The 72,089-nt window shown below is 39.9% G+C and overlaps 1 protein-coding gene across 1 annotated transcript; it reads left to right on the top strand.

Annotated features, from left to right (window-relative positions):
* Nucleotides 1-29,592: 29,592 nt before the first annotated feature.
* LOC124722853 (omega-amidase NIT2) lies at nucleotides 29,593-63,658 on the top strand. Its single transcript, XM_047247979.1, has 6 exons — nucleotides 29,593-29,860; nucleotides 38,299-38,445; nucleotides 40,122-40,306; nucleotides 57,960-58,128; nucleotides 58,208-58,441; nucleotides 63,287-63,658. The coding sequence occupies exons 1-6, from the start codon at nucleotides 29,848-29,850 to the stop codon at nucleotides 63,379-63,381; spliced, it is 843 nt and encodes a 280-aa protein (XP_047103935.1). The 5' UTR covers nucleotides 29,593-29,847; the 3' UTR covers nucleotides 63,382-63,658.
* The last annotated feature ends 8,431 nt before the right edge of the window (nucleotides 63,659-72,089 follow it).

The following is a 72,089-nucleotide window of genomic DNA, read 5'->3' as shown; positions in this document are numbered from 1 at the left end:
TTAGTGAATGGTCTCTTTCCAAATGACCTAATCTCAGAGACTGCAGTTTCTCGCTGATAGCCTTGTATGCTTCGCAGACTTTATGTTTTGCCAGCATGTTTTATGTAGCAAGCAGACTTTGAAACATGATACAACGGATAAACACTCTCACTTGCTTTCCTTTTCAATGGTTGTAATTTTATTCATCAAGTTTGTACCTTTTCTGTCTGTATTATGTGCAAAGTCACAATGTTCCTCCAGATATACCCCCAGATTTCTGGTTAGGTGTGCTTCTCCTACTCGTTACATCATTTAATTTTATTTTAGGGTTTCTTTCTAGATTCCTTTTCAGCAGGAGGTAAGTTGTTTTATGAGATGATAGAGCAGCCCTCAATTTCGTGGAGCGCCACATAACATTTGTCTTCCATACTTCTTCTGGAGTCACCACTTACAATGAACAGCACATCATCTGCAAATGCCACTAGTCCATTATTTTATGTTACTGCTTTAATGTAACTTTTGTAGCATCTACATCTACATCTACATCTACATCCATACTCCGCAAGCCACCTGACGGTGTGTGGCGGAGGGTACCTTGAGTACCTCTATCGGTTCTCCTTTCTATTCCAGTCTCGTATTGTTCGTGGAAAGAAGGATTGTCGGTATGCCTCTGTGTGGGCTCTAATCTCTCTGATTTTATCCTCATGGTCTCTTCGCGAGATATACGTAGGAGGGAGCAATATACTGCTTGACTCTTCGGTGAAGGTATGTTCTCGAAACTTTGACAAAAGCCCGTACCGAGCTACTGAGCGTCTCTCCTGCAGAGTCTTCCACTGGAGTTTATCTATCATCTCCGTAACGCTTTCGCGATTACTAAATGATCCTGTAACGAAGCGCGCTACTCTCCGTTGGATCTTCTCTATATCTTCTATCAACCCTATCTGGTACGGATCCCACACTGCTGAGCAGTATTCAAGCAGTGGGCGAACAAGCGTACTGTAACCTACTTCCTTTGTTTTCGGATTGCATTTCCTTAGGATTCTTCCAATGAATATCAGTCTGGCATCTGCTTTACCGACGATCAACATTATATGATCATTCCATTTTAAATCACTCCTAATGCGTACTCCCAGATAATTTATGGTATTAACTGCTTCCAGTTGCTGACCTGCTATTTTGTAGCTAAATGATAAAGGATCTATCTTTCTGTGTATTCGCAGCACATTACACTTGTCTACATTGAGATTCAATTGCCATTCCCTGTACCATGCGTCAATTCGCTGCAGATCCTCCTGCATTTCAGTACAATTTTCCATTGTTACAACCTCTCGATACACCACAGCATCATCCGCAAAAAGCATCAGTGAACTTCCGATGTCATCCACAAGGTCATTTATGTATATTGTGAATAGCAACGGTCCTATGACACTCCCCTGCGGCACACCTGAAATCACTCTTACTTCGGAAGACTTTTCTCCATTGAGAATGACATGCTGCGTCCTGTTATCTAGGAACTCCTCAATCCAATCACACAATTGGTCTGATAGTCCATATGCTCTTACTTTGTTCATTAAACGACTGTGGGGAACTGTATCGAACGCCTTGCGGAAGTCAAGAAACACGGCATCTACCTGTGAACCCGTATCTATGGCCCTCTGAGTCTCGTGGACGAATAGCGCGAGCTGGGTTTCACACGACCGTCTTTTTCGAAACCCATGCTGATTCCTACAGAGTAGATTTCTTGTCTCCAGAAAAGTCATTATACTCGAACACAATACGTGTTCCAAAATTCTACAACTGATCGACGTTAGAGATATAGGTCTATAGTTCTGCACATCTGCTCGACGTCCCTTCTGGAAAACGGGTATGACCTGTGCCCTTTTCCAATCCTTTGGAACGCTACGCTCTTCTAGAGACCTACGGTACACCGCTTCAAGAAGGGGGGCAAGTTCCTTCGCGTACTCTGTGTAAAATTGAACTGGTATCCCATCGGGTCCAGAGGCCTTTCCTCTTTTGAGCGAGTTTAATTGTTTCTCTATCCCTCTGTCGTCTATTTCGATATCTACCATTTTGTCATCTGTGCGACAATCTAGAGAAGGAACTACAGTGCAATCTTCCTCTGTGAAACAACTTTGGAAAAAGACATTTAGTATTTCGGCCTTTAGTCTGTCATCCTCTGTTTCAGTACCATTTTGGTCACAGAGTGTCTGGACATTTTGTTTTGATCCATCTACCGCTTTGACATAAGACTAAAATTTCTTAGGATTTTCTGCCAAGTCAGTACATAGAACTTTACTTTCGAATTCATTGAACGCCTCTCGCATAGCCCTCCTCACACTACATTTCGCTTCGCGTAATTTTTGTTTGTCTGCAAGGCTTTGGCTATGTTTATGTTTGCTGTGAAGTTCCCTTTGCTTCCGCAGCAGTTTTCCAACTCGGTTGTTGTACCACGGTGGCTCTTTTCCATCTCTTACGATCTTGCTTGGCACATACTCATCTAACGCATTATGTACGACGGTTTTGAACTTTGTCCACTGATCCTCAACACTATCTGTACTTGAGACAAAACTTTTGTGTTGAGCCAACAGGTACTCTGAAATCTGCTTTTTGTCATTTTTTCTAAACAGAAAAATCTTCCTACCCTTTTTAATATTCCTATTTACGGCTGAAATCATCGATGCCGTAACCGCTTTATGATCGCTGATTCCCTGTTCTGCGTTAACTTTTTCAAATAGTTCGGGTCTGTTTGCCACCAGAAGGTCTAATATGTTATCGCCACGAGTCGGTTCTCTGTTTAACTGCTCAAGGTAGTTTTCAGATAAAGCACTTAAAAATATTTCACTGGATTCTTTGTCCCTGCCACCCGTTATGAACGTCTGAGTCTCTCAGTCTATATCCGGCAAATTAAAATCTCCACCCAGAACTATAACATGGTGGGGAAATCTACTCGAAATATTTTCCAAATTATCCTTCAGGTGCTCAGCCACAACAGCTGCTGAGCCAGGGGGCCTATAGAGACATCCAATTACCATGTCTGAGCCTGCTTTAACTGTGACCGTCACCCAAATCATTTCACATTTCGGATCTCCGTCAATTTCCTTCGATACTATTGCACTTCTCCATGGGCTCCAGTGCTACATCGCATAACCCTAGACCACACACTGAGCCCTGTGGACAGCCTTTTGTTGTTGTCTTCATTATATTCTTTCCTGGGCTTGGTAAAGAAGCATGTCGCCCATGGAAATGAAATCTCAGGCAATTGTACAGCGCTTCTGGCACTCCAGATCCCTAAGGCGATCAAAGAAATACAGCCACCATAGGTTATTGAAGGCACCAGCAATATCAACTGTCATTGCTAGAGTGTATATAGAATTTCGCTAGCGAAATCAGCTTATTAAGTGCCTCTTCAGTTGACTTCCCTCTTTTAAACCTGTACAGGCGAGGACTCATCCTGTGTAGCAGTCTGTGATCTTGTAATGTTTTGCCTAGTAGTTTTTCAAATATTTTTCCAAGAACGTTCAATAGACAATTTGGCCTGTACGATTTGTATATCACTGGATTCTTATCTTGCCTTTTACTAAGAATTTCATAAGGGCTCTTCCACAATGCAGAGACCCTGCCTTGCAAGAGGCACTCATTGTATAGTCTGATAACTGGTCACATAGAGCTTGTATTACTTTGGCAGGGATCCTGTGCGGTCCTGGAGATTTTTATATTTTTCATTTGTAAAATTATCTACCTAATTCCTTCTTTTATGAAGCGGTACACAAATTTATTGTTTCTATATAACATTTTTCGTAGCCTGCACTGATCATATGTCTCGGCTTCTTCTCCATCGTCAGGAAGTAGTGTTTCCATTACCAGTCAAACCTACTGTTCCCAGCTTCCTTTCGCCATCCCATCGTTTTTTCTTAGCGTGGATAAGACAGTTGGTGATCTTATTAGCCTCCACAAACTGCTTCCATCGTTCCATTTTTGTTTTCCATAACTCTTCCTTAAAATGTTGTTCAACACACCTGTATCTATGCAACGGCTTAGATACTTTCTTCTTGTATCATGCTGCTCTGGTTTCGTTTCCTAGCTCTCCTTGTTTCATGTATTAGTGTCTGAAGTGCCAGTGCCTTGTTCCAGATGCAAGGTGCTCCTTTAGAATAACCTCTACTGACAGGAATAAGTTTTGTATTGTTTGTGTTGCGCTTGTGATACCTGCTCTACTACATGTCTCTGAAATTTAGCAATTTCAGACAGACCTTTATCTGACGTTTTACTCTTATTTTGATGCATTCAGTACACCTATGAAATGCGTAGTTATTTCAGATCACCCTAGGTCTTCATATTCCTGGCAAGTGAATACTAAATTTATGAAATTCTTTATTATTTAAAATAGTTTTGGTATAAGTAGGTCAGCTATAAATACTACACTATGCTGCTGCAGGTTTCAGTCTGCAAGAGAAAAATATGATTTTGTAACTACACTCCTGGAAATTGAAATAAGAGCACCGTGAATTCATTGTCCCAGGAAGGGGAAACTTTATTGACACATTCCTGGGGTCAGATACATCACATGATCACACGGACAGAACCACAGGTACATAGACACAGGCAACAGAGCATGCACAATGTCGGCACTAGTGCAGTGTATATCCACCTTTCGCAGCAATGCAGGCTGCTATTCTCCCATGGAGACGATCGTAGAGATGCTGGATGTAGTCCTGTGGAACGGCTTGCCATGCCATTTCCACCTGGCGCCTCAGTTGGACCAGCGTTCGTGCTGGACGTGCAGACCGCGTGAGACGACGCTTCATCCAGTCCCAAACATGCTCAATGGGGGACAGATCCGGAGATCTTGCTGGCCAGGGTAGTTGACTTACACCTTCTAGAGCACGTTGGGTGGCACGGGATACATGCGAACGTGCATTGTCCTGTTGGAACAGCAAGTTCCCTTGCCGGTCTAGGAATGGTAGAACGATGGGTTCGATGACGGTTTGGATGTACCGTGCACTATTCAGTGTCCCCTCGACGATCACCAGTGGTGTACGGCCAGTGTAGGAGATCGCTCCCCACACCATGATGCCGGGTGTTGGCCCTGTGTGTCTCGGTCGTATGCAGTCCTTATTGTGGCGCTCACCTGCAAGGCGCCAAACACGCATACGACCATCATTGGCACCAAGGCAGAAGCGACTCTCATCGCTGAAGACGACATGTCTCCATTCGTCCCTCCATTCACGCCTGTCGCGACACCACCGGAGGCGGGCTGCACGATGTTGGGGCGTGAGCGGAAGACAGCCTAAAGGTGTGCGGGACCGTAGCCCAGCTTCATGGAGACGGTTGCGAATGGTCCTCGCCGATACCCCAGGAGCAAAAGTGTCCCTAATTTGCTGGGAAGTGGCGGTGCGGTCCCCTACGGCACTGCGTAGGATCCTACGGTCTTGGCGTGCATCCGTGCGTAGCTGCGGTCCGGTCCCAGGTCGACAGGCACGTGCACCTTCCGCCGACCACTGGCGACAACATCGATGTACTGTGGAGACCTCATGCCCCACGTGTTGAGCAATTCGGCGGTACGTCCACCCGGCCTCCCGCATTCCCACTATACGCCCTCGCTCAAAGTCCGTCAACTGCACATACGGTTCACATCCACGCTGTCACGGCATGCTATCAGTGTTAAAGACTGCGATGGAGCTCCGTATGCCACGGCAAACTGGCTGACACTGACGGCGGCGGTGCACAAATGCTGCGCAGCTAGCGCCATTCGACGGCCAACACCGCGGTTCCTGATGTGTCCGCTGTGCTGTGCGTGTGATCATTGCTTGTACAGCCCTCTCGCAGTGTGCGGAGCAAGTATGGTGGGACTGACACACCGGTGTCAATGTGTTCTTTTTTCCATTTCCGGGAGTGTATATATAATGACCATTCTAAGTGCTTTTTCATGTTGTGGAATGTAGGTCAGTTATGAATAGCGCCATATTAAGTTTGGAACATGCTGCAGATTTCAGCCTGCAGTGGGAAAACAAGTTTGTGTTAGCTATAAACAGAATAAAGAGAAAACCATAAATATTCACTGAGTCCAAACAAGACTATGATTGCAGTGTCACCGGTGAATATCTGCACAGTGTGTCACATGCACTCGGTGAAAGCCTGCATTTCCATTAAGCATTGGCATAAGGAGGTGTGGTAGTCACTTCACGTGGCCAGCCAGGGGGTTACACCCCTGATGTCATGTAGCTGCCATTATATTACATCATGCAGCTGAGGCACAGCAGAGGGTATAGCCAGCGGCTAGGAAATGTAAACTGGGAAGATGTATATAATGACCCAAATGCTAATGATAAATGCAGCATATTTCTTGATAAATTTATATACCTTTTTGAACATTGTTTTCCAAAGAAAATTACTAAATGTAACATCATAAACTTTTCAAAGAAACCTTGGATTACTACTACAGGTATTAAAGTGTCTTCAGAAAGAAAAAGAAAACTGTATGAGACAGCAAGAACTAGTAAAGATCCAGAAGAAGTTTACACTATAAAAATTATTGTAACATACTGAAAAAAGTTGTAAGGAAATCAAGAAATATGTATGTTAGAGGAGAAATTAACAACTCCAGCAATAAAATCAAATCAGTATGGAATGTTGTTAGAAGAGAGACAGGAAAAGTAACCATTGGGATAGGTAGTATTACTGTTAATGAGTACACAGGTAGCCGATGTATTTAACAATCACTTCGTAAGTGTAGGATAAAAAATTGTTGAGAATAGTTTAAAAGAAAAAGCCAGGCAGTGCATGGAAGAGTCAGTTTTGAAAAATTTTAGTAAGATTAAGTTTCATCTCAAAACCTCTTGCGATATAAAAAAATTATTAAATCTTTGAAAAATAAATGTTCTGTTGGAGTAGATGACATCTCTAACAAGTTATTAAAACAATGTGGAGTAATTAGAGCTGATGTTTTGAGTCACATATGTAATGCATCATTGACTGAGGGTATTCTTCCAGACAGGTTAAAATATGCCATTGTCAGGCCTCTCTACAAAAAGGGGGAAACCACAAATGTCAATATTTACCAGCCAGTATCGTTGGTTACAGCATTTTCAAAAATCTTTGAGGAAGGAATGTACTCAAGAGTGGTTAGCCATCTCAACAGTAATGGGATATTTCATAAATCACAGTTCCGATTTCAGAAATGCTGTTCCACTGAGACAGCAATATACAATTTCCCTGTCCACATAATAGAGTCTTTAAATAGTAAAATGTCACCAGTAGGAATATTCTGTGACTTATCCAAAGCATTTGATTGTGTGAACCATGATATTATTTTAGAGAAATTACAATACTATGGTATAAATGGAACAGCACATGAGTGGTTTAAGTCATATCTACAGAACAGTCAGCAAAAAGGCTCTTTATATGCTTCAAGTGATTCAAAGGAGTTTGCTACTTCATCTAACTGGGGTGAAATTACATTAGGTGTTCCACAAGGTTCGATCACGGGTCCCCTCCTGTTCTTGATATATGTGAATGACCTCCCTTCTTATGTGAAAAAAGATGCTGAACTGACACTGTTTGCTGATGATACAAGCATAATTATTAATCCAGATAAGAAAGTCCGATAGAAAATGATACAAATAAGGTCTTTGGAAAAGTTATTAATTGGTTTTCTGCGAATGGGCTTGCTCTGAACTTAGAAAAAACACAGTACATCCAATTTCCTGTTGCAAAAAGTATAATTCCTTCAATAAACATAACACATCAAAAGAAGTCAGTAGCCAGGGTAGAGCATACTAAGTTTTTGGATGTACATATAGATGAGAATCTTAATTGGAAAATTCATATTTTGGATCTTCTAAAGCGACTAGGTTCAGCAACTTTTACAAACAGAATAATTGCCAATTTTGAGGATGTATAAATTAGTAAGCTAACATACTTTGCATACTTCCACTCTCTGATGTCATACAGAATAATATTCTGGGGCAACTCAACACTTAGGCAAAAGGTATTCACTGCTCAAAAGAAAGTAGAATAATGTGTGGGGTTCATAGTCGCACATCTTGTAGGTATCTGTTTAAAAGGTTAGGAATTCTTGCAACTGCTTCACAGTACATTTGCTCAGTAATGAAATTTTTTTCTCAACAGCATGGACCAGTTTAAAATCAACAGCGACATTCATGATTACAATACCAGAAGAAAAGACCTACACTATCCTTTACTTAACATACTTTTGGCACAGAAAGTGGTAAAATATGCTGTTCTAAAACTTCTTGATAAATTACCAGATGAAATAAATGTCTGACAGACAGCAGTAATAGTTTCAAAAACAAACTGAAATCATACCCCCTTGACAACTCCTTCTATTCCATAGATGAATTCTTGAATATGAGTAAATAAATCTGGAGATATAACATATGCATTTTGTGCCATTTAAGGGAATGGGATAGGTAATGGAAATATTTAGGTATAACACTATAATGTAAAAAAACCACTTGTTTCCTGTGCGCATTTCTTATGCATTTGACACGTTCCACATCATAACGGTTTTTCCGTGCTATTGATCAATGGATCACGTAACTAACTAACTAAACATTGCTATCCTACTACACACACATTTAGGACAAGTCAGCTCTTCGGTTTTAAACTTAAGTTGGAAACCTGCAAGCTGTCAGTGAACTGCGACATCAGAAAAGTGAGAGAAATTGTTTAGATGACATTTTACACGTAGGACAACTGACCTAACACCGTTTTAAACTTACAATAATTGGACTTTTAGTACCAATCATTGACAAACACTTTTATTTCAACGTTTTAGGATACAGAAGGACAGAATTACCATTTTCGTTAACTGGTGGATCAACCTGTGATGCCATATACTTTGCGTTTCAGATAGTCAATGGATACAATCACACAAACCCTCATGTAATTATTATCTCTTTTAAATTAAACATTTCTCAACTATTCCATATTCTTAGTTACACTCTCTTAACTGAGTCAATCTGGGACACCCCATCAGATGGACACAACAGTTTTGTATTATAATACAAATTTACTTCTGTATTAGGCAGCAATTGGTTTGCTGTTCACAACAGATAAATCCTAGTTTTGTTATTGTAATCTCTTCTTAAGTACTTGATGAATTTCAGAGAATGAAACGAGGTGGAACTCATGTCTTTCAGATTTCTGATACTATCTGAAGATGTTACTGCAGTTATATTTGAAAAAGCGAAAATAATTTCAATATCTCTGTAATTAATATACAGTGAAGGGCCAAAGAAACTGGTACACCTGTCTAATATTGCCCACAGCTCATGTAAACACGCAGGAGTGCCGCAACACAACGTGGCATGGACTCGACTAATGTCTGAAATGGTGCTGGAGGGAACTGACACCTTCAATCCTGCAGGGCTGTCCATAGATCCACAGGAGTCCGACGGGGTGAAGATCTCTTCTGAACAGCACTTGCAAGGCATCCCAGATGTGTTCAATAATATTCACGTCTCGAGAGTCTGGTGGCCAGCAGAAGTGTTTAAACTCAGAAGAGTGTTCCTGGAGCCACTCTGTAGCAATTCTGGACATGTGGGGTATAGCATTGTCATGCTAGAATTGCCCAAGCCGTCGGAATGTACGTTGACATAAATGGATGCAGGTGATCAGACAGGATGCTTAGGTACGTGTTACCTGTCAGAGTCGGATCTAGATGTGTCAGGGATCCTATATCACTCCAACTGTACATGACCCACACCATTGTACAGCCTCCATCAGCTTGAACAGTCCCCTGCTACCAATGAGATCGTTAATACATACCATTTTCCCCCTCTGCTCCCCTCCCCCTACGCCTACCCCTTTCCTATCCAGCAAATGGCAGAGTAGTATTAACAAGAGACAGCCAGCCAGAATACATTGTAGTTTCAATAAATGAACATAATACATTTGGAAAATTTTCTTAACTAATCCAGTTGTGCTTTGTAGTCTTTCCCTTCCTCCTATCCAAACAGTCACAGGGTAGTATAAAAATAAGGCAGTGCAATTACAATTTAGTTTCAATAAATCAAATAAATCTAAAAAAGTATTCTTTGCACATTATATCTCTCTCACATAGAAATGCAGTAATTTAGTGTTGAAAGCTTTATTTCGTTTCCCCTCCTCCACTCCCCCATACACACACACACACACACACACACACACACACACATATATATATATATATATATATATATATATATATATATATATATATATATATACAGGGTGTTACAAAGAGGTATGGCCAAACTTTCAGGAAACATTCCTCACACACAAATAAAGAAAAGATGTTATGTGGACATGTATCCGGAAACGCTTAATTTCCATGTTAGAGCTCATTTTAGTTTCGTCAGTATGTACTGTACTTCCTCGATTCACCGCCAGTTGGCCCAATTAAAGGAAGGTAATGTTGACTTCGGTGCTTGTGTTGACATGCGACTCATTGCTCTACAGTACTAGCTAGCATCAAGCACATCAGTATGTAGCATCAACAGGTTAGTGTTCATCACGAACGTGGTTTTGCAGTCAGTGCAATGTTTACAAATGCGGAGTTGGCAGATGGCCATTTGATGTATGGATTAGCACGGGGCAATAGCCGTGGCGCGGTACGTTTGTATCGAGACAGATTTCCAGAACGAAGGTGTCCCGACAGGAAGTAGTTCGAAGCAATTGATCGGCGTCTTAGGGAGCACGGAACATTCCAGCCTATGACTCGCGACTGGGGAAGACCTAGAACGACGAGGACACCTGCAATGGACGGGGTAATTCTTCGTGCAGTTGACGATAATCCTAATGTCAGCGTCAGAGAAGTTGCTGCTCTACAAGGTAACGTTGACCACGTCACTGTATGGAGAGTGCTACAGGAGAACCAGTTGTTTCCGTACCATGTACAGCGTGTGCAGGCACTATCAGCAGCTGACTGGCCTCCACGGGTATACTTCTGCGAATGGTTCATCCAACAATGTGTCAATCCTCATTTCAGTGCAAATGTTCTCTTTACGGATGAGGCTTCATTCCAACGTGATCAAATTGTAAATTTTCACAATCATCATGTGTGGGCTGACGAGAATCCGCACGCAATTGTGCAATCACGTCATCAACACAGATTTTCTGTGAACGTTTGGGCAGGCATTGTTGGTGATGTCTTGATTGGGCCCCATGCTCTTCCACCTACGCTCAATGGAGCACGTTATCATGATTTCATACGGGATACTCTACCTGTGCTACTAGAACATGTGCCTTTACAAGTACGACACAACATGTGGTTCATGCACGATGGAGCTCCTGCACATTTCAGTCGAAGTGTTCGTACGCTTCTCAACAACAGATTCGGTGACCGATGGATTGGTAGAGGCGGACCAGTTCCATGGCCTCCACGCTCTCCTGACCTCAACCCTCTTGACTTTCATTTATGGGGGCATTTGAAAGCTCTTGTCTACGCAACCCCGGTACCAAATGTAGAGAGTGTCCGTGCTCGTATTGTGGACGGCTATGATACAATACGCCATTCTCCAGGGCTGCATCAGCGCATCAAGGATTCCATGCGACGGAGGGTGGATGCATGTATCCTCGCTAACGGAGGAGATTTTGAACATTTCCTGTAACAAAGTGTTTGAAGTCACGCTGGTACGTTCTGTTGCTGTGTGTTTCCATTCCATGATTAACGTGGTTTGAAGAGAAGTATTAAAATGAGCTGTAACATGGAAAGTAAGCATTTCCGGACACATGTCCACATAACATATTTTATTTCTTTGTGTGTGAGGAATGTTTCCTGAAAGTTTTGCCTTACCTTTTTGTAACACCCTGTGTATATATATACAGGGTGAGTCACCTAACGTTACCGCTGGATATATTTCGTAAACCACATCAAATACTGACGAACCGATTCCACAGACCTACGTTTTTTTAAATGGAACCACGTTAGTTTTGTTAGCACATCTGAACATATAAACAAAAACGTAATCAGTGCCGTCTGTTGCATTGTAAAATGTTTATTACATCCGGAGACATTGTAACCTAACGTTGACGCTTGAAACCTTCGACGTTCAGTTGCGTGTTGTAACAAACACGGGCCACGGTCGGCGAGCAGCATCTGCAGGGACATGTTTACGATGACGACCGTGTTTACGAGTGTGGCTGTAGTGCACTATTGTGGTTTGGTCTAGCTGTCGCAGTGTCCGCATGTAGCGCTTGCTGCTATTGTTATTCTGAATTTGTGATATTGTAGTGTTGTAGGAACTGTGACCATGATGTATTCGAACTCTGAAAAGGCGGAGATGATACTCATCTATGGCGAGTGTCGACGAAATGCAGCTGAAGCCTGCAGCGTGTATGCAGAACGGTACCCGGACAGAGAGCATCCAACGTGCCACACATTGCAAAACATCTACCGCCAACTGTATGCAACAGGTATGGTCGTAGCACGCAAACGGGTCCGTAACAGGCCCGTCACAGGAGAAGCGGGTGCAGTTGGTGTGTTAGCTGCTGTTGCCATGAACCCACACATGAGTACACGGGACATTGCGAGAGCCGGTGGACTGAGTCAAAGTAGTGTCATGCACATACTGCACTGTCACCGCTTTCACCCGTTTCATGTGTCACTGCATCAGCAATTACATGGTGATGACTTCAATCATCGAGTGCAATTCTGTCAATGGGCATTAACAGAGAATGCGTTGCAGTTCTACTTGTTTACCGATGAAGCGTGTTTCACAAATCACGGGGCAGTGAAACTACGGAACATGCATTGCTGGTCCATGGACAATCCTCGCTGGCTCAGACAGGTAGAGCGACAGCGACCGTGGACTGTAAATGTATGGTACGGAATCATTGGCGACCACCTCATTGGTCCTCATTTCATTGCAGGGGCCCAAACTGGTGCAACATACATCGCATTTCTACAGAATGATCTGCCAACGTTGCTCGAAAATGTCCCACTGGAAACGCGTCGACGTATGTGGTATCAGCATGATGGTGCACCTGCACATCCGCAATTAACACTATGCTGATCCTTGACAGGATGTTCGACGGACGTTTCATAGGACGTGGAGGACGCATAAATTGGCCAGTCCGTTCTCCTGATCTTACACCTCTGGACTTCTTTCTGTGGAATGTGTACCGTGATGTGCCTACAACCCCAGAGGATATGAAACAACGTATTGTGGCAGCCTGCGGCGGCATTACACCAGATGTACTGCAGCGTGTACGACATTCATTACGCCAGAGATTGCAATTGTGTGCAGCAAATGATGGCCACCACATTGAACATCTATTGGCCTGACATGTCAGGACACACTCTATTCTACTCTGTAATTGAAAACAGAAACCACGTTTATATATATACACTCCTGGAAATGGAAAAAAGAACACATTGACACTGGTGTGTCAGACCCACCATACTTGCTCCGCACACTGCGAGAGGGCTGTACAAGCAATGATCACACGCACAGCACAGCGGACACACCAGGAACCGCGGTGTTGGCCGTCGAATGGCGCTAGCTGCGCAGCATTTGTGCACTGCCGCCGTCAGTGTCAGCCAGTTTGCCGTGGCATACGGAGCTCCATCGCAGTCTTTAACACTGGCAGCATGCCGCGACAGCGTGGACGTGAACCGTATGCACAGTTGACGGACTTTGAGCGAGGACGTATAGTGGGCATGCGGGAGGCTGGGTGGACGTACCGCCGAATTGCTCAACACGTGGGGCGTGAGGTCTCCACAGTACATCGATGTTGTCGCCAGTGGTCGGCGGAAGGTGCACGTGCCCGTCGACCTGGGACCGGACCGCAGCGACGCACGGATGCACGCCAAGACCGTAGGATCCTACGCAGTGCCGTAGGGGACCGCACCGCCACTTCCCAGCAAATTAGGGACACTGTTGCTCCTGGGGTATCGGCGAGGACCATTCGCAACCGTCTCCATGAAGCTGGGCTACGGTCCCGCACACCGTTAGACCGTCTTCCGCTCACGCCCCAACATCGTGCAGCCCGCCTCCAGTGGTGTCGCGACAGGCGTGAATGGAGGGACGAATGGAGACGTGTCGTCTTCAGCGATGAGAGTCGCTTCTGCCTTGGTGCCAATGATGGTCGTATGCGTGTTTGGCGCCGTGCAGGTGAGCGCCACAATCAGGACTGCATACGACCGAGGCACACAGGGCCAACACCCGGCATCATGGTGTGGGGAGCGATCTCCTACACTGGCCGTACACCACTGGTGATCGTCGAGGGGACACTGAATAGTGCACGGTACATCCAAACCGTCATCGAACCCATCGTTCTACCATTCCTAGACCGGCATGTATCCTGTGCCACCCAACGTGCTCTAGAAGGTGTAAGTCAACTACCCTGGCCAGCAAGATCTCCGGATCTGTCCCCCATTGAGCATGTTTGGGACTGGATGAAGCGTCGTCTCACGCGGTCTGCACGTCCAGCACGAACGCTGGTCCAACTGAGGCGCCAGGTGGAAATGGCATGGCAAGCCGTTCCACAGGACTACGTCCAGCATCTCTACGATCGTCTCCATGGGAGAATAGCAGCCTGCATTGCTGCGAAAGGTGGATATACACTGTACTAGTGCCGACATTGTGCATGCTCTGGTGCCTGTGTCTATGTACCTGTGGTTCTGTCAGTGTGATCATGTGATGTATCTGACCCCAGGAATGTGTCAATAAAGTTTCCCCTTCCTGGGACAATGAATTCATGGTGTTCTTATTTCAATTTCCAGGAGTGTATATACGGTGGTCCATTGATAGCGACCGGGCTAAATATCTCACGAAATAAGGAAATAAGCATCAAACGAAAAAACTACAAAGAACGAAACTCGTCTAGCTTGAAGGGATGGCGCTATGGTTGGCCGCTATATGGCACTGCCATAGGTCAAACGAATATCAACTGCGTTTTTTTAAATAGGAACCCCCATTTTTGTAGTACATAAAGAAATATCAATGTTTTAATTGGACCACTTTTTCGCTTTGTGATATATATATATATATGGTGTTGATTTTAAATAAAGAAATTGAAATATCTCTCGAAAACTACACAATACGCCAAAAAACTTTATACTTCAAATTTGTTTGTGTCGAAGGGGTACATCCAATGACACCACAGTCGACCCCCCCACTCCACCCTATAAGTAGATGGTGGTGGGAAACTTTGAAAACTTCGATGTGAACCTGCAGATCATGATTCTATGGCAGAATCTACAAACCTTTTGTCTCAAGCACATGTAGTTGGCCCATTAAATAGGAGGAGTAGAAATGGGTACACAATCGTAATTTAATTTAAATGTAAATACAACTCAATGGCCCTTGAATATCCAATCTCGCGTGGGTCCCCATCTCCATGCTGCGAGAGTAGGACAGGCCAGTATTTGATAAATTCTACTTCTAAACGTCATTTGCAAGTTGTACTCCTCTGACATATCGAACAGTGGACTACTCGACGTGCCACTGTGGCCGTGGCTCAAGGTGAATGCTACTCTACTTTTCCGATTAAAGAAAGTATTCAAACGCAGTACCGCCAACTTCAATACAATTAATGGTCCACTTTTTACATGACTGTAGACAGGACACAAGCATGTCTGCGTGAATGTCAGCACAGGCGTTTCTGATGTGGTCGATCATATCTACATGACCTGTTGACACAAGCTGGTATACCTTAAAGTTTAAATATCCCCACAGATATAAACCTGGCGACGTCAAATCCGGCGACCTAGCAGGCCAATTAATAGGGTCACCTCTGCCAATCCACCAACCAGTGTAAACACAGTCTAACATCTCCTGTACTTCAGTTGCGTAAGGTGCTGGGCAGCCATCACCCTGAAACCACAGACGTTGCTGAACGTCGAGAGCAACATTCTGCACTAGTACCCGAAGTTTCTGTTCCTAAAACGTTCGATATTTGCGTCCATTCAACGTGCCGTCGATAAAATGCGGACCAATGAGTTTGTTGCCCATGATGCCACACCATACTTTCGTCGGTGGTCAACATGTCATAACCAGCGAGGGCTGTCCACACTCCAGTAATGCATGTTATTGCAGTTAACGTTACCGTGGTTTGTGAATGTAGACTCATCGGAAAGTAGTGCCTCAGCAAATACCAGCTATTTCATTATCTTCTCCCGTAACACGTTTGCTACGTTTCGTTTTGCCAGTCTGTATGCTGCGATTAGGCATAAATGCGCTCACAGCCTTGTAAAAGAACGAATGAGAATGAGATTTCTCTGGAAAATGCTTGGCGTACCAGACAACAGTAGCCTCAAAATTTTTCCGACATTCTCCGTAAATCAGGATCATTTCGGTTTTTTCTTCTGTGGTTGCAACATTTATCATTCACTTGCATGTCTGTTCTCCAAATGATAGTTAGGTGTGCAGGCAATAAACACTGCACAAGTTTCGTAACGTTTAGAGCTACCATCTTTTCTACATCTGCACAATACGTGAGCTCCGGTTGCAGTGTACTGCCTGTTATCATACGTTCTAGTTTGCTACATGGCCAAGGTGGTACCCTGTTCCATATGCCGGAGGAATACAATGTTGCTTCCTATGGGGTTATGAAATACCGACCTGTCCTACCCTCGCAGCATGGAGATGTGGCCCCATGTGCTATTGGATATTCAAGGGCTATACCCTTGCAGGATGGTGATGTGGTCCCATGTGCCACAGGATATTCAAGGGCCATTAAGTAATGTTTAAATTGAAATTGAATTACGATTGTGTACCGATTTCTGTTCCTCTGATTACTGCGCCACCTGTGGCAAAACGAAGAAAATGCTTCAGACAAAGGGTATTTGGATCTTGTCATAGGATCGTAACGCACAATAAAAAAAATGGTGGTTCCCATTGAAGACTTCAAATTTGCCCCCATCACCCACACATAGGATGTGGTTGGGGGAATGGGTGGTGCGTGTAGTATCATTGGATCTCCCTCACACACACACACACACACACACACACTTTTATATATATATATATATATATGGTGTTACAAAAAGGTACGGCCAAACTTTCAGGAAACATTCCCCACACACAAAGAAAAAAAATATGTTATGTGGACATGTGTCCGGAAACGCTTACTTTCCATGTTAGAGCTCATTTTATTTCTTCTCTTCAAATCATATTAATCATGGAATGGAAACACACAGCAACAGAACGTACCAGCGAGACTTCAAACACTTTGTTACAGGAAGTGTTCAAAATGTCCTTCGTTAGCGAGGATACATGCATCCACCCTCCGTCGCATGGAATCCTTGATGCGCTGATGCAGCCCTGGAGAATGGCGTATTGTATCATAGCCGTCCACAATACGAGCACGGAGACTCTCTACATTTGGTACCGGGGTTGCGTAGACAAGAGCTTTCAAATGCCCCCATAAATGAAAGTCAAGAGGGTTGAGGTCAGGAGAGCGTGGAGGCCATGGAATTGGTGCGCCTCTACCAATCCATCGGTCACCGAATCTGTTGTTGAGAAGCGTACAAACACTTCGACTGAAATGTGCAGGAGCTCCATCGTGCATGAACCACATGTTGTGTCGTACTCGTAAAGGCACATGTTCTAGCAGCACAGGTAGAGTATCCCGTATGAAATCGTGATAATGTGCTCCATTGAGCGTATGTGGAAGAGCATGGGGCCCAATCAAGACATCACCAACAATGCCTGCCCAAACGTTCACAGAAAATCTGTGTTGATGACGTGATTGCACAATTGCGTGCGGATTCTCGTCAGCCCACACATGATGATTGTGAAAATTTACAATTTGATCACGTTGGAATGAAGCCTCATCCGTAAAGAGGACATTTGCACTGAAATGAGGATTGACACATTGTTCTGTTGCTGTGTGTTTCCATTCCATGATTAATGTGATTTGAAGATAAGTAATAAAATGAGCTGTAACATGGAAATTAAGCGTTTCTGGACACATTTCCACATGTCCACATAACATTTTTTCTTTGTTTTTTGTGTGTGGGGAATGTTTCCTGAACATTTTGCCATACTTTTTTGTAACACCCTGTATATATATATATATATATATATATATATATATATATATATATATATTGGGGCAAATTGGTACACTTTTGGCGGACAATTTGCAAATGCTGCTTTACATAATTGTTTGGATGAACACGGTTCAATTGCATTTGCAAATTGTCCACCAAAAGTGTACCAATTTGCCCCAAAATGTATCAGTTTTTCCCCAAAAATATATCAACTTTAGTAAGAAATGTATCAACTTACCCTAGAATTGTATCAACTTACACTAGAATTGTATCAACTTACCCAAAAATATTTTAATTTGTCCCTACTCCTAAAATGTATCAGTTTACCCCAGAATGTTTCATCTTAGTCCAAAATTGAATCAAGTTACCCCAAAAATGTATCAACTTATGCATGAGATGTGGTCATTGTTTATTTTGCTTATTCACATTCCACTTTAGGCTGTAAGTCAAAGCAGCAGTGATACCCATAGGACATACAGTCTGTAAACGTTTTAGAGAGCCATAGTTCCGATTGCAGCAGTTATTTTTAGCACTTAACCTCGACTAGACCTAATCATTTGTAATAATTTCCAATCAATATCATCAATTATATTTTTCTAATGATACACTGTCTCCTTACCCCCTAAACTGGTGTTGAAACATTACCGAATAAGTTGTATAAACTTAAGGTAATGACAGTACATTCTACGAACCACCAACAGCATTTTCTCAACACCCTTTGTGTAATTAAGCCATGGACAGGCCACTGTAACACTTGACAATCATCGTAGAGCAATTTGCATGTGGAAATATTTAATTTGTGGGTTTATTGTGATTTAAAAACTAGACCTGATTAATTAGATTCAGAATCCAATACTTGTGATTGACTTTTTTGTTTTTGTGCTTACCTGGTTACTGTAGTGGTTTAGATGACATGTATTTTTTGTGTTTATAAGCTTGGTAAGATTAGTCTTATGACATCAATCTTTTATGCCTAAATTCTAATGTCAACTGTCTGATAAGCATATTATTTGTAACTATTTATACACGAAAACAGTATTGGGGTACTTACTTTAGACTACACAATAATGTTTTAGGCACCAAATTGATGGGTATATGTGTATATGGAAAATAATATTGTGATATGTGATGTAAATATTGCACTCTTTTGCGTTGCTGACGTATTTTTGCCGCCTTCTAGACTTGGAAAGAACGTTGTGACACTTGATAAGCATCAAATATGTGGAAACTAATTAATTTGAGACTGTGTTGGTTCATAAACTAAACCTAGTATGCAAATCGAAGTATGGGTGCCACCTCCTGTTGATGATGAAAAGCGACAGGAGCTTAAAGCAGTAGTTGATTTTATTCTGCATTTTTTTATTTTTACAGAACAATAATTAAAGTACAACTCATTTTCAACAACTACATGTTACTGATTTGTTAATCACATGACACAAGCAAATGTTGCTTTTCAACTACTTATACACTCCTGGAAATTGAAATAAGAACACCGTGAATTAATTGTCCCAGGAAGGGGAAACTTTATTGACACATTCCTGGGGTCAGATACATCACATGATCACACTGACAGAACCACAGGCACATAGACACAGGCAACAGAGCATGCACAATGTCGGCACTAGTACAGTGTATATCCACCTTTCGCAGCAATGCAGGCTGCTATTCTTCCATGGAGACGATCGTAGAGATGCTGGATGTAGTCCTGTGGAACGGCTTGCCATGCCATTTCCACCTGGCGCCTCAGTTGGACCAGCGTTCGTGCTGGACGTGCAGACCGCGTGAGACGACGCTTCATCCAGTCCCAAACATGCTCAATGGGGGACAAATGCGGAGATCTTGCTGGCCAGGGTAGTTGACTTACACCTTCTAGAGCACGTTGGGTGGCACGGGATACATGCGGACGTGCATTGTCCTGTTGGAACAGCAAGTTCCCTTGCCGGTCTAGGAATGGTAGAACGATGGGTTCGATGACGGTTTGGATGTACCGTGCACTATTCAGTGTCCCCTCGACGATCACCAGTGGTGTACGGCCAGTGTAGGAGATCGCCCCCCACACCATGATGCCGGGTGTTGGCCCTGTGTGCCCCGGTCGTATGCAGTCCTGATTGTGGCGCTCACCTGCACGGCGCCAAACACGCATACGACCATCATTGGCACCAAGGCAGAAGCGACTCTCATCGCTGAAGACGACACGTCTCCATTCGTCCCTCCATTCACGCCTGTCGCGACACCACTGGAGGCGGGCTGCACGATGTTGGGGCGTGAGCGGAAGACGGCCTAACGGTGTGCGGGACCGTAGCCCAGCTTCATGGAGACGGTTGCGAATGGTCCTCGCCGATACCCCAGGAGCAACAGTGTCCCTAATTTGCTGGGAAGTGGCAGTGCGGTCCCCTACTGCACTGCGTAGGATCCTACGGTCTTGGCGTGCATCCGTGCGTCGCTGCGGTCCGGTCCCAGGTCGACGGGCACGTGCACCTTCCACCGACCACTGGCGACAACATCGATGTACTGTGGAGACCTCACGCCCCACGTGTTGAGCAATTCGGCGGTACGTCCACCCGGCCTCCCGCATGCCCACTATACGCCCTCGCTCAAAGTCCGTCAACTGCACATACGGTTCACGTCCACGCTGTCGCGGCATGCTACCAGTGTTAAAGACTGCGATGGAGCTCCGTATGCCACGGCAAACTGGCTGACACTGACGGCGGCGGTGCGCAAATGCTGCGCAGCTAGCGCCATTCGACGGCCAACACCGCGGTTCCTGGTGTGTCCGCTGTGCCGTGCGTGTGATCATTGCTTGTACAGCCCTCTCGCAGTGTCCGAAGCAAGTATGGTGGGTCTGACACACCGGTGTCAATGTGTTCTTTTTTCCATTTCCAGGAGTGTAGAAAGTATGTTTTATACATGTTCTCATACCTCATAAGAAGTTAACCTACTCAATAGATAATACCATTCACACATTTCATTATCAAATTTTACAGCTATTAATCAACAGAACTGTACTTTTTAGTGAACTTTATGACCTGTACAAAGTATTTCACCATGTAAATCAATATTTTGTTAGAAAAGTTGAGTTTCTATAGCAGTAATTGTGTAGCTAATTAATGGATCCACTATATTTAATGAAAACAATGTTTGAAGTTGTGCTGTACACCCCAACGAATGTAAAGAGGGAGATACCTCTGCCTCTGGTGGAATCATCAACACAATTCTATTAGACAATTGCTTAGACCCAGCCCCATATATATAGGTGACTTTTCGTTTAATATGAAAAAATTAGTATTAGTTATTTTTCCAGATGATAATAGCATTATAATCTGTTTCAATAGATATTATACCAAAAGGAATAATAAATTATTTCTTTGAAAGATCATTCAGTGTTGTTTCCACTAACAGCTTCTCCTTAAAGTTTAAAAAAAAACCAAAAAAAACAAAAATCGTACATTATATTCAGTTCTGCAAATCAGTGGATGCAAAACCAATGGAAAGTTTAGTACATGGCCAAGAGCTAATAAGTATGGTGGAATCATCAGTGTGTTGAGGAGAACTTAAACTGAAAAAAGATTAATTTTAGAGATTCGTAAACAACTCACTTTTTCTACATTTACATTTCATGTCACTGTGAGCCTGGGACTGGAACTAACCAATTATTTATATGTATTCGTAATTAAATTCAGAAACCTGTTATAAAATTATTCCTGGTGTAACTAATCTACAGAAAAAAATTCCATTGATGAAAAGAGTGCAGTAAGTATAATATTTGGCACTCAGCACCATCATATCATAGACAATTCTAAATATAGTTTTGCTGTACATATATTCTCTTATGACATTTTTGTTGTAAATAGTTGATTAAATTTCAGGAAGAATAATAATAGCTATAATTACAATAGTAGATGGACAAAATTATCTACTTTAAAATTAAACACATTACATCAAATAACATAAAATATTAATTAGCCATCCATCTTGAGTATAAAAAATGTTTGGACACTGAACAAATATGTATTCAGACAGTTAAATTTTTAATTTCTGCTGTTTGGACGAACACTTATGCTAAAATTGGTGCAGACTTCCCACTCTGGTCGAATTTATGCACCCATATACAAGTACTGCCCCATTTACCACTCAGTGGTTGCTACTAGAATTTTGGGCCATGGGTCTGTATTTCTCACAGACCAGACTATGTATTGCCATTAAATTCAGTGATGTAACACCAAAATTTCATTGCCTTCTGATTTGAAGATATGATTCACTGTATTTACTGATTTCTCTTTTGAAAATTTCTGTGGCTAACTACCTTTGTCAGTCAAAATAAACTTGTTACAGAAATATTAAATGTGATTTCGTTGTTCAGGGGCGACGGCTGGCTCTTCTTCAGACTAGCTTCACTACTCCTAATTGCTTTGTAACACCCGCACTTCATAGCCTTCTGATATGCAGATATGAATCACTGTATTTACTGATTTCTCGTTTGAGAAATTCAGTGGCTACTTTCAGAGCCCTAATTCTGAAATTTGTTTTAATGAGTTGCAGAATAAACCACATATAGAACTGTGTATGACCACTCATGGTTACTTTTGAATGCTCTTCTAGCTGACAAGTGTTCTATCACAACAGACACAGGCCAATGAAATCTTCCAACTATCTTTGGTATTACTCAGTGGAGCAATATGCATTACCAAACTTAAAAATCACGTTTTGCTGTACTTCAGTCGTGAAATTCAAATGGCTTGTTTTGTAAGTTAGTGAATGAGCTTTAAACACAGCTCTCACTGTTCTGTAAATTATTTAAGGTTTTGCGACCGTGTTGGCTGCAGATTCCTTGACTTGCACCATAGGGTGGTGGGGTTTCGGGTTCCGCTGACTAGGTCAGGAGTTCACTACACTCAGCTGGCGGCTGACGGGTAGCGGAGGCTGTGTGGCGTGGACTGGGCGGTTTTTTAGGTTAGAAGGCCTCAGGAAAGTACGGGGTGGGCTGCAATCTCAAAGGGTGCATGGCAAATACAGGACGTGCTTGGATCAAGGAACAGTCGGAATTGTAGTTGTAAATTGTTGTAGTTGTGCTGGGAAAGTCCCTGAGCTTCAATCGCTAATAGAAAGCACAGAAGCTGAAATCGTTATAGGTACAGAAAGCTGGCTAACGCCTGAAATAAGTTCTGCAGAAATTTTTACGAAGTATGAGACGGTGTTCAGGAAAGATAGATTAGGCAGAATTGATGGTGGAGTGTTTGTGTCTGTCAGTAGTTGTTTATCTTGTAGCGAAGTCGAAGTAGATACTCCATGCGAATTATTAGGGTGGAGATTATACTTAACAGCCGAACTAAGTTAATAATTGGCTCCTTCTATCGACCCCCAGGCTCCGATGATATAGTTGCTGATAAGTTCAGAGAAAATTTCAGTCTTGTAACAAATAAATACCCGACTCATACGGTTATAGTTGGTGGGGACTTCAACCTTCCCTCGATATATTGGCAAAAATACTTGTTCAAAACCGGTGGTAGGCAGAAAACATCTTCCGAGGTTGTCCTAAATGCTTTCTCCGAAAATTATTTCGAGTGGTTAGTCCATGAACCCACGCGAATTGTAAATGGTTGCGAAAACACACTTGACCTCTTAGCCGCAAACAATCCAGAGCTAATAGAGAGCGTCATGACTGATACAGGGATTAGTGATCACAAGGTCGTTGTAGCTAGGCTCAATACCGTTTCTTTCAAATCCACCAGAAACAAACGCAAAATAATTTTATTTAAAAAGCGGATAAAGTGTCACTAGAAGCCTTCCTAACAGACAATCTCCATTCCTTCCAAACTGACTATGCAAATGTAGACGAGATGTGGCTCAAATTCAAAGATATAGTAGCAACAGCAATTGAGAGATTCATACCTCATAAACTGGTAAAAGATGGAACTGATCCCCCATGGTACACAAAACAGATCCGAACGCTGTTGCAGTGGGAACGGAAAAAGCATGCGAAGTTCAGAAGAATGCAAAATCCCGAAGATTGGCTAAAATTTACAGACGCGCGAAATTTGGCACGGACTTCAATGCGAGATGCCTTTAATAGGTTCCACAACGAAATTTGGTAGAAAATCCAAAGAAATTCTGGTCGTATGTAAAGTACACAAGCGGCAAGACGCAGTCAATTCCTTCGCTGCTCAGTGCCGGCTGTATTCAAACATTATGAATCACCTCGAAGAGAACGATCTATTGATACGTAATCAGCATGGCTTCAGAAAACATCGTTCTTGTGCAATGCAGCTAGCTCTTTATTCGCACGAAGTAATGGCCGCTATCTACAGGGGATCTCAAGTTGATTCCGTATTTCTAGATTTCCGGAAAGCTTTTGACACCGATCCTCACAAGTGACTTCTAATCAAGCTGCGGGCCTATGGGGTATCGTCTCAGTTGTGCGACTGGATTCGCGATTTCCTGTCAGGAAAGTCGCAGTTTGTAGTAATAGACGGCAAATCATTGAGTAAAACTGAAGTGATATCAGGTGTTCCCCAGGGAAGCGTCCTGGGACCTCTGCTGTTCCTGATCTATATAAATGATGTGGGTGACAATCTGAGCAGTTCTCTTAGGTTGTTCGCAGATGACGCTGTAATTTACCATCTAGTAAGGTCATCCGAAGACCAGTATCAGTTGCAAAGCGATTTAGAAAAGATTGCTGTATGGTGTGGCAGGTGGCAGTTGACGCTAAATAACGAAAAGTGTGAGGTGATTCACATGAGTTCCAAACGAAATCCTTGGAATTCGATTACTCGATAAATAGTACAATTCTCAAGGCTGTCGATACAACCAAGTACCTGGGTGTTAAAATTACGAACAACTTCAGTTGGAAAGGCCACATTGATAATATGTGGGGAAGGCGAGCCAAAGGTTGCGTTTCATTGGCAGGACACTTAGAAGATGCAACAAGTCTACTAGAGAGACAGCTTACACTACACTCGTTCGTCCTCTGTTAGAATATTGCTGCTCGGTGTGGGATCCTTACCAGGTGGGATTGACGGAGGACATCAAAAGGGTGCAAAAAAGGGCAGCTCGTTTTCTATTATCACGTAATAGGGGAGAGAGTGTGGCAGATATGATACGCGAGTTGGGATGGAAGTCATTAAAGCAAAGACGGTTTTCGTCGCGGCGAGATCTATTTACGAAATTTCAGTCACCAACTTTCTCTTCCGAATGCGAAAATATTTTGTTGAGCCCAACCTACAAAGGTAGGAATGATCATCAAAATAAAATAAGAGAAATCAGAGCTCGAACAGAAAGGTTTAGGTGTTCGTTTTTCCCGCGCGCTGTTCGGGAGTGGAATGGTAGAGAGATAGTATGATTGAGGTTCGATGAACCCTCTGCCAAGCACTTAAATGTGAATTGCAGAGTAATCATGTAGATGTAGATGTAGTTTTTGGAGTCAATGTTCAGGCTTCCCTATATGATGATACTTTTGTTGTAATTCAAGCCTACACAATCTTCTACATAAAATGTCTTTGAACCAGGGTACATAATGGTCTATGTTAGCATAAGAAGTTATTGACAGCATTAAATGTCAAAAAACATGGGTGGCTGAACATTTTCGTGTAGAAAATAGAATAAAACTTAAAATTTCAATTTATTTGACCAAATGTGTTTCATTTTTAACTCGTTTTTTCTGCCTGTGTTCTAGTTGGTGCAGTGATTTACCTCCTAAAGAAACTCCAAATCCACAATATCTAGCCGACTAAATCTTTTATAGTCACTAGATCTACATATTTTCTTCTATATAACATTTATTATCTGCCACAATCATAAGTACATTTGTGCTGTCACTGGTTTCAGTTTGTTTAACAAATTATCTTCAGATCTCCTACTACCACTGTGCTCCATTAAGGATATCGCATAGCATGCTGTGTCAGCCTGATTTTAATTTGCTTCATTTCTTCTTTCTCCAACTGTGTGACTAGGTACACATTCATACAAAATGACACTCTGTCCAGCAGAACACCAGGATCACGCCTTTACAACAGAATATTTATTATTCGTCAAATTCACAAATACAGATTCCTTTGCAGTTAGCGATTTAAGTCTGATTATCAACTACACTACATCAGTATGGTTGAAAACTACTGGGTATCCCTAAATATATCATGGGTGTGCTATATATGAGAAGTTTCTGTCCAGGTCTATGACTGTGTGTGTTGTCTTTTTGCATAAAATAGTCACTTCTATTATCAAGCTAAATAATTGTGGTGTTATCTACACTCATGTGTAATTGATCAGCATGGAACCACATTTAACCACAAATTATTTAAATAGTTATTAACTTGATTCGTTTCTTTATCTGGTGTGCAGATTACTCAAGGAAAAAGTTAGTAACGAAACTAAACGTATCTTACCTCAAGTCTGTTATACACTGCAAGTGTACTAGCATCAGTGAACAAGAATTTTCTTCACTGTAAACGGTAAGCCTACTAGACAATGAGATCCATCCATAAAATATAAATGAAAAATGTTGTCACCTAAATTCCGTTTTTCGAATTAAAAATACGGATCTTCACACCATATTTTCTCATATTCAGAGTTTACTGCCAGGCCACAAGGACCGCTGCTGTTGTTCTCTGTTTCCATATCGTGAAGGGCCTGCCAAATTTCACTATGTTTGCCAAATATTTGACTGTGTATGGTGCTGTTTGATGTGCTTGTGAAGCATAGAGTGTGTTTGACATGTGTGCGAGGAATTTTGATTGACGGAGGGTTTTACAAGATGGCGGAAGTTATTTGTGTCGATGGTTCGCCGCATATTGTAGCCATTAGTGGTATGCTAGATGGAATGGCATGATAACTAATGAACTTTAATTAAGGTGCATACTGGAGCAGACGAATTCTCTGTTCTCTGAAAGCTGTTAGATCTGTCATCCACCTACCTGTTGGCAGTGTCCCAACAGTAGCTGACACCGAACTTCTTTTCTTCTAGCAGAGATTCAGTTGATGGTTAATTGAAATGATGAATGGGAGAACAGAGAGAGCTGCATACCAGAGAAAATGTATCTTTTCTGGTAAATTTATAGTATATTGTACTTCAAGTAGCACATAAAGGAAACGTAAGCTATCCTGATTTGCAAGTATGACAGTACATTTATAAACAGCAGTTCATATCTCTTCTTGCTGCAGGCCAAAAATACTACACAGAAAATGATAGTAAAGCCTTGAATTAGCTTGGTCAATCTTCTGAACTATGCAGGAGTGGGAGGAGAGAAACCACGAAGAATGTTGATTATCAGCAAGAAAGGTAATAGAAGCCCAGTAATCACTTTGAACAGCACCCTGTCTATGGCGTGCCACACGATAACCAGTATAGCCCTGAATGCCGCTGAATGTAGGTACTGATAGAACTTATTATTATCTCGCGAGTGGAACGACCACCGCGGATAACGATGTACTAAACTTGATCACCGACGCCAAGATGGCGGTTGGCTCCGAGCTGACGACCGTCGTTGCTGTTCACATCCGGTCCACTCAGTTTACTAGTACCAGCTGGCTTCTCTTGCAGTCTTTCGTCACTTTTACTGGCCGAGGAACCCTCAACACAGTACGCATCCGCCAACAATAAAAGGGACGTATAGCCCACCCAACCAATGGGGCTTGTTACCGTTAACACCCCTGTGAATCGGTCAGAGCCCCGGCCCAGTGATTGGTGCTCTTGCTGTGGCGAAAATTCCACGGAAACGGCCGGCCCTAGTGTAGGCTTCCTCGGCGAGTATCCGTGGCCTGAATTTGAAACTAACGGCTGGCTAGCGTCTGCAGATATTCGCAATCTTACGGTATTGTAGAATGAATTGAATTTGGACCCTGAAAATTCGTCCGCCCCCACGAACCCCTGGTCTGCTGCTTAGGCAAGCTGACTGTGGTCCAAAACGTCGTGGGAAATTAATTTGAGGTCAAATAATTGAAGATTAAGGTAACGATCTCTGAGATAATTATTTTATCAGGTCAGGTCAAATGAAAGGTAATGTAACTAATAACCTACATGTGAAGTCAAAATGATTGATTTAATGTGTGTTCTCTCCCTTTGTCACTGAGCTGGACCATGCAGCAGTGTAGTCTAGTGACAGGCCTTGTGACCAGCCCACGAAAAGATTGCACTGTACAATATGTTTGGCGAAAAATCGTTTTATTACAATTTATCTCACTGTATTGTGAGTTTCCACAACTATGGAAACTACGATAAAGGATTAAAAAAAAGCACTGACAATTACCAAAATATATTACGCAAGAAGAGATTACGAACAAAAGCACTGTAGGAAGCAGCTTACGGGCGCTCAACGCCGAAGTTATCAGCGACAAAATCACTATGTAACGCATAACATAAAAGCGAGAGTGCAATGAAATAAACAAAATAGAAATTCTTCGGTTCTTCCACTGACTATGTGGGTTATATGTTCCTACGTTGTGGTAATTTAATGAGATCATTAGAGAAGCAAGTAGAAGAGAATAAAATTTCGCATCTTTTGTCCTCTTTTTCAATGTGAGGGTGAAATAAGTCTAAACAAATTATTAAAAGTTTCACTGTCGATCCGCAGAAAGTTGATGTAATCATCAGGTGCCAGGTGTAACACTGACATTAACAGTTTCTCATGTATATATTTCTTCCTCATTTTAAACCATTTCCTGGACCATCTCTTGATTTCTGCTGCTTTAAACATAGTGCCAGAGTCAATGTCAGAAATACCTTTTCTGCGTTTGTAGCCATTTCCACTAGTCCAAAATACAGTACACACGAGAAGGGTCTACTTCAAATGTAACGTTAAATAGACAAGCGTGCTTGGTGCGTGTACGGGCTTGTTTGACACAATGGTGGCTATATAAGAGCGAATTTAACAGACAATTTACCTCTTTTTACGAGAGCCTCAACGAGTTTTTTTAATTGTCCATTAGAAGCAAGCTGCTGTAATCATCGGGTTCTGAGAGTAATATTTCCTAGCAAATTTTTATAGGTAAATCTCTCTTATTTTAAGGCATTCCCTGGACCAACGTCTCGTTTTCTTCTATTTTAAATACAGTGCCAAAATCAATGCCGGGACTGCTTTGTCTGCATTTGTAGCTGTTCTCACTACTGTTAAACGACTCGCTAACACTAACAGCGTCTGCTTCAGAGTATAGTTAAACTGACATACTTTTTACTTGTGCGGATTTGTTTGACAAATCCGCGACTAGGCAAGGGCTGATTTGACGAACAGGCTTGCGCGTTTACGGAGACCTTAACACTTCTGATATTTTGATGTTCTGTACAAAAAAGCGTCCATTACACCACAGGTACGATATTATGACCAATAATTTGGAGTATTCTTCTCGTTTTAGAGTTATAGTTCTTCTAGATATTTTTGCACGTCTTCAAACCGCCCCACACCAATTTGAACAAGCGCCAAATACCAAATACAGGTTGCGCTATCTATGCTACAGTATGTGCAACATTTAACACGCACTACAGACGTTCAGACAGAAATGTAGACAGCTGATTGAAGTGTTTACAAATTAACATCGCCACAACTACAAAAAGAAACACACGAGCGGTGTGATAACGCATGCTCATTGAGAATGACTAGATGATATAAAAAATATAAATGTTATACGGAAGGTTGGATGTTTGTTTCCATGAGCGTAGATGGTAATAAACAAAATAGCTAGTGGATCCACGGTCTTGGTTCTTCGAAACATTGTGTTCTTCCAGCTGTGCAGTTGACATTGAACTTTGACGGTCACGTGTTAAACAGATAACAGAATTATTAGAGGATTTTGTTGTTCACAAGTCATTCCTGCATATCGTGCGTTGTCAGAAACGTGCGAATTCGGCTGAAGGTAGCATCTAACGCCGGCAGTTTTCAACGATGTCTTCAAACAGTGAGAAATTTGCTTCCAACCATATTTTCTGTTTGTGTACAACAATGATTCAGTCGGTGTTTGGCGTCATTTCTAGTGTGTTGCACCCATTTATGTTCAGTTAGGGCGGTAGGTTTCTCAACAAGTTCGTTCCTTAATCAAGGCTTATAATCAACTATGTGTACGTTGTAGACTTCAAGCCCTTGACTCTTCGTACTTTCTGACCAGAGAAGTGCAGTTATGTGTAATTACATTATGGGTTGTCACATTCTACCAGAAAAAAAATATTTCGAGTATACAATTCGGGCACCAATAATTTGACTCTAATCTGCCATACACAAATGCCGAAACTTGATATCAGTACCACCTCATTTTTCTCTCGATCCACCGTCAAGAGTTGAAAGTGAAAATAAAAACGTAAGGAAGAATCAAGCTTGAAATTGTATTATTTGTTCAACAGTACTGTTTGGAGCACTCCTGACTATTCAAGTCCTTTTTCTTCACTATTCCTCTTCTGCATCTCTTCCATCATTTTCGAAATAAGAAAAACGTAGCGATATGAATTCATCTAAAATCTTACGTAATGTTACTGGGCTTTCAGTATTGCTCCTTTTTTAATATGACCTTTTTCTAGGCAGACATATACCGTAAGTTGTGCCGTACTTTACTTTCTGTTTTAGGTTGTGTGTTAAAGTTTTACAAGTTGAGTGTTCTTTGTTGAATTTCACATTTTTAACATATCTACGTTGCACTGTAATTTGTAGATGATTCACACTAGTACCTTTTTTGTTCATTTACAATTTATTGAAACAAATAAATTGTGATGATAAAGTAGGCATACACCAAAAAACAATGACATCTAACATTCTAAATGTTCATTCTCCAGTTGTCACTCAAATATATAGTTTCTCAAAAATTTGCTGACTTCTAAAATCTACAAACCCCATCGTCATAAGGCATACTTATTTTAAATATATTGTGCACATTTATCTTGAGCTGTTGATTTTTATCATTCTGCTTTGATCCTGGAACTGTCTAGTTCATGTGGATGACGACCTTTAATGTACGAGCCTCCAAAAATGTACTATGATGGAAGGGTATTAAACTCTGAATTTATGAGTATTCAAACAGAAACAAACAAATTGTAACTACTGAAAAAATGTGAGCTTTAACTTCACATCAGTTTGCTCAAAAACAAATAAATGTATCCAAGAAACATTAAAGAGAAAATTGTTGAAACTCGCGCCCTAAGAAAATTTGGGATCTCTGAATTCAGCAAACCAAATAATAGAGGATACAACAAGTAAACAAACAATACATACCATGCACAGTTTCATTCACTGCTTTCTTATGTATCTGAGGAAATGATACTCAGGGCATAAACATATTTAGAATGTAAAAAGTGTGTTGAAGGTAATTTATGGCTTTAAAAAAGTAGAAAATTGTGAATTTTGTTTCACTGAGGTTGGTGTTATATATGTTTCACGTATTTTTATCCATGAAACACACTTACTCAACAGAAACTCTCTCGTGAAAACTTGTAAAACAATGCAAAAAGATGATATTCACTGTTATAGTACCAGAGGACAATCAAAATCTACCAGCTGTTTTCCAAAACATCATCCTATCAAGAAAGTGTACTCTACTGTGGTGTTAAAATATGCTATAACACACTAGAAGAAGTACAAATCACTCCAAAGTCAATATTACAGAGCAAACTAAAGCTGTTTGTCATAAAGAACTGTTTTTTTTCTGTACAAGAATTTTTAACATGAAAGCACAGCAACTTTTCTTTGAATGTAGAGAACCTTAACTCCAGAGTTTGTGAATGTGTACATATTTTGGGGACTAGTGTAGCAGGGGATACAACCCGTCGGCTTTGGACAATGACGTCACAAGTGGCCAATCGAGAAGCGATTCTTCTTAGTGTTGTAGCTCCCTTCAGTGGCTGATAAGTGTTTTTTGGCTTTTTAAAAAAAAAATCTCACGAGATAGAATAAACAGATCCACTTTATTAAGCAATCAGTAAAAAAACGAAACTGAAACATAACAGCAAAAGCGAAAATGGTAAACTGCTCTCTGGCGACTTGTGACGTCATTGTCCAAAGCCGACGGGATGTATCCCCTGCTGCACTAGACCCATATTTTGTTATCCTGACCTGTCTAGGAGCCCATGTATACCCTTTACTCTGTGCTAGAGTTTTACAAAAGAGATGACAGTGTAATTTCAGGTGCAAGAAAGACAGAGACACTACCAGTAATGAACAATAAACAAATTTTTGTGGATTTGTGTAACAAAGTACTCCATGAACTAGTAGCTAAGCTAAGTAATTCTAGAGAAGAGAATTATATCCTCTCAAACCATTAAATATGCCAAGTAAAGACAGTGTAATCTCTTTGATTAAAATAATTAATAAAATATTAAATTAAGATAATTATTGAAAATTTCTGTTGTCAAACCAGTTCACAATAAAGGAGACATGGCACCCTGGTTAAGTATGAACCTATTTCACATATATCTATAATATAAATGATGATAAAATACTGTATGCATAAACAGATGAGCGAATAGTTTGAATCTAATGTCATACTTAGTTGCTCAGAAAATTGGTGGAGCTGAAGTGTTTCTGCAGTCAAAGCAGTTACAAGCATGGTAGCAAAGGTATATACCCTAGTAGCCGTTAAAATTGCAGTTCCCTGAAGGCAACATGCAAAAAACTTCAAATTGGTATGAAGTGTACTACATGCTTGGATGCAGATATAATGAGCGTTTCAACAGAAAGCACATTTTAGTAATGCCAATTACATTATAAAAGATAAGATGAGGCTTTTCATTCAGAAATCACATTTGAAAGTTGGTTATTTGTGAGATCATCAAGTTAGGCTTCATGTAAGAAGAATAAATGTTTAACAGCACATGTCAGAATTCAACAGTGGCAGAATCATTGCCTATCAAGATAGAGGTTTGTAATTCTGCCATGTTGCTCCTCGCATTGGTTGAAACCCCCAACTGTCATGCGAATGTGGTATCAATGCGCTCAAGGGGGCCATACTAAATGTCATGCAGAATGTCAGTGTCCCCATGTTATTAGTGCTTGAGAGGACAGACACATTGTTTACTCTGCTGTGCAGGACCTTACAGCCATATCACATACTTTTATTCAGGAAACGGTCGTCTCTGCAGCAATACAAGTATCCACACAAAAAGTGCAATGATGTCTGAATCTCCACAGACTGTGAGCATGACGATCATGTTGCAGTTTCCCTTGATGCGACAGCAGAGCGAGTCTCATTGATAGTGGTACACCTAACAACAGTACTGGACACATGAGTGGCACCACATCATGTTTTCATACGAGTCCCATTCTGTAGTCAGCATCACAATGGATGTCTCTACATGTGCCAGCTCCAAGGAGAATGGACATTGCCAGACTGTGTTTGTCACCTTTATGCTGACATGGTGGTATGGGACGCCATTGAGTACACAAAATGACCACCTCTGGTTAGTGTAACTGGTAATTTATTCTACAAGCAGTACATTTTTGGAGTGTTAAGGCCAGAGGCTGTGCGCTGTCTCCAAGACGTTATCTTTCAACAAGATAATTCAGTACCACACATTGCTCATGCTGTCCTCTCCTACCAACACACAAAGAGCATTTGACTTTTGCCTTGGCCAGCACAGTTTCCAGATCTCTTCCCAAATGAAAACCTGTGGCAAGGATTGCTTGAGGACTAGCCTATTTCACTCACCAGGTATTATGACTGATGAACTCTGGCACAGACTTCAGCAAAGCCTTTGGTAGAGTAGACCACACAATTCTGATAAATAAACTGGAAGCTCTAGGTATAAGAGGGGTACCAAATAAGAAATAAGTGGTTTCGTTCATACCTTTTAAAAAAATAAAAAACTTCGATAATGTCATAAAATGCATTTCTAACCCAGAATACATTAATATTGGAGTCCCCCAGGAAGTGTCCTTGGATCAATACTTTTCTAGGTATATATCAATGATTTTCACCCAGAGTGTCAAACGTAGTGAAACCATACTGTTTGCTGATGACAGTAACATTCTAATCAGTAAAACATCAACAAATGTACAAAGCTGAAGAAACACTTATCCACATATGCAGATGGGTAGACAAAACAAATTAACTTTAAATGTAAAAAAAAAAGACAGTGTTAGTTTCCGCATAAAAAGAAAGCATTAGTTTCCACATCAGCAGAAAACACAAAAATAACTCTTTAAAAGTGAAATATCAGCTCATAGAGTGTGTATTACAAACAAAACTTCTAGTGAAGCATGTTGATGCACAACTAAAACGGACTGAGCGTGTTACTGCCCTTGGTAAATAAACAGCTTCAGCATGCTTTGCACTTAGAATAACAAATTCTGTGTGTAGTAGCTAATGCACTGGAACAACATATTTTGCATATGTTCCTTCTGTGATGAGTTATGGGATAATGTTGTTGGGAACAAATGAGCAGAACAGACAGATAATCTTTAAGCTAAAAAAAAGGGCAGTATGCATTGTGAAAAAGTAGCGAGAGAACTCACTGCATTGAGTTGTTTAAATCAATGGGAATCTTGACTGTTCCATGTGAGTATATTTTGCAAATATTGATCCACATTAAAAAAGATGTTGATCAGTATCTAACAAACAGGTCTCTACACAAACATCGAACCAGATCCACCCACCAGTTACATCTCAATATAAACAAAACAAAAACCCAAAATAGTGCCTTATATAATGTAATTAAACTGCACAATAAACTACCACTAGAAATCAAAGACAAAAGTGAAATATATGCCTGCAGGAATACCTTAAAAATTATTTTTTAGGAAGTGTTTTTATACTGTAAACGAATACCTGAAATGATGTGTAAATTTTGTTGACAATTAAGAGCCATTTTACAGTATGTTCAGTAGAACAGTGAAATACAGTAAGGCACGAAGTGTATATATGTACTTATATGTGTAACTGTGTACATTTATGTATATCTGTGCCTGTATTTTACATTTACATTGTCAATGGATGGATGGATAAATAAATATAAATAATAAACCTGGTCTTATGTGAAATATGTAACACGTCACTAAATCAAGACATTTTTCCAGAAAGACTGAAATATACCACTGCTAAACCCCCCTTTAAGAAAGGTGATATGAGAGATGTCAGTAACTACCGACATGTTTCACTGTTGACATCATTTTCCAAAATCTTTGAGAAGGTGAGGTGTTCTGCAATAATATCTCATCTTTGCAACAATGATATCCTTAGCAAATCCCAGTTTGTGTTTTAGGAGAGTTACTGTACTGAGAATGCCATTTACATGTTCATTCACCAAATTTTGCATTGCCACTTGGTATTTTCTGCACCATATTTAAGGCATTTGACTGTGTACTTCACAGTATTCTCATAGATAATTTGAAGTTTTATGGAACTGATGGTATAGTAAATGCTCTTCCGTCTGATATCTAACAATCAGAATTAGTTCTTTTTGCAGATTACACTACTATTGTAAGCAATCCAAACATACATACAGAAGTAGAAGAAATGGTAAACAACATTCTTTAAAGTGTGATTCTCTGGTTTTACGCAAATTGTCTCACCCTCAGTTTTAAAAAGACACAACATATTCAATTCTGCACACCTAGGGGTACTACACCAATGATAACTGTAACACATGGAGAGGAAATAATAAATGGGGTGGAAACTTCAAAATTCTTAGGTGTCCATATTGATGAGAATAGGTGTCCTTATTGATGAGAATTTTAACTGGAAAAAGCATGTTTTGGAACTCTTAAAACAACCCAGGTCAACCACATTTTGCACTTAGAATCATTGCAAATCTTGGGGAGAGAGAAATCAGTAAGTTGACAAATTTTCATTCAAAATTTCGTATGGAATAATGTTCTTGAGTTACTCACCTTTAAGAAAGAAAGTCTCAATTGCTCAAATATCTGCTGTAAGAATAATATATGCTTCTCACTCATAATCGTCTTGTAGAGATCTGTTTAAGGAGTTCGGCATTCCCATTATTGCTTGACAGTGTATTTATTCCCTCATGAAGTTTGTTGCAAATAATCCACTACAGTTGAAAAGGAACAATGATGTACATAGAATGAAATTTTCTCTCTACAGCGGAGTGTGTGCTGATATGAAACTTCCTGGCAGATTAAAACTGTGTGCCGGACCGAGACTCGAACTCGGGACCTTTGCTTTTCGCGGGCATGGCTAAGCCATGTCTCCACATATCCTTTCTTTCAGGAGTGCTAGTTCTGCAAGGTTCCCAGGAGAGCTTCTGTAAAGTTTGGAAGGTAGGAGATGAGGTACTGGCAGAAGTAGAACTGTGAGTCGTGCTTGGGTAGCTCAGTCGGTAGAGCACTTGCCCGTGGAAGGCAAAGGTCCCGAGTTCGAGTCTCGGTCCGGCACACAGTTTTAATCTGCCAGGAAGTTTCAATGATGTACATAATTGCAATTCCACTATATGGAATATATAATATAACTGTGAAATGGAATTGTCATCAACAATTTGTCATTGTAGATCCAGACTAGTATCAACCAACACTGAAGGAAATAAAGACATAGTAAAAGAGTTGAAGAAATAATGCCCAGGTGCCGATGATATCCAGTTTGTGTGTGTTCAGAAGAGCAGAATGCAATTCAAGAGAAACTTCACCAACTAATAGTGAAGATGTGGACAGTGTAATAAAGTGTAGGAGGTTGGAGACCAGTGATAATGTGTGTAATTTGCAAGGAGGTTGACTGTAAAAAATGTACACACAGTTTCTCTCCTCCATACATTGTGCAGATTTTTCCCCAGCTGTGTGTTAGGTAGAAGTATGCCATCAGTGGGGGCGGGGGGGGGGGGGGGGGGGGGGGGGGGGGAAAGATGAGTACCCGGGTGGTTTTCAGAAAGATTCATCCACATCTGTGTGCTCTGACAGCTCAGTGAGATTTTGTGCATGTGCTTTTTGTGGACTTCAAGGAAGCCATATGACATTATTCACTTTAGAAGCCTAAAGTACTACATGGTACAGTTCGGGATACCTAAGGAATGTATTACCCGAGTTAGAATATGTATAAGTAACACAGAAAGTAAGGTGAGACTGTACAATACAACCAGAGATAAATTTATATAGTCATGTTGTTCCTCTTTGGAAAAAATAATGAAAGTAATGTTCTGCAAAAGTCACAAGAGAATCCCAGCTGGTAATAGGATTATCACTAGCTGGGCAACTACTGACAGTGTGACCATATCATCAAGGTCCAATCAAGAAGTGGTGAAAATGAGTGAATGATGCCATGGAGACTGCAATGAGTGCGACTGATGCTGTAAATGAACCAAAGAGAGAATATCATGTCATTGGTAGGAAAAATCAGGATAGTCATTTGTTTATTTGTGCTACTAACTTTCCAACTGTGCACCCCTACTGAAAACATATTTCATCATTGTGAAGTCACCAGTGTGCTTGCCACAGGAAGAGCTGTGGGGCTAGTCATGCGCTACAGCAAAAATAGCATGTTAATAACGTAATGCTGTATTTGTAATTTAGTTGGATATTATAGCTTGCAAACTCGAGTAGCATTTCCTTCTTAGTTTAATAAAACAGTCAGTTATATTAGCCACTGGAACTACGAACAGAAGTGTTCATTTTTCCATGTGCTTTACTAAACAAAAAACGAATTGCTAAAATACTTTTCTTGATATGCTTAAAAATATAAAGCTTATCAGATTTCTCATGATCTGAAATATAGTGGTTATGACACTGGATTGTATTTTGTAGTGGAGTACAAATCCCTGACACACTATCCAGATCTATGTTTTTCATGGTTTTTCCTAATTTCATGCAGGTGATGGTTACAGTTTCATCAGTGAAGCCGCAAGCAATTTCCTTCTTCATCATTGCCAGTGTACTGTAGTGCTCAGTTGTTAATGATCTAAATGTTGGTGGGACATCAAACAATAACCTTTCCTATATTATAAAAATGAAAGCTAGAGGCAAACTTAACACTCAAATCATCATAGAAACAGCGAGAACTTCATAGCCCACGTAAAACATCTAGTACAATTTGCAGTCTTCAGTGATCACTAAAAATAGATTACTCTTAGTATAAATTAATAATTTTACTTCTACAATGGGTTCAATCTTTCACATTGCACACCTATAAATATTGTAAACTGAAGTCTGCAGCGGTATTTTTCTAACTGAATGTGAAGGCTAATGTCAGGAACTAGTGTAGGGATTTTGATACAGGTTTCACTAATTGATGAGGAAGGTTTGTGTGTGTAATTTATCACCACTATGCCAGACAATTTGTCCAACAGTAGAAACTTAGAACCACCCCTGCAAAGCTGCAGTGGGTCACTAGTGATATAAATATGAAAAACATTTGTGTGAGGCATCACTGATTATTAATAAAATTATCATCTTTTTATTTTATTTTTTTCTTAGAGTTCAGAATTGCACTGGTTCAACTTGTGGTTGGTGGAACAAAGGAAAATAATGTAAAAAAAGCCATAGACTTCATTAAGCAAGCGAAGGAAAAAGGATCTGATGTTGTCATTCTTCCTGAATGCTTCAACTCACCATATGGAACAAGTAAGAACACAGAAATGTCAGTATCTCTCTCTCTCTCTCTCTCTCTCTCTCTCTCTCTCTCTCTCTCTCTCTCTCTCAGCTTTAAATGTGTGGGGAAAATTTCTAACTTTTTGCAGATAATTGGTGAAATTGAAGTTAGAAGTGAAATAATGCTTATACGGTTCATTCATTAAGACTGGCCAATTATTTCTACTTTCCTAATTAAAAAAGATGAGGAGGTTCACCATCCTGAATGATGTCATTGACAACAGAACATGAAATTGTAATATATAAAATGGCAGCCGCTATTATTGTCCGTTATTGTAGCTTAATATTACCAATACTTGCTTTCTGTGACTGTGTATCTTTAGTATGCTCTGTTCAGAAATTTTTAAGCTGGTTGAGTTTCTTGCACTTTGAGCTGAAGTCATTTATTGTTAAATCTGTTATTGTTTTCTGGTTTATTTTGCACTTTTAAAGTCTGTGCTGCTTCTTCCATAATTACTCACTGCTGTACATTTTGACTGGATTCACTAGTTGTTTTCTCAGAGCAGAAATATTGTGTACAGACTTTTAAGTAGTTATGAATTATGTTCATGCTGTTGTCATGGTTTGTTGTTAACTATTATGCAGCTAGTGTTTTACGCGTCATATAGCTTTGAACTGGCCAGTAGGATAATTTTTGTAGGTGTGAAACCCAACAGGAAGTTTGCCAGGAGGAAGAGAATGATAGGAGCTAACTCCCAGCCAAATTAAGTGTACACAAACAAATTTTCATTATATTTTACTGTACATGTAACAATGGGCATTGGGTTACTTGTTTTGTCCCTAGGGTTATTCAGTTCCTCTATTCGATGCCAGTGCTCCATACAGGGCAAGTAATTTCTCAAAATGCACATTGTTCTCACCATCTGCTTGATGTTTTCTTTCTTCCTTGCTTCCTCATTCTTTTCTAAAATCATCCCACCTCTTCATTTTTATTTCTTTTCAGCAGTCTCTGTATTGTGTCATCTTAAAATGACAGAACCAGTTTCCTTCCTAATCATGTCCAATTTTGAGCATGTCCTCCATCACAAATGACCTTATTGTCAATGAGAAATGAAACCATGATCTTATTTTTCCTTCTGTCTGTTTTGACTGTTTTTTACTACCATTTCTCTTTCTAGAATTTGAAATGTTTTGGCGGAGAGAGAGAGAGAGAGAGAGAGAGAGAGAGAGAGAGAGAGAGAGAATGAGAATGAGAATGTTTTAGCTGAATCCTTTTATGTTTTGCTGGTATCCTTTGTATTCTTAAAGTTTTTATTGTGTAGCTTTCTGATTTATTTGTTGACGATTTGGAAGGACAGATTGCTACTCTCCATATAGAAAAGGTGTTCAGTTGTATACAGGCACAATGAAAAAGACTGTTAAAATGTTAATTTGGATAAAATCCTTATTCTCCAGTAGGAAACATGCACATATTCACATGCTAGTGCCCTGAGACAGTGCCTATGTGTGTTGTACTTGTGTGAATGTGTGTGTTTTCTACTGCAGAAGGACTTTAGCTGAAAGCTTTATTACTTTCACAGTCTTTTTCATTGTGCCTGTCTGAGGGTCAGTGCCTTCTCCACATGATATGTAGCAATCTATCCTTCCCATATTGTTGTCATTCCATCCTGGACTTTCCATTGTTTGATTTATTAATTGACATATTTCAGAATATTTCTCCAGTTATGCTGAGGAAATTCCCAGTGGTGAGACAAGCAAAGCATTATCACAAGCAGCTAAAGAAAATAATGTCTATTTAATTGGTGGGTCTATTCCTGAACGGGATGGAAATAAGTTATATAACACTTGCACAATCTGGAATAGATCCGGCCAGATGGTGGCTAAACACCGAAAGGTAACTTGAAACTACTGATTCCAGTTGGTAAATAAACAAATGTCCACAAAAGACAGACGTAAAGTTAAATTCACAGCTCATCGAACAGTTTTAAACATGTTGCAAATGTGTAGCGCATTAACCGCCTGACACATAATAATATTTACCCACAGGAATAAATACTAGGGATTGTAGGAATGTCAATGAGGTTGATTTTTCAGTATCAAAAATTTGTGATGCTCTTTTTACATAATCTTAGAGTAACAGTTCTGAAGCATATACTTTATCAGGTATAGCACATTACTCTGTTTGCCCTAAAACAGATGTGGTGTTATGGTTTGATAAGTGAACTGGGGTGAGAATAATTGAAACAGAGGTGCATTTTGTTACAGTGAGATCTTTCCATGAATTTTAACCATTAGCTAGTTATTTTGAATTCCAAAACGTTTTGTTAACTTCCACTTACATAGGTAGAAATGTCCATCATAATAAGATAAGAGAAGCCAGAGCTAGCTTGGAAAGATTTAGATGTTTGTTTCTCCCACATGCTGTTTGAGAGTGGGATGGTAGAGAAATATTTGTAGTCTGGAAATGTAGTTGAAACTTCTTCAGAATCTGAAAAAACCCCAAGAGAAATTGTGAAACACTTGGGAAAGGATCATGCTTTAGCCAAATGTTTTGTTTATAAAAAAAATTATTTTGGCCATATATGGATATACAGGTTGCAATATAAAATTTCCTGTACAGATTTTGAGGACTTGTAGTGGGGACCAAGATGGTTAAGTTTAGCATTGGAACTCGTGTCCAGAAATACATCGTTTTCCTGCTACTCACAAAATACTACAGCAAATGTTGCTCTCTGACTCTTGCTGTGTGCTATCTAGGTCTACTTAATAAGTACGCTCCATGTGATGATTACCAACAGCAACACTGGTACCTTTGTACCATGTTCAGTTACACTTCATCACCAATCCCTGGTCCTCCGGCACCCACTGTAGCCATAACCTATACCAGTAGGTCTTCTTCAGACCCCACAGTGGTCTTGTAAATCAAGGATTTCATGTGACCCAACACGTAGAAGTCAAGCAGGTTCAAGTCAGGCAAACATGCAGACCAAACAGTCAGGTCACTGTGACCATCTATCCACTATTGCCCAAATCATTAGTCCTATGACCTCGGAACACACATGTGAAATGAGGTGGTATACCATAATGCTGGAACCACAAGTTTTGATGCACATGCAGTTGTGCATCTTCCAAGGGCCCATGCAGCATGCCATCAAGAAATGACAAGTATGCATCACCCATAAGATGTGGTCGATTAAGGTATTGCCCAGTCACATGTCCAGCCAGTATCCCTGTCCAAGTGTTCAAACCATATTGTTCCTGAAACCCATGGTGGCAAGCAGCATCCTGATTTTCATCATCTCACATGACTGTTGTGGTAATTGAGAACACCTTCCCTGGTAAATTGGGTTTAATCCGTAAAAAGGATCTGCCTTGGGAGGTCAGATTTCACCACACAACATTACAAGAACCACCTGTGGAAGTGGGCTCATGATGTAAAATCCTGTGGCTGCATTGCCTGTAACTTCAGGGGGTGGTACTGGTGTAACTGCTGTTCATGTGTAACATGCCAGCCAGTTTGGTGATCCACAGTCAGTCTACCTGCTATGTCTCTGGGACTCATCATTGCATCTTATTCTACTGCATGAAGTACAGCCTCTTCAAACTTGGATATGTGGCACTGCCATGGAACACCACAGTCGGGCCTGCTAGTGGGGAATTTACATGTTTCTGAGGCCTGCTGGTACATTGTACCAAAGAGGGAGTGCAAAGGTGTCTAACAATGTGGAAAACCCTGTGCATACAACTGATGTTCAGCCTTCCCATTGCATTGAACTTCACTGTACAGTAAGATCATATCAGTATATTCTGCAAACATGTAGTTCACTATGGTCACCAGTAACACACTAAAAATGAAATGTACATACAGCTTGCATTCTGTACTGTAGTGAATGATTACTAGTGCATGATAGTACAGTGTGAACAAAGACAACCAGCACAACAGCACGTACAAACCTCTCTGAGTAGATCACAAATTCAACTGAATGGCATGTAAACATAATACCCTAGTCAGTGGCACTGAAAATGCAGGGGATCTGAATGCATGTTGTGGTATTTTCTGTGTAGCAGGGAAACTGTACATTTCCATACGTGACTTCCTGTACCGAACTTAACCGTCTTGGACCTCACTACACTCCTTAACATCTGTAAATGGAATTTAGTTACACCCTGTATTTATCATTTAACTTCAAGGCACATGGTGTTTATGAGGCCCAGTTTCTGTATTTATTTATGTATTTGTGTGTGTATACAGGGACATGTATAACGTAGATAAGAGTAGAATTTTCTGTGTATTCTTGCAGTCGACTCAGGATAATGCAATGTATGATGATGTCTGCACATTTTTGTATACATTGGTTTTCCTTATGTTACATTGCAAGATTTGTGCCCAGGAGTACTTGGAAGCCAATGCAGGGTATTTCCATAACAGCACTCAAAAAATGTAACCGGGCATAGAGAATGCTCCGCTGAGCAATTTGAGGCAGGGAACGTGGGGTTGGAGATGCCGTGTTAATAAGGAGATATGGAAGTAAACTTTTCTACTTCTTTGCCTAGCATTACTGTTTTCCAGCTTATTTACAACCAACACACATAAAAGTTTGCATGTACATTCTTCGTTTTGTGCAAGGAAATGAGGACAATGAGCCTGAGTACTAGGACGTATTTCCTGTTCGCCTGATTAGAAGGGAAGGTCCTATCCCATGGAGTGCAAGGTCAGCCGACCTGAGTCCCCTGGATTATTTCCTATGAGGATGTCTAAAGTCACTTGTGTATGAGACCCCAGCGGATACGGTGATGGAATTAGTTGCCAGAATTGTAGCTGCCTCTGATTGGATTTTAAATGCACCAGGGATATTTGTCAGGGTGCATCAGAATCTTGTTCGGTGATGTCATGCCTGCATTGAGGTTGATGACCATCAGTTTCAGCACTTTTGTAAGATGCAGTACAAATGGTATGTTCATTGTGTCAATGTTGGTATTTGCAGTTAACTTAACTAATGTAAATTAAGCTGGCTTCTCTGACCCCAGGTTCTCTACCTCAAATTGTTCTGTGGAGCATCCTCTATGTCCAGTCAAATTTTTGCGTGCTTTCATGGAAACACCCTGTGTAATGTTTCTAATGTCATTAACATTTTTATTTCTACTAGTGCAGGTATCTATATGATTTAACTTTTTTGCTTTTAAAATTTAGATTTTTTTATAATAATCTAAAGTAATGTGCCTTTCACATATGTGTAGGAGACTGTTGATCATGAACATAAAGTTTGGAACTTGTCCAGTACATGAAATAACCGTTAAATTGCAGTGAAGGTCAAACAACAGTAAAAGACCAACACCAAATCTTCATTTTACAAACTACTACAATTTTTCATCATAATTGTCAGCTACAGTAAATTCTGACAACAATGTAAATGGATAACACAAATAGTATGATTCAATCTTTTTGGCATATACCATCTGTTTTAGTGCATACAGCTGTAACTGCTGTCTACATCAAAACATGGTGTATGCATGTTGTCAGAAGTGGTGCCACTTAGCTCTTGTTTAAAAATGAAAGCACCACAGCATGGTAGCAGCTCATCCATGACAGCAACATATTTTAAACCGTGTTAAGCCCATTATTAATCTGTAAATGGAATTGATGAACAAATTGCCCACTATGCAATGCTTGCCTGGCACACCTATGAAATTCTAGCTGGATACCTATGCAGTGCTTTCCTTAAATGGTTAAGATATGTACAGTAAAATAGATTGTCTGCCATTACAGCAAACTGAGAAACATCTCCTGAATTATAATGAAAAGGAATTTCACCTCATAGAACAAATAACAATGACCGTATCATACAAGAAATTAAAGCAGGTCTGACATTTCTCATCACTGTGTCTTCCACAAAGGAGAGAATTTTTGGCTTTATAATTTTTTTGAGTTTTGCTTTTCAGATTCATGTCATAGAGAACTAAGGGTTATATGCTACACAGTAACCTAAAAGAACTATGTAATCAATGTTTGAACCAGAACTGGAATGTAAATTAAACTACAAAGCACATGTAGCACTGAAGAATTGATCTTTCCTTCAAATCTGCAGAAATTGTATGAACCTCCTACATGCCTGGTCATAAATTGTAAGTGATGTGGGAACGTTTGCCTATGTGGCCTCTTTGAACTACAGTAAATCTGATAATTTGATATGTGTCCTCTTCCTCATTCCCAAAGAATTCACATCAAAACTAGCCTGGAACCAGCATTTTTTTCTGAAACTGGCTTTTCAGAGACTTTCTGTTTTTGGAATGTACTCTGTCAGAATTACAATAGTAAATCACTCCATGATGAACAATGCCTTTCTTGTAGCATCTAGCACTAGAGTTTGTGGAGTACCTTGATAATACTCTTGTGCTGTCTTAATGATTCTGTGATGAAACACACTATTATTTGTGGGCTCTTCTCTATCTCTTCTATTAGTCTTACCTGGTAAGGATCCCAGAGTGATGAGCAGTACTCAAGAGTCAATCAAACAAGTGTTTTGTGGGCCACTTCTTTTGTTGGTAAGTTACATTTCCTGAAGATTCTTCCTCTGAATTTCAGTTGAACTACTATTTGTGTTAATGTGTTCATACCACTTAAGGCCACTCTGAATGATTACTTCTAAATATTTTATGCTAGGTACTGTTTCAAGGAATTTGTCATCAATAGTGTAGTTGTACAATAGTGGATTTCTTATCCTTTGTATGCACAACATATTACAATTAAACAATGGAAACTCCAGGTTGCAATACCAACAATATAAGGAAAAGGACAATTATTCATGTTCAGGGTCAACTGCCAGTCCCTGCACCATTCATCAATCCTCTGCAGGCCTTTTTGTGAATTGCTACACTCTTCTGGCATTGCTACATTGTTGCAGATGACTGCATCATCTGTGAATAGCCCCATGTGGATTTTCCAACATTTTCTAGTAGATCATATATACAGCAATGGTTCTATAACACTTCCTGGAGTATTCCTGAAATTATGTTTACATCTATCCATTTTGTTCCATTAAGACTAACATGTTGAATTTTCTCTGCAAGGATGTCTTAAATTTGTTCACAAATCTGGTCTGATACATTGTAAGTTCATATTTTTTCACTAAGTATGGCTGTCCAGATTCCTTCCTGAAATCTAAGAACATGGAATTAACCCAAGTGCTGATGTCTACAGCACTGTGGATCTCATGGAGGAACAGAGTGAACTGAGCTTTGCAAGATCTCTGTGGAATCTATGTTGATTTTTGTGGAGGAGATTTTCATTCTCCAAAATCGTCAATACATACATCCATAGACTGTGCTCCGTAATTCTACAGTGGGTTGATGTCAGAGATACAGGTCTATATTTATGTGCATCTGTCCTACGACCCTTCTTGAAAATGGGAATGACCTGCACTTCTTCCATTTGCTAGGTACCCTCTGTCACTCCAGTGACCTACAATAAAGTGCTGCTCTTTAGCTTAATCTCTGCAGAATCTTGCAGGTATCTAATCTGCCCCTGATGTCTTTCCACTACTAAGCATCTGTAGTGTCTTTTGTATTCTGTGATCCCTTACCTTAATATCTGCCCTTTTGGTGTTCATACAGTGATTGAAAGGAGGCTCTTCTTTGGTGAAACAATTTCAGTGGACCAAATTCAATACTTTAGACTTCTCTCTGTTATCTTCCATTTTGGTACCAGTATGATTCCTGAGTGATTGAATAGATGATTTTGATATGCTAACTTATTTACTTATAAATAGAAGAAACAAGTCAAAAACTCAAAATAGTGTATTATACCATGGAATAAAATTGTACAATAGACTGCCACAAGAAATAAAAGATTGGAGTGATCCACACATCTTCAGCACCAAAGCCTAAAAAAATATTTACTAAATAATAGCTTGCACACTGTAAATGAATATTAAAAATAACCATAAATAGTAACTTAATGTTCATGAACTTTGTGCTATGTAACAATTTATGGCATGATTAAAAAAGGAGAACTAAGTATAGGAGCTATAAATACTGTAAGAGGAATGTTTATTTTAATAAGAATTATTGTACGAACATTTCACATCATCCATACAATGTATATTGTTCAACAGATGAATAAATAAATAAATGTAAGACCGAAACCTCTTATTGCTTTTAGTCAGATCGGTTGGCGGAAGGTTACTTTCATAGTCACTGAAGGCAGCAATGATTGCTCTTGTTACCCTTATTTTTGTTTCATTCAGCTTTTATTTGTCAGCTATGTTTTGACTTCTCTTGAATCTGTGATGAACCTCTCTCTGTGTACAAGCAGTTTTCTAACGAGATTAGGAAACCATGGTGCATCTTTTCCATCCCTTAAGACCTTACTTGAAACAAGCTTGTCAAGGCATAGTGCATGATGGTTTTGAATTTTTTTTCCATTTGTGCTCTGCATCCTCATTCTCAGCACTGAATATTTGATGTCGACTACTCAGATACTCGGCGATTTTTATCCTATCACTCTTGCTAAGCAAACATATTTTCCTATTCTCCTCAACATTCCTTGTAGTAGCTGTAGTCATAGATGCTATCACAGCTTTATGTTCACTGATACCCTCCTCTATGTTAACTGATTTGAAAGTTCCAGGTCTGTTTGTTGCTAGGAGGTCTAAGATGTTACCTTTATGAGTGAGCAATTTTTGGACAAGACATTCAGAATAATGTCAGATGAACCCCTGTATGCAGCACCATTTTTGATCGCATGACTCTGCCTTTCTATACATAGCAAGTTGAAATCACCCAGTATTACAGTAGCACAATCAGGAAACTTGAGTGACAAAATTCTTCCAGCATTGTTTGTAACCGTTGATTAACATGACCCTCAGTGAATTAATTTTCTTGACAATATTATTATTGAAGGGAGATAAGAGGAACAGCCTACAAAAAACCCAGAAACATTATTGAGTCTGTTGCCAGACTTAAATAAGTGCTGTTTTTTCCTTGAAGCAAGAGTTGAATATTTAAGATACATACGAAGTTAGGAGAAGTTAAACCTAATGAATAATCATGTTAATTGTGTCGATGAATTATCTACACCTTAAAACCAGAAAGAACTGCAAGTTTTCATGGGAAAAGTGAACTACTATGGGAAATTTATTCGTAATGCAGGAACAAATTTGGATGGTCACAAGAGTGTTATAGAGCTTTTCTGTCTTTAAAAGCTGGCCCCCCACCATGTTAAGTAATGTACACAACAGGTAACTGTTTGATAGTGTGTTCTGTAAGTTCCACGATGAAGAAGAGCCTTCAGGGATGTGAAATAAGTCAACTTATATGTTAACAGGCAGTGGCTACTTCTGTATAGTATATTAACAACAAATTATGACTAGTGCACTTAAACTATAATTATGGTATTAACCTCTAGACTACTTTGTTGGGAGAAAAACAGCTACTTTAGAAAAAAGCCATTGCTCCTGCACCTCCCATGCTACTCAGCTCCTGTTCTTCTCTAACATAGCAAAAAATGCATTTATGTGACTTAGCAAGGACCATAGTCATATCTATATACTGGGAAAGTAAGGATGTATCTAATACAAATGTTAGGGTTACATGGAATTCGCATTCTTGAGTCCTGGTATTCTGATACATTGTAGCAGGAGTCGCTAATGAGATATTCTTTTACTTTGTTTTTAAATATTTAGGGATTTTCAGTTTCCTTCCTGATGTACTCTAGGAACCTGCACCTTTGCACCAGAAAGTAAAACGTCCTTCTGAACCCTAGCAAGGGATGTCTACATAACTTTTGTGGATAAGTGTTGTGGTTGTGAATTGTTGGGTTCATACTAAATTCATTCGTGTTATCCACATTTACCGAGAGAGAGAGAGAGAGAGAGAGAGAGAGAGAGAGAGAGAGAGAGAGTGTGTGTGTGTGTGTGTGTGTGTGTGTGTGTGTGTATTCTCAAATTTTATCAGGTAGATTTTCCTAATGAAAAGTCTGAGAGTTTAGCTATTACTGTCTGCTAAGTCATTAATGAATAACATGAGCAGTAATAGCCCTATTACACTTCCCTTGGGCATTACTTCAGTCGCCATATATAACTGTAATATGTTACATTGTGCCTGCCAAGAAGTTTTTGATCCAGTTGCAAACATGTTTAGGTATCCCATATAAACCCATTTTCCTTAGGTGTTGATGTAATACTGAATAAAAAGTTTTCTGGAAGTCAAGAAACACCAGGCCATCCTGGTATCCTCTGTATTTGGCATTTAGGAGGAATGGATCTGAGTACTATGGGACTTAACATCTGAGGTCATCAGCCCCCTAGAACTTGGAACTACTTAAACCTAACTAACCTAAGGACATCACACACATCCAAGCCCGAGGCAGGATTCGAACCTGCGACCGTAGCAGTCGCGCAGTTCTGGACTGAAGCGCCTAGAACCGTTTGGCCACCGCAGCCAGCTTAGGAGGAATACAGACATCTAAAAATGAGATTGATAGTAAGAGCAAAATGGCTAAGCAGGTATGACTAGAGGACAATTGAAAGGCTGTAGAAGCATGCAAAACTAAAGGAAAGGTAGATGCTGCCTATAAGAAAATTAGAGAGACCTTTGGAGAAAAGAGAAACAGTTATATCAATGTCAACAGCTCAGATATTAAGCCCAAAAACGCGAAAGGCATCAAAACCAAAAAGATTCTCTACGTTACTATGGTCGACCACAAATATGGGAACAGTGCGAACGACAGATTTGTAAGATACCTCAGCATCAAATTGTCCCAAGAGAGAAATATTCTGTTTATTGTAAGTCCGTAATTGCCTAGTGACAGGTGACAGGATTGGAGAACCCAACTGAAGATACGTCTGAGAATTGATGATAGTGGCAGCAGAACCAGTATCCACCTGCATGCGAACATCTCAACCAAGTATTTGGACAGTGAGGAATAACTTCCCTGAAAGGGAAGAAGTGCAATTGACAGACAACACAGAATCAGAATCAGTGTCATGTTTATGAACATCATGTATGCGGTCGGATTTGCAAATGGATGACACATGACCCTTTTTTTTGCATTTGTGACACACGGCCCAACGTTGTGAACAATCTTCTTGTGAATGTTTCGTAAAACACCGCGGACATGAAGGAAGTTGCCGTGGGTTTTGCTGCAGTTTCTTAGATGTTTGTTTATGGTTAGGCCGAGGCTGCGCTTGGGAGCTAGTACTACAGCCACGTCGGCCGGCAGGGACACACCACACGTTTTGTCAACGTCGCACAGAGGTTGTATTTCCCCGACATTGCCCCATGCCTCTGTTTGCGCTCCAGTGGCGCAAGAAATTTCAAAAGACTGGGCAATGGATAGAACTTCATCTAGAGTCGGATTTGCCAACTGAAGGGCACGTTGCCTAACTTCTTTGTCGGGCGCCGATCGGATAATAGCATCCCGTACCATGGAATCAGTGTAGGATTCTTTGTGAACCTCAGTAACAAATTGACACTTTCTACTGAGGCTGTGAAGTTCAGCAGCCCAAGTGTGATAGGATTGATTCGGTTGTTTTTGACAACGATAAAAGGCAACGCGAGAGGCTACCACATGCATTTGCTTTTGAAAATAGACGGACAGAAGTGAGCACATTTCAGCAAAGAACAAAGACGCAGGATCTTTCAAAGGAGCCAATTGCGACAACAACCGATACATTTGAGGTGAAATCCATGAAAGGAACAGAGACTTACATGTTTGTTCGTCCGCGACATGAAATGCCAAGAAGTGCCGTCAAAGACGTTTTTCGTAATCAGACCAGTCTTCTGCCATCTCGTCGTAGGGAGGAAAAGTAGTAGAGACAATGACGAGGGATGCCCCACATTTGATGCTGTGACAAAATCACGAATCGCATTTGTGAGAAGCGTTTGCTGTTCTATGAGACCTTGCAATAGTTGCTCTAAAGTATCCATGGAAACACGTGGGTCAACGATGGAAAAGAAAAAACACTACCTCGTTGCCAATTGTTATAACTTCAAGTTGAACAAATATATTTCAAGGAAGACGCAATACATGAAAGTCACAGATCAAGTAAACAGAATAAGATGTGTGTACACTTTAACAGTAAAATCATAACTGAGTCCAAGTCTAGCAGCCGCTGGCTGGCTGGCCGCTTAGGTGGCGCTGCTGCTGCATGGCTGGCAGACAGCACCGCATGTAGAGGACACGCATAACTGTGTGGCGGCACTTTGAAAGATCGGCGAGTCACAACAGATAACATAGCCCAAGAATTATTGAGAATCCTGGGAATGCAGCCAGGACAAAACTATTCCACCTGAAGTGTGAGATACATGAGACAGGTGACATACCCTCAGACTTCAAGAAGAATGTAATAATTCTAATTCCTAATTCCAAAGATGGCAGGTTCTGAAAGGTGTGAATATTAATAAACTATCAGTTTCATAAGTCGTGGTTGCAAAATACTAACACAAATTATTTACAGAAGTATAGAGAAACTGGTAGAGGCTTACCTTGTGGAAGGTCAGTTTGGGTTCCAGAGAAATGTAGCTACATCTTGAGGCTGTGGACCCACCACATACAAAAGACTATTCTGTGAGATAGGGTTGTAGCACATCCCCAATGTTATTCAGTCTGTATATAGAGATAGCTGTAAAGGAAACCAACTAGAGCTTTGTAAAGGGAATTAAAGTTCAAGTAGAAAAAATAAAAACTTTGAGGTTTGCAAATGACATTTTAATTCTGTCAGACAGAAAAGGACTTGGAAGAGCAATTGACTAGAATGGATAGTGTCTTGAAAAGTGCTTATAAAATGAACATTAACAAAAGGGTAATGCAATATATTCAAATTAAATCAGACATTTCTGAGGGGACTATATTAGCAAATGAGGCATTAAAGAGGAAGGTGTTAAAATCTATTATGAATGTTAGGAAGTCTTTTCTGGATGTTTTTATCTGCAGTGTAGCCTTGTACAGAAGTGAAATGTGAATGGTAAGTAGTTCAGAGAAGAAGAAAATAGAATCTTTTGAATTTTGGTGCGGCTGAAGAATGCTGAAGATTAGAATTGTAGATAGAGTAACTAATGAGGAGCTACAGAACCAAGTTGGGGAAAAAAGAAATTTATTACATAACTTGATTAAAAGAAGGAGTCATTTGATAGAAGACATCCTGAAGCACCAAGGAATCATCAGTCTGGTAATGGGGAAGTGTGGGGGTAAAAATGAGGGAGACCAAGGGATGAATGCAGTAAGCAGGCTCAAAGGCTGTAGATTGCAGTAGTTACTTGTAGATGGAGAGGCTTGTATAAGATAGACTAGAATGGAGAGCTGCATGAGACCAGTCTTTGGATAGAAGACCACAACAACAGCCATATGAAGAGAACAAGTTGTGTTTTCCAAGCTCGGCCTTTTCAGACCATGTGCTCATTTCCCTGGAGAAGGTTATTTTTTCCAGTTAGGTAATTAAGTCTGAACTCAGAATGTGTTCTAAGATTCTATTACAAGAAGATGGGAATAATATGGTATGGTAGTTTTGTGACTCAGTTCCTCTTCCTTTTGTGTAGGTTAGAGTGACCTGTATTCTTTTCCAGTCACTGGAAATATTTTTGTGTTCAAGAGATTGGTAGTATATATGATCAATAGTGGAGGCAATTCATTTGCAAATCCTGTATAGAACTTGACAAAGGTTCCATGAAACGTTATTAAGCTTAGGTAGCTTCTCAATTTCGGTACTGTTGATTACTATGCAATTTATTCATACAAACACAGAATTCAACATTTTGACTTCTGTTTTTGCTTTGTATTTTATCAGTTTTAGTCTTGTTCAAATGTCTAGACACAGATTTTTGTGTCACTAACGGCCTCATCCTATAAGCAAAACTTTGTACTGTTTTGAAACAGTTCCTTAATTATCATTCATTATGGTAGTCATGGAAGACTTCACTCATTGCCCTTCCAGTGGTTGAGCACATTTCTGTTAATATCTCTGGATTTATTTTTTGTATACCTATTATGTAATAAGTTACGTCTCTTAACTAGTGCCCTGGTATTTGCATATCTCCTGAATTGAAGGCCAAGACAGTGTCCCATTTCGGGTGGATCATTAAGATAGTTACAAGTACGTCACAGAGAGGTTAGAGTTCCACAGTAACTGGTGTACATAGAAAGCTGGGAGTCCATACGATTGCATGAGACTTTGCCCATGTGATGCCAGTGTACGTGGCTGGAATGAAGACATGCAACCAATATCCAAGTTTCCATTTCTACTTAAAATGGAGCTTGTAGTGGTGGTGGGTATATTTATAAAGTCATTATCAGAGTGGGGTGCATCTTAACTTCTAATGTGTCTTGATCGCTAGTTAAATAAGTTTCTGGTTCTTTGAGATGTCACATGACAAAATACAGTGTAATCTGGACCCATTTATTTTACATAATAAAATTTTATGTACATTTCAGATTAAAGGTGCACAGAAAACCTTGAAAAAATACATGAACCCTTTGTAAAGGATGGTCTCTTTTTTATTCAAGTTTTGAGTGGGACATTGCCTTCAAATACTGAAAAATAGACATCAGAACTGAAAAACTTTCTAGTTGTTCTTCAGTGAGAAAAGTGTTGGACTATCACCAACATCCAAGTATCAGAACTATCACTGTTGTGTCCAGTGAATGGTCTAGACACTGATTGACAATATACAGGGAAGTCCGTTCACTTAGCTAACTGTGGTATTGGCTAACTGAATGTGTTGAGCATTATAGAACTTAGTCAATAAAATACAAGCAAAAAAAGACAGTACTTGAGTAACAGTCTTTACTGCTCACCTGAGCGAATGCTTGAAAGTGTGCTAGGCTTCCCTTGGAGGAAGGCACACATGGCTATTATGGAGCACAGCAAAGTCATAGTAAATTATAAGTCTCAAACTGAGGCTTGCTATACATGAAGTCACTCTGACTTGCTGTTCTGTGGCCAACTGGAGTGCCACAGGTGACACGGTTGTTATATTCCTCGTGCTGGCTCTGTCCTCTGTGACTACAAATTTCTATGTAAGTTTTATTCTGTTAGCTTGCCTTAGCATGAATGAATACTTTTTTTGCACAGTTAATTATGGCCTACTATGATTATAATTCTGGTTAGCTGAAGAAAATACATAATAACTGTACAATGATGGATGCTTTCTACCATGATTACAAATATTTTGCCCGAGTGAGATGGACATTTACTTTTACAATAATTGACACTTCATATCATGATTACAATTTATTTTGCACCTTGTCTATCTTAGCTATAGCATTTAGAAGCTGTGATTTATCTTCACACTGTGCATATCTAGTTTCAGTTCAGACATGCCTAACAGGCATACTGGAGCTTTAAAAAATTATATCTTTGTTGTGTCTCAATGTCATTCAAGCAGGATGACACTGCACTATGTCCCTATCTGGTTGCTGATTTACAATAGTCTTCCTAACACATATTTGCTTGCAGCAGTCATCACACAATGTAGTGAATATGAATTCAAAACAATCTATATTATACTTATAGTATTTACAAAGATAGCATATAATATCTATAAGTACTGTGCCAGAGCTCATGTAACTCCAGAAAGTGAACTGAGTTATCAAGAAGTTACTGATAGAACTTATTTCCTGATATGGTATTGGCAAGTTCAGCTTAAGTTCTCTGGTATCCTTCTATTCATTATTTACAGTGCAGCAGTCAATTTCCATGTGTAGGTTAGGTACAATGTCACTACTGGAGATTTTGATTTGTATTACATGGTCAACTGCACCACCATTTGAGCACTGTACCCATGACATTTACCTAGAAATTTCAACTTTCCTGTGCCTTGGATTACGGCATCGGTGGGCTTACTGTCGTAACAGATGATAGTAATGCCCTCATCCTTTAGGGCAACAAACAGACATTCATTATTAGTCAGTGGCATCCACATTCATAATTATAAAAGGAGGGCAACCACAGCTGAAATTATGCATGTTGAATAATAAGTCTTCCGCCCAGGCTGTTAAAGTTCTGTGTTCAAAGGTCACGATCAGTTTCATATTCTTAAAATATGCATCATCAAGTGAACTGAACAGTAGAGGAATAACATATTTACTCTTTTTTTTACCATAGTTACTGAGATATGCCCTTATTTAATAAGTTGCTTTTTGGGCCCAATCATTTTAACTTGGACCATTACTTTACAGTGAGTTCCTTATTTTTATTGATTTGATGATGAACAGTGGGACTTGGCAATAACTGTTTTTCCTGTATAATACAATGATTTAAAAGCTAATGTAATTGTATTAGTCTTAGCAGCTTTATGTGATTATGATCACTTAGTTTTTTTTAAAAAAAATTGGTTATTCTGAGGAGTAAATATGTTATTCCTCCAATGTACAGGTCACCTGATGATGTATTTTAAGAATCAAAACTGGTAGAAACCTTTCAATAAAGGACTTAAACAGCCTGTGTGGAAAAGTTTTTATTAATCATGCAGAATTTCAACTGTGGTTGTCCTGATTTTAAAGTTACATGTTGAAAACTGCCTAGCATGGTAAAATGGACTTACTTCAAATCCTTGAACTTAAAGAAAAGCGTAGTGAAAGTGCCAGCTAATATTCAGTTCAGTAAACAGTATTTTTCTAACTGTGTAAAACACATGTTTCATATAAATATTTTGGTCTCAGTAACAAACTCTCGCAACATTATGTTATTTTGTATATACAATGAATTATGGTCATTGTACATCAAGAAGGGCTGTATAAATAGGAACTTGGATCAAGCACACCTCCTCCTCTTGATGCTGATAAACAACCAACAGATTGACTTGGTTATGCAGCATATAGACCAATATTTATGTTATGTCAGGAACCCCTTAGTGCGAGGCCATCAAAATAAAATAAAAATTAAAAAAAAAAAAACTTTGTGGTAGAATTCCGTACAGTAATAGTACACCCGTATCAGATTTTTTTCTGAAACAGGTAACTTACAGAATATCAATTTTACCATAATGAACTGAAACTCCTGGACAAAGCACTCTCATGTAACACACATTTGATAGCATCACAGCTAAGTTTACTAATACCTCATACAGTTTAGACCTTAGATGGCAGGCTGCTGCCTACTGCACTGCACAGCGAGGTAACCGTAGGTGTAAACAAAGTAGTAATGTCTTATTCAGAGGACTTGAGTACTTCTGACTCTTTTGATGACATGGTGCTCAGAGAATATTATTGTTAAGAATATCTATAGGAAGTTTATGGATAATGGTGTGCTTATAATGCAAGCTGATAAATCTAAGTTAGCTGTTGTTATATTGGAGACTAGTATGCATATTAAGTTCATCTACATCTACATCTACATACATACTCCGCAATCCACCATACGGTGCGTGGTGGAGGGTACCTCGTACCACAACTAGCACCTTCTCTCCCTGTTCCACTCCCAAATAGAATGAGGGAAAAATGACTGCCTATATGCCTCTGTACGAGCCCTAATCTCTCTTATCTTATCTTTGTGGTCTTTCCGCGAAATGTAAGTTTGCGGCAGTAAAATTGTACTGCAGTCAGCCTCAAATGCTGGTTCTCTAAATTTCCTCAGTAGTGATTCACGAAAAGAATGCCTCCTTTCCTCCAGACACTCTCACCTGAGTTCCTGAAGCATTTTCGTAACACTTGCATGATGATCAAACCTACCAGTAACAAATCTAGCAGCCCGCCTCTGAATTGCTTCTATGTCCTCCCTCAATCCGACCTGATGGGGATCCCAAACACTCGAGCAGTACTCAAGAATAGGTCGTATTAGTGTTTTATAAGCAGTCTCCTTTACAGATGAACCACATCTTCCCAAAATTCTACGAATGAACCGAAGACGACTATCCGCCTTCCCCACAACTGACATTACATGCTTGTCCCACTTCGTATCGCTCTGAAATGTTACGCCCAAATATTTAATCGACGTGACTGTGTCAAGCGCTACACTACTAATGGAGTATTCAAACGTTATGGGATTCTTTTTCCTATTCGTCTGCATTGATTTACATTTATCTATATTTAGAGTTAGCTGCCATTCTTTACACCAATCACAAATCCTGTCCTAGTCATCTTGTATCCTCCTACAGTCACTCAATGACGACACCTTCCCGTACACCACAGCATCATCAGTAAACAGCCGCACATTGCTATCCACCCTATCCAAAAGATCATTTATGTAGATAGAAAACAACAGCGGACCTACCACACTTCCCTAGGGGCACTCCAGATGATACCCTCACCTCTGATGAACACTCACCATCGAGGACAATGGGACAATGAGTAGGTAGTAACATTTTATTTTGCTTATTTGATATGAATTGGTAACACTTATCTATGTTTTGAATAAAAAAGGAAATGAGAATTCTTTATCTCATCAGTTTCTAGATGAGAACAATATACATAAAAGGATGTTTGACTTAACAGCCAAATATGCAGCAAATATTAGGAAAATTCTCATGACCACAAAAGTATTTCCTAATGTATATACCAAGAGAACACTGGTACCAATGAAGCTGTCAGCTCCTAGGCTTCGAGGAGCAGTAAAAATACATAAGGACTGTAGGCTGGCTGCAGAGGCATGTGCTGATTGATTGTGCATGCTCACTATATAGGGTTACAACACCTCCCATTTATTCTTTGCCTTTACTGCCAGCAATATATTGTTGCTGCTCCTACTGACCAATTTTTTATTTTTTTTGTTTGTTCAAAATCTCAAGATGCATTATGTGCAATTTTGTTGGTCAGGCATACCATAACTTTTTTTGTAGTTGTGGCTGTTTTATGCATCATTAGGAACAACATTTTCAAGCCTGTTACTTGACATGCCATTACATTAACATCCTATCCCTTACCTCCTTTTAGTAGCCAAGTATTCTACATATACACATGGCTCAATAGCTAGATATCCTACACACATGCAAGACTCAACTTAAAGTACTCAAAGAGTAGTGTATTTGAGTTATTGTTAACCTTTCCCTCAAAAGAGTTTATGTCACTTTTTTATTGTCAGTACAGGATACTTTTCAGACTGAAGGATTACCTTCTTTGTATTCCTTTCATGCATTAAAATAGGTACAGAACTAGTCTGTAAGTAACAGTTTGTACCACAGATCATCACTGCCATTGTTTCTACTGAGCATTCTGCATTTGTGTATTGTCTGGTGCATATTAGACTTCATGATTTTAAGATTTTTATGGTTGTGTAATTTTTAATGTTGAGTTAATATATGGATTTGAGCTGATCTCTGAAAATGTTTTTATCATTTATAGTGGTGGGACAATGAGTAAGTAGTACCATTTTGTTTTGCTTATTTGATATGAATTAGTAACACTTATCTATGTTTTGAATAAAAAAGGAAATGAGAATTCATCTTATTCATTTTTTGCTGTGTAAAAGTTCTCTCTTCAACTGTATGGTTGGGCACGTTGATTGTTGAATGCACCTGTCATGTAAAATTAATTGTAATAATAATCACAATCAATGTGTACTGCTGAATTACTCCTTCTACTCAATGTTTAAAGAATATTTTTGTTTTCTGTTTCTAAGGTCCACCTCTTTGATATTGATATACCTGGTGGAATAACATTCAAGGAATCTGAGACACTATCACCGGGAAACCAGCTAACTGTATTTGAAACAGAGATGTGTAAAATAGGTGTTGGAATATGCTATGACATTAGATTTGAAGAAATGGCTCGCATCTATAGAAACATGGGTATGTTTTGTTATGCAGTTTTGGTAGTATACTTATATTCATCAAGTTACATTTGTAAAAAAGTATTCCTATATTTTAGGTTGTCAGCTATTGGTGTATCCAGGAGCATTTAACATGACAACGGGACCTTTACATTGGCAGCTGCTACAGAGAGCTAGAGCTGTGGACAACCAAGTGTATGTTGCTGGTGTTGCACCATTGACTGAGAAAGGTTCAGATTATACTTCATGGGGCCATTCTACTCTTGTTGATCCCTGGGGCAAAGTAGTAGTTGAAGGAGAATTTTCAGAAGAAATTCTGTATGGTGATATTGGTACGTTTTACAAGAAAAATGTGATGTCTTATGTAGTCAAGTATCTTCTAAATGTTCTGTCTACATTAAGTTACTTCACAATTTTTGAAACTCAGTCTTAAATAAGTTGACAACATTTTCCTGTGGTTTACCCTAAATGTTTATCTGTAGATAATTGGTAAGACATACACTTACAAAGTCATATTCAACAAAGATACACTGACCATAAGATATAGATGTCCATGAATATCATTGATACAATTCACACTAATCCTAAATCCTTTTCTCTGAAATTTTGTTATTTCAGTCACTGATGTTTCATTCTATGAAGCAAGAGAAAACTAAAATTAACTATAACTGTAAAGTAGAATTTCAGCAAGGAGGCTAAAGTAACCAGATGAAGACTGCTTTGATTGCCTCATTAAATTCTTACCTTAACTTCTTAAAATGTACAACTGCAAACTAAGGTTTATGAGATGAAATTTAAATTTTTCAGTGACTTTACAGAGAATACACTTAGGAGCAACTGAATTAAAGACTGTTAATTAGTGGCATATACCAAGCCATTTCATTTGGAATGCAATGGCAAGGCATCTTGGTACAGACTCCAGGAGACATCTAAGTTTTGGGGCATTATCCTGATTCATAACTGCTCAGCCACCATCCACAACTCACAGAGATTCATTGGAGATTCTTGCTCAATGGCATGCTATTTGCATTCAATAAGATAATAGTCAGATAACCTGGGGATCACCAAAGCGCCCTTCTGACTGTGGAGTGTTCTTCAGACCATTCTGATCCAGCTTGATGGTGATGAACACAGTGTTGACTTGCTGAAGCTACAGATCACCTGTAAGATGATGTGAGGATTCACATGATCAAAAAGTACATTCTTGTGTTGATAACTGATGAGAGATGATGGCACAGATATCAGGGGCTCCAATCATCCCATGCAAACATCCTCCACATGGGAATACCTCCACCACCTGCCCTGCAGTAAACAGCATGTGTCACCCTATATAGTTTTTGATGAACTCCTATTCCTCTCAGCTCTCAGTGTGTACTCACATGTACCACAACTTGTGACTACAGACAACCTTTTTCCATGCTTTAAGTATCAAGCGGTTATACTTCGGAGTCACTGTTAATCTCTGTATCCTATAACATGCAGTAAGTGGAGCTATACCTATGTGATGGTGATTTCTGTGCCCTGGAGCAAAGTGCTGGTTCTGGATGGCATTGCTGTTCATCTGTTGCTATTCAACACTGAATTTGTGAATGATCTCCTGTACAGTGGCTTAGGTATCTGCTGTTACAAACTGCAATAGTTGGAAACGTATTGTTGTAGCCCGTGGCATTTGCCTCTGGCTGTGTCAATTTAGCACAAATCAATGTACCCGGGGTATGCCATTGACATTGTAACAAGCAAAAAATCCAGAGCCTTCATGTCATCAGAGATCAGATATCCCATACAACATGACTACATGATCTAACTGTATTTGAATGCCTTGCTGCATAATTGTGGCACGTGAGTCATATGACGTGTTTAACTATTCCCTTCACTGTGGTGATGGGATTGCTCTTTCTGAAACACAGAACATTTCTCCACTTCAGTTGCTCACAGGTGAATATAGTGGCTTGTGAACTTTATCACACCACATGAGTTTGTAAGTGTACTATCCTGTGATCACTGAATTGCTCTCAGTGTCCCATCAGCAGAAGTTCACCAAATTGCTGTAAACTAGTTTTATGATGATTTCTCAATATAATTACCATAACTGCTTTCCACATTTATTAACATTCATAGCAACATGGTGACCAGTGTCAGTCAACTCTCACCTCCAAATCAGACTGACCATGGTTAAGTGTATACAGGGCAATTTCACATATGTACTCTGACAGGTAGACATCACAAAGTTGGTGTCAAATCACACAGTCACTGGACTCAGTAGTAATGGCTTAACTAAATAATGAAGAGTGTTATCTGGTTTAGAAAAATTACAGCAACACAGATATAAAGTACAGTCGTGGAATTTAACAAGTACAGTGGCTCAATTCACAAAAGTAAAGTTGAGTGTGACTGATCTCTAATTACAGGTAGTTAGTTTCTAATTAAATTAGTTTTTGGAAAACTGAAAGAGGTTGCCAGAAAGAATGAATTGAGGGCTTTCTAATGAGTGATGTCAATTCTTTCAGAACTTCTCCTTAGCTCTTATTACTTTGACCATTACACAATGTAGTAATAATTTCAACTGTCAGTTGCTTTATTAACATGCTTTCCAGCAAAATTAACTATATCATTGTAATCAGTACCACCTGAAAAATAAATTAATGAGAAATATTGTATGTACAGTGTTCTGTGTACAAACACAGTCAGATGAAAGTGAAAAAAATACACTCCTGGAAATGGAAAAAAGAACACATTGACACCGGTGTGTCAGACCCACCATACTTGCTCCGGACACTGCGAGAGGGCTGTACGAGCAATGATCACACGCACGGCACAGCGGACACACCAGGAACCGCGGTGTTGGCCGTCGAATGGCGCTAGCTGCGCAGCATTTGTGCACCGCCGCCGTCAGTGTCAGCCAGTTTGCCGTGGCATACGGAGCTCCATCGCAGTCTTTAACACTGGTAGCATGCCGCGACAGCGTGGACATGAACCGTATGTGCAGTTGACGGACTTTGAGCGAGGGCGTATAGTGGGCATGCGGGAGGCTGGGTGGACGTACCGCCGAATTGCTCAACACGTGGGGCGTGAGGTCTCCACAGTACATCGATGTTGTCGCCAGTGGTCGGCGGAAGGTGCACGTGCCCGTCGACCTGGGACCGGACCGCAGCGACGCACGGATGCACGCCAAGACCGTAGGATCCTACGCAGTGCCGTAGGGGACCGCACCGCCACTTCCCAGCAAATTAGGGACACTGTTGCTCCTGGGGTATCGGCGAGGACCATTCGCAACCGTCTCCATGAAGCTGGGCTACGGTCCCGCACACCGTTAGGCCGTCTTCCACTCACGCCCCAACATCGTGCAGCCCGCCTCAAGTGGTGTCGCGACAGGCGTGAATGGAGGGACGAATGGAGACGTGTCGTCTTCAGCGATGAGAGTCGCTTCTGCCTTGGTGCCAATGATGGTCGTATGCGTGTTTGGCGCCGTGCAGGTGAGCGCCACAATCAGGACTGCATACGACCGAGGCACACAGGGCCAACACCCGGCATCATGGTGTGGGGAGCGATCTCCTACACTGGCCGTACACCACTGGTGATCGTCGAGCGAACACTGAATAGTGCACGGTACATCCAAACCGTCATCGAACCCATCGTTCTACCATTCCTAGACCGGCAAGGGAACTTGCTGTTCCAACAGGACAATGCACGTCCGCATGTATCGCGTGCCACCCAACGTGCTCTAGAAGGTGTAAGTCAACTACCCTGGCCAGCAAGATCTCCGGATCTGTCCCCCATTGAGCATGTTTGGGACTGGATGAAGCGTCGTCTCACGCGGTCTGCACGTTCAGCACGAACGCTGGTCCAACTGAGGCGCCAGGTGGAAATGGCATGGCAAGCCGTTCCACAGGACTACATCCAGCATCTCTACGATCGTCTCCATGGGAGAATAGCAGCCTGCATTGCTGCGAAAGGTGGATATACACTGTACTAGTGCCGACATTGTGCATGCTCTGTTGCCTGTGTCTATGTGCCTGTGGTTCTGTCAGTGTGATCATGTGATGTATCTGACCCCAGGAATGTGTCAATAAAGTTTCCCCTTCCTGGGACAATGAATTCACGGTGTTCTTATTTCAATTTCCAGGAGTGTAGTTATTTAAGAAGAGTAGAATAATAGCAAGTGAATTAACATCACTTTCCAGTTCTGTTGGGAACATAAGACAGGTATTGCATTAATGCATGCACCAAACATGATTTTCTTTCTCTTTTGCGTGTGCCTGTCTCACCACCTCTGCTATTTCATGAATGGTCTCCTTTACTCCTAGAGTATTTACATAATTTGAATTATAACATAAATACTAATTTTAAGAATCCCTGTGAAGATACTCATCAAGTACAATACAATAGCTAAACTTAACTTTATCAAATATAGTAGTATTACAATAATAATATTAAGTATGTTATAACCCTTTTAAATTAGAATACATCACGTTCATGTGAAAATATTCTTGAGCAGAGTAGTAGTAGCAGCCTAAGGCAGAGTTCTTTAATTCACTCTTGAACTCTACCATCCGACAAGACATTTAATATTCTCTAACACTGCGTTGAATACATATGCACACATATAAAAGATTCCTTTATCTATAATTATTTAACTTGCATTTGAAAAATAAGTGTGTGACTAGTTTCCATTGAAAAGCAAGCACTTTCTCAGTTATTGTTCCATAAAATTCACCTGTCATGTTATCAGATGATGAACATAAGTAACCTTTACTCCACAACCAGAAAATGCTACTTTTCCAATACACAAAATGAACAGTGACTAACAAAACAAAAATGTGATCTAAATTGAACTTAATGTAACAGCTGTATGTTGTTATTCCTGAACCTTCATTTTTCTGGTTTACCCTAAAAAATTTTCCGGTTTTTGCGTGTGGTTCTTGTTACTTTTCACCATCCATCATATCGCCTGCACTCATTCAACCATTAGAATTCATTGTTTTTATCCTCCTTTCTCCTCTGCTTTCTCCATAGATTTGTATACACTGCTAATTTAACAACTCGTGAATGAATATACTGCACATGAAAGAAACATCCTTATTGTTTTTCCAGTTTGACTGCAATAGTCTCTAATTTATTTATTGTTGTTGCTTTTGAACTGATTATGTTCATTAATTTAAACACAAAATAATTTTCAGATTTATCCACTGTGAAAGAAGTAAGGCAACAGATACCAGTTTCTATGCAGAGACGAACTGATTTGTATGACACTGTTAAAAAAGGTGAAATCTGACTGATTTTTGCCGTGTAAAATTATTTGTTTGGTGCCATGCTTTTGTGTAGTTACAAATAATTTGTAATGAAATGGAAAATCTGTACTGTGTATTCAGAATCTCTGCTGTTCAACTGGCGTACTACACCTGTAACTGCCATTGATCTACTGATATGAAAACAATCTAAAATAATATTTTTGATATGATGTATCTAAGGGATGGTGTCATTGTGAATGAATTTTGATTTGAAAATAAATGTTTCTGTTGGGATGCCTTATCAGGAACAAAAAATTTGTATTTTCTAGACTTTGATGATGTCACCAATTACATTCCCTCCTAAAAGTCATCAGCTGTAATTCCTCTGGTGTTTCTGAAGAGATTTTCAGTTTTTTGTTTGTGTCAACTCAAAACAAACTGGTTTTGGTGATTTTATGAAAATCCCAGTTTCCACCAGAAAATTAATTTTGGTTATTGTTAGAAAGAAAATGTCATCTAAATTGTAAAATTATGCATGAAGCTTCTTGAAGAAATTATCTATGGATCTTAAAGATCATGATTAAATTCTTAACTGTGGATTTATCTATCAACAAAGTCACAATTTTCACATAGTCTGCTATCATTCATTTATTTGATTTTTATTGAGTTAGATCTCAGTGTGAATGGTGTAAGGTCATAGACTATGCTATTACATGTTATTAACTTAATTAAAAAAGTACAGTAAAGCATGGAGCTTTGATATTCTAGAGTGAAAATGATAGTCTTTGACTCTTACCAGACAGAATTTATAAATAGAAAAATTCCAAAGAAGAGCAACACGTTTCATTAAAAAGGAGGGGCAGGTCACTCAGACCCCACCCACATCCTTACTTCAGGTGTGTGCCTCACCCTGGATCTGTGTGACTTACCAATTCAGCCTTCTCTCCTCCCCAAGGAAGGAATAAATAGTTCTGAAAGCTTTGATACCATCATATATTTTTTACTTTTGTATGTAAATATTTCACTCCTTAAGGTAAGTACTAGTCAGAAATTCTGTCTCATTATTTAATGGATTTAGTTCTTTCTTAAATAGTGTAGGATTCCATATTTATGCTGTTGTACTGCTGACTACTAAAAGGTAGAGGGACTTTGCAAATATCGAGATGTAAATAAAATTTGTGTTGTTTGGATACAGTGGAAGAACATGTACTAAAGTATTTGTTGTTCAGTAATTTACTCCCTGCACATCATGGTCAAGTGCATTTTTACCATGTAACAATACTTTTTCCATCATTGAAACATCATGAACAAGTAATCAGCAAAAACACGGACTGAATTCGGGACAAATGCCAACTGTTGCAACAAAATATTTCCCAACTAACATTTTATAGAGAAATAGGTTCAGTGCCACCAGTGTTCTGTTGCTGCGTCTGTGGATAGTCTATGGGTGTACTAGTGCGACCAGTAACATCAGTGCTGACACAGAAACAGAGCTAATGGAAACAGTTTTGCTGTAAAGGGCAAATACATCACCACCAGTTGCTTCACAGGAGGTGTGTCCTCTGGGCAGAGCCACCCACCATTGTATGCACATAAATAAGCTTGCGCCACCTTAGCTGGCCTCGCTTGGGTCTCACTAGCGTTTAAGATGTAGTATTGTCGTGGCTTGTTATTCTATGACAGCTTCTGTGCACCATTTGTTTATGATTTAGATGTTCATTCATATTTTTCTCTGTGCACTACTTATGATGACCAGATACCTTAATGGGTTCTCTTTTGATAACACTTATTCAGTGATTTTATCAGTGTACTTCCAGCACTGTACTACACACAGTTTTCTCTATGTATGAGTATTCAGTGTAGCTGCCAATCATATGTTACTGATTAACTGTTACTACAGTTACATCAGATGTGTTAAGGGCTTTCAATATTCACCTGTGATCAACAAGGACAGTAACGTCATGGGTTTTCATGTGCAGAACAGTGTAAAGCTCATGTAGTCCCCCCTGGATAAAAAAAGTGCCAAACAATACATCAGGCATTTCTCACATTCTTAGAACATCAACAGCAACTGGCATGTCAAGGAAAACACTATAAACTGTAACAACAGCACATGTCACAACAGTGACAATCCCAACAGCAGCAGGTAGACCTATTTGTCAAGCTACAGCAAACTTAGACATTTACTTCACTATCTCACGTGCCGCTTCTAGTGTTTGCATGTCTTGACCACTCTTAAAGAAGGTTGGGATTCATAGTTGCACCATCTGTGGCAACATTTTGCCACCTTCAAGGTAACGCATGATGAAGTTCAAAAATCGTTTTCTTCATATAAGCCAAACCGAGAGATCTTTAGTCTTCTTTACAAACAAGCACCCTTAGCTGATACTGTAGGTTTGTCTTTAAATGAAATATGTAACAAGTTAAGCACATACTTATGTAGTTAAGCAATGTTGTCGTCTCTTGAATGAAATTCCACTAGCTTTCACAGCAACCAGTGCAGACTTTACCATTATTGATTGCAGTTCAGCATTATCAAGAATCTGATACGAATACATTAATCCAAGTTGTAGTACTATGCCTAGCTCTAGGAAAGGAAATACAGCAAGAGGCACTGAAATCTATAGACTCTTCCCTAAATTACATATTCAGAAGCTCTCAACAATTTTAAGTCATTTGAAATAGTAATTGACAGATAATGTACAGTTTAGAAACTGCAAAAAATCAGAAATCTGCTTTCTAGTTCATCAGAATATGTAAAACCAGGAATAACATAGTGTTCCTTTTACTAGTCAGGACAGTAAATGGATAGTATGTTTAGCACAAGGTGACAGCAGCCAAACACTGAGAAGCAGCCAGACTCTCATGAGCAGGAAAAATTCGACTCAACATTGTGTCCACTATGGCACAAAAAAGATGCAGTTTTGCTATGGCACAAATAAGATGCAGTTTTGCTACAAAATCCACCATGCTCTGACTATATTAAGTCATAGTACTACCTCTTGTCCATTCTGCAAAGTGATGCACCGTTACTGCAAGATGAAAGGTCATATAGCCACTGTATGACAGTCACAAAGGAAAACAAGCTCAGAAATACAGGTCTATAGGCATGAACATCAACATTATTATTACTGTTTTCCAGATTCTCAGTCATTGACAAAACTATACTTGTTAATTTTCATTTTCAACCAGGAAGTCAGATTTCAAATGGACATAAGAGCGTAGACAAATTTAGCAGGAGTGGACATACATATTTATTTGATCATAAATGGCCAGAAACATCAGGCGTTTTTCAATCACCTAGACTTTTGTTTGTATGATCTGATGGTAATTTTTGGTTATGGTCCACAATACCATGTACACAATAATAAAGAAATCTCTCTGTAACATGAATGTCAGAATGATGGACATCAAAAGTATTCACAGTTGCCCAACTAAGAACATACCAGCATTTAGAATATAAGAACAACTTTGTGGCTGGAGTGAAGAGTTGCTAGCAATTAGAACATGGCATTTAATTCTCAACAGAGAGAAAATCTTCAGGCATATTCTGTGAGTGTACTTTCTTGGAAGAGTCAACCAATATATTGCCTCCTCCTATGTATATCTCACAAGAAGATCACAGAGGTAAAATTAGACAGATTCAAGCTCACTCACAGGCTTACCAACAATTGTCCCTGTGCACCATTTGTGACTGGAACAATGAAGGAGAAATTATAGGGGTATACAAAGTATCATCCACAACCCACCATTAAGTAGTTTTTATATTTAATGCTTTGCTTTTCTAGAATTTTAGACATAAACTGAAACAAACATTTTTGGAGTGTGAATATCTCCTCCTCAGAATATGAAATCCAGCTACTCCTTGAGTGACAGATACTGAGAGTATTTGACACAACTGATGTTCTGAACAAAGCATCCCACGAACAGAACTACTTGTCGATCAGTGCTAATAATTCTTATTTGCTACAATCATTTGGGGTAATGGCTGACATGTCGTCTCAGGAGTCATAAAACTGAAGTGTCAAATGAAATACAGTTTTTATTGGTCTACATTTGAATTGTTGCATGTATTAAACCCATTACCTTGTATTCAAAAATTGTTTTCATTGTGCTCACTAAAGTTTCGAAATTACAAGACCAAAATTATTTCATCATCTTATATGATGTACAGTTAATTAGGCTTTAGAAATTTACAGTATTAAAGACAAACAAGGAACACTATATACAATAACTAATTATGAATAAGTCTACTCTACTAAAAAAAGAAAAAGTTATCTTCACCCACTGTTTCCCACCACCTGTTTGCCAATTGTGAGAATGTCTTGGAAACTTTCAGATCTACTCATACACGTATAGTGTTTTTTGCAGTAGGAACTAGACCTACTGCTACTGGCATACTTCACCAAATCTGTGAAATTCATGCATGGTTCCAGTAGTAAAGTCTGTGATAGGTTAATATCACACAGTAAATACTGCTTGCATTTTAGAAATAAATAAAGCTATCAAAATACTTTAAAGATACTAAATTCGAATCCATTGCTTAGTTCTGAGGTAAATGTTCAGGGGTCATCCACTGCACTTGCCTGCGGCTGTTGGCATTTCAGTAGATGATGACAATGGCCATGGATGGTCATGACATTGTGTTTGATGCAAGCAAAGCAGGCACTCCAGCACAATGTGTTGTATCCCCTAGCATTTCTGCAAGTGCCATTCCTTTAATTACATCATAATTCACTCTTTCAGTTTGTCTGACACTGAAATTGGGAATGTGATGCCTTCAAAATCTGTCTTACAGGTTGGTGTGACATCCAAAGAAGTACTTTCTTTGCAGTTGATTAGAAATGGCATCTACTGTGTTATTTACAACTTCTCGTAATTCTGGATATTTGACTGTAATATTTTAATCGATACTTTCATTCCATCTCTTGTTTGTATCTGTTTTACAGGGGACAGTAGAATACTACATAATCTGCGAATCCATCAATTCTACATTCACATACTCTTTCGTGATTCTGAAAAGGTTCTCAGGATAAGGATCATACACAGTCAGCAGGTGAACCGTGCCTTGATATTAAAGTTGTCTGAGTAACACAGTCTACAACACAATTTATTTATTTTTGATGATGGGTTTCAGGAAGTATAGATTCTTTTTTATTTTTTTATTTTTTTGTTACATATCTAGTTCTGTAGGTCCAAACTGAGGAGCATATCTCCATGGTCATAGTACAAGTCAGTACAAGAAATTGACATAGATAAAATAAAATGTAGATGAATCCTTTTGCAGATGACAAACTGTGTGTATACAGGGTTATTACGAATGATTGAAGCGATTTCACAGCTCTACAATAACTTTATTATTTGAGATATTTTCACAATGCTTTGCACACACATACAAAAACTCAAAAAGTTTTTTTAGGCATTCACAAATGTTCGATATGTGCCCCTTTAGTGATTCAGCAGACATCAAGCCGATAATCAAGTTCCTCCCACACTCGGCGCAGCATGTCCCCATCGATGAGTTCGAAAGCATCGTTGATGCGAGCTCGCAGTTCTGGCATGTTTCTTGGTAGAGGAGGTTTAAACACTGAATCTTTCACATAACCCCACAGAAAGAAATCGCATGGGGTTAAGTCGGGAGAGCGTGGAGGCCATGACATGAATTGCTGATCATGATCCCCACCACGTCCGATCCATCGGTTTTCCAATCTCCTGTTTAAGAAATGCCGAACATCATGATTGAAGTGTGGTGGAGCACCATCCTGTTGAAAGATGAAGTTGGCGCTGTCGGTCTCCAGTTGTGGCATGAGCCAATTTTCCAGCATGTCCATATAGAAAGAAAAAGAGCCGTAAACTTTAAACTGTGAGATTGCACAAAACACGTTAACTTTTGGTGAATTGCGAATTTGCTGCACGAATGCGTGAGGATTCGCACATTGTGTCTGTTCACTTCACCATTCAGATAAAATGTTGCTTCATCACTGAAAACAAGTTTCGCACTGAACGCATCCTCTTCCATGAGCTGTTGCAACCGCGCCGAAAATTCAAAGCGTTTGACATTGTCATCGGGTGTCAGGGCTTGTAGCAATTGTAAACGGTAAGGCTTCTGCTTTAGCCTTTTCTGTAAGATTTTCCAAACCGTCGGCTGTGGTACGTTTAGCTCCCTGCTTGCTTTATTCATCGACTTCCGCGGGCTACGCGTGAAACTTGCCCGCACGCGTTCAACCGTTTCTTCGCTCACTGCAGGCCGACCCGTTGATTTCCCCTTACAGAAACATCCAGAAGCTTTAAACTGCGTACACCATCGCCGAATGGAGTTAGCAGTTGGCGGATCTTTGTTCAACTTCGTCCTGAAGTGTCGTTGCACTGACTGACTGATGTGAGTGCATTTCAAGCACGACATACGCTTTCTCGGCTCCTGTCGCCATTTTGTCTCACTGCACTCTCGAGCGCTCTGGTGGCAGAAACCTGAAGTGCAGCTTCAGCCGAACAAAACTTTATGAGTTTTTCTACGTATCTGTAGTGTGTCGTGACCATATGTCAATGAATGGAGCTACAGTGAATTTATGAAATCGCTTCAATCATTTATAATAGCCCTGCATATTACCATAATTCACAATTAACACAGTAATTAGCTTTTTTTTTTTTTAATGAGAACTCCCCATGAGAATGGAAGGACTGATCCATGAGCAAATTCTTCTGTTTGGACTTGAATGTATGAGGAATACTGCTAAGATTTTCTGAACCATGGTAGCTTTCTAAAAATGGATACAGCAGAATACTGCATGCCTTTCTGCACAAGAGTCAAGGAGGTGCACTCCAAATGCAGATTGGATTGCTGCCTCATATTAATTGAGTGAAAGCAGTTAATTCTTGGAAATAAGCTCATATTGTTAACTACTAATGACGTTAAGGGAAATAGATATGGGATGCAAATGTCAGAATTCTCTAGACTCATGAACAGTGGTCAACACCCGAGCTTTGCAATCTTACACCACATATTGCTCCAACTACCCATTTCTGAATCAAAAATACTCTTTTTAAATGGGAAGAATTACTGTATGTCACAGGCAAATGAAAATAAGCATCTTCGTATCCAGAAAGCTGTGTAGCAGCTGTTGCATGTTGTCAGCTCACTTGATGGTAAACAACAGTTGTTGCAACAGCTTTTTAGATTCAATGATGGACTATAGTGGCTAAAACCTGTTATCAAAAATAAATAAACTGTGATCTGGAATGATACAGTGAAAATTTTATAAGCCCAATAAAGAGATCTTAAACTTTCAAAGTACATTACAATGGGCTTCTCTACAAGTCCATAAACAGTGAGATATGTTGAAAGGGCAACTCAGTCATTTAGGGCAGCCACCTAGGTACAAAGGAAATAAGAAGCAAATAGCATGCTCTTAATTTTTTTTTTTTTTTTTTGGGGGGGGGGGGGGGGGTGTAAGGTCTCCCTTAGTGTTTGACAGGCAAAGTTCAGTACAGAGACTTATTATTAATCTTGTGCAAAAGCATCCCACTTATTTCTCCTCCCCATAGACCTTACTACACAAATTTTGATGCAGGGCTGTACCTTTGCCTCCCTGCTTCAGTAATTATAAGTTACTTTTGGCTGAAGTAATTATATTGTCTTGTCATCCAACAAAGTAAACCTTCTCATTACATGTTCCTGTCCTTGCCGCTATTACTTAGTCTGGTCAACCAGTTTGCTGTTTGGGTTCATCTATCAGATAGTGCACTATCCAAAAGAGAATCACCACAGTGAGTCATTTCATTTATATTATTCATTTATTTGCCATCATATGTAAGGTTTGCCATCAAGTGGCAATGAAAAACCATGCTAACTACTAAAGAAAAATTAGAGGTCCACTATAATTCCAGATCACAGTTTGTGTTGTTACATAAATTGCAGCATACTATTTCACTGATCTGCTTCCAGATTTTGTGGTCTTCTGCCTGAAGACTGCTTTGAAGGAGCTCACCACACTCGTCCTATCCTGTGCAAGTCTTTTTGCCTCTGAATAACTACTGCAACCTACATCCATTTGTACGTGCTTACTGTATTCATCTGCTCGTCTCCCTCTACAATTTTTACCCTTCCCCCACCCTCCCACTTCCCTCTGTTACTGAACTGATGATTTCTTGATGCCTCAGGATGAGTCATACTGAATAATCCCATTGTTGTGATCAGGTGACACTGCTTTCATCTGACCAAAACTGTGGGTTCTTTGATTGCTCTGGGAGAAGGCTTATCACACTAGAACACATGAAATATTCGTCCAAATTAATGAATAAAAGATTTATGTAACTTTGACACACTTTGTTGCCACAGGAGTACTGGATAATTAAAAATTGTCATGGACTAGCAAATATCACTTGATGCACTAATTAACAAACTGTTCTCTTGCGGTACAGTTTTCAACATTAACAACACTACAAGTTCAACTAAAACTTTAACTGTCACTGTCCTACGTGATGATGTTGGCTGCTGTGGCTGAGGTCTCGAATTGGACGAGCTCTTGCATGCTTAATACTGTACAGTCCTCAGTGTTTGGATGCTGCTGTTGCTGAGAGGAAGTGGTGGTCTCCTAGAGTGCCTCCCATATGTCATTGTGGATTGCAGTGAGTTTTTGTTAATGTCTGTGGTATCGATTTGCATTGCTGACTTTGATGTGGCACTGCAGTCTCTGGACGATAGCACGTTCCTCCCTCCCCCCACCCCCATCCCCCTCCCCCTCCCAAACCTCTG

The sequence above is a fragment of the Schistocerca piceifrons genome, chromosome X (genome assembly GCF_021461385.2).
Source record: "Schistocerca piceifrons isolate TAMUIC-IGC-003096 chromosome X, iqSchPice1.1, whole genome shotgun sequence".
Lineage (NCBI taxonomy): Eukaryota > Metazoa > Arthropoda > Insecta > Orthoptera > Acrididae > Schistocerca > Schistocerca piceifrons.
The sequence above is the reverse complement of the archived record's forward strand: the minus strand, read 5'-3'. Positions and strand labels throughout refer to the sequence as shown.

Coding starts and splice junctions, on each gene's coding strand:
- LOC124722853 (XM_047247979.1), top strand. Junction 40,307..57,959: donor TGGTGGCTAAACACCGAAAG/GTAACTTGAAAC, acceptor TCTGTTTCTAAG/GTCCACCTCTTTGATATTGA. Junction 58,442..63,286: donor AATTCTGTATGGTGATATTG/GTACGTTTTACA, acceptor AATAATTTTCAG/ATTTATCCACTGTGAAAGAA.